The sequence below is a fragment of the Capsicum annuum genome, chromosome 10, assembly GCF_002878395.1.
Source record: "Capsicum annuum cultivar UCD-10X-F1 chromosome 10, UCD10Xv1.1, whole genome shotgun sequence".
In the NCBI taxonomy this organism is placed as follows: Eukaryota; Viridiplantae; Streptophyta; class Magnoliopsida; order Solanales; family Solanaceae; genus Capsicum; species Capsicum annuum.
Window position 1 is genome coordinate 71800626 of NC_061120.1, and position 72089 is coordinate 71872714.

The 72089-nt window shown below is 37.1% G+C and overlaps 1 protein-coding gene and 1 non-coding gene across 2 annotated transcripts; one reads left to right on the forward strand and one right to left on the reverse strand.

Annotated features, from left to right (window-relative positions):
• Positions 1 to 20056: 20056 nt before the first annotated feature.
• On the reverse strand, positions 20057 to 51374 carry LOC124887741. The gene is made up of 5 exons (XM_047397657.1): positions 51200 to 51374; positions 50212 to 50340; positions 47933 to 48059; positions 20902 to 20969; positions 20057 to 20832 (listed from the first exon to the last, which is right to left on the reverse strand). Exons 1-5 carry the CDS (start codon positions 51372 to 51374, stop codon positions 20057 to 20059), a joined length of 1275 nt encoding a protein of 424 aa, XP_047253613.1.
• A 2853-nt stretch (positions 51375 to 54227) lies between these two features.
• LOC124888213 lies at positions 54228 to 54334 on the forward strand. The gene has a single exon (XR_007046345.1). It is a non-coding gene; the product is annotated as a small nucleolar RNA R71 (small nucleolar RNA).
• The last annotated feature ends 17755 nt before the right edge of the window (positions 54335 to 72089 follow it).

Consider the following 72089-nt stretch of genomic DNA (forward strand, 5'->3'; position numbering starts at 1 on the left):
GTCCTTCTTGTCAGTTTGTTCCAATAGTTCATGACTACCAAGAGGTCTTTCTGGATGATCTTCCTAGTGTTCCTATGAATAAGGAAATAGAGTTTGGTATTGATTTGCTTTTGAAAACTTGTCCAATTTCAATTCCTCTGCATAGAATAGCTCTGGCTGAGTTGAGAGAATTCAAGGATCAACTTAAGGATCTTCTGGAAAAGGGGTTTAATCATTCTAGTGTATCTCCTTGGGGTGCACTGGTGTTTTTTGTGTGCAAGAAAAATTATTCCCTTCGGATGTGCATTGACTACTGTCAGTTGAACAAGGTGAAGATCAAGAATAAGTATCCTCTTCTAAGAATAGATGATTCTTTTGACCAGTTGCAAGGTGCCAAGTTATTTTGTAAGATAGATTTTTTGTATGGGTATCATCATTAAAGATTAGGGAGGTGGATATCTGTAAGATAGATTTTTGTACTCGATTTGGGGACTAAATTTCTAGTGATGTTATTTGGGTTGACTAACGCTCTGGTAGCATTTATCGATCTGATGAAAAGGGTAGTCAGGCAATATTTAGATCTCTTCATTATTGTGTTCATTAATGACATTCTGGTTTATTCGAAGAGTGAGGTGGATTATGCTAATAACCTTTGTATGGTATTGCAGACCTTAAAGAAACAACAATTGTATGTCAAGTTCTCCAATTGTGAGTTTTGGTTGAAAGATGTGACTTTTTTAGGTCATATTATTTCTACTGAAGGGATCATGGTGGATCTACAGAAAGCTGATGTAGTTAAGAGGTGGCCTAGACCTATAACACTAAATGACATTCAGAGCTTCTTAGGTTTAGCTAGGTAGTATAGGCGATTTGTGAAAAGCTTTTCATCGATAGCTACTCCTTTGACTAAGTTGACTCAGAAGAAGGTCAAGTTTTCTTGGTCAGATGATTGGGAAGGGAGTTTTGAGAAGTTGAAGGATAAGTTTACTTCAGTTCTAATTTTAGCTTTTCCAAAAGGCAATAATGGTTTTGCGGTTTATTACAATTCATCTCGGGTAGGTCTAGGTTATATGTTGATGCAGCATAGGAAGATAATTTCCTATGCTTCCAGGCAGTTGAAGTTACATGAGAGGAATTATCCTACTCATGATTTGGAGCTATTGATGATTGTGTTTTCTTTGAAAATGGGGCAGCATTATTTGTATGGTGTCCACATGGATATCTTTTCTGATCATAAGAGACTATAGTGTGTGTTCACCCAGAAAGAGCTTAATCTCAAGTAGATGAGATGTATTGAGCTTTTCAAGGATTATGATATGAGTCTTCACTATCACCAAGGTAAGGTTTATATAGTTGCTGATGCTCTCAGTAGGTTTTCCATGGGGAGTTTGGCTTATGTGGAGGAAGGAAAGGGGGAATTGGTGAAGAATATTCACCATTTGGCTAATCTTAGAGTTTTTCTTTTGGACTCCAAGGAGGGTGGTGTGGTGGTGTAAAAACTGGTTAGATCATCTCTTGGTGTGAAAATTAAGAAGAAGAAAGTGCAAGATCCCATCTTGATGAAAATCAAGAATGATGTTGGTTGGAAAAAGGTGGTGGTGTTTGAGATTAGTTGTGATGGTACTTTACGGTACCAATGGACGTTGTGTGTTCCTAATGTCGATGGATTTCAACAAAGAATTTTAGCTGAGGTGCATGAGTCACACTATAATATTCATCTCGGCTAGACTAAGATGTATCATAATCTCAAGGAGATCTATTAGTGGAATAGCATGAAGAGATATATGTCTAATTTTGTGTCTTGGTGCATCGTGTGTCAACAGGTTATGGTTGAGTACATGAGGTCAGGAGGGTTGTATCAAGAAATAGATGTTCCCAAATGAAAGTGGGAAGTGATCCATATAAAGTTTGTTACCGGTCTTTCTTGGTCTCAAAATTTGTATGATTCGATCTGGGTCATCGTGGATAGGATTACTATGTCTGTGCATATTTTGCAAGTGCAGACTACCTTCCTGGTGAATGATTAATTAAATCTATATCTTTAGGAGATTGTGAGGCTGCATGGGGTTCCTGTTTTGATTATTTCTGATCGTGGCATACAATTTACATCTTACTTTTGGTGGTCTTTCTAGAAAGGTTTGGGGACTAAGGTTAGTCCGAGTACTACTTGTTATCCACATACGAATGGGTAAGAGGAGAGAACTATTCAGACATATGAGTATATGCTCTGGGGTTGTGTGATTAACTATAGTAGCAATTGGGTTGAGCATCTACATTTGGTTGAGTTTTCTTACAAGAATAGCTATCATTCAAGTAGTAGCATGGCCCCTTTTGAGGTGTTGTATAGTAGGAGGTGTAGATATCCTATTAGTGAGGCAAACATGTTTGCTCCTGACTTTGTTTACGAGGCTATGGAGAAGGTGAAGGTGATTTGGGATAGGCTTAAGGCTGCCCAAAGTCGCCAAAAGTCCTATGCGGATGTTAGATGTATAGACTTGGAGTTTGAGGATTGGGATAAGGTTTTCCTCAAGATATCTCCCATGAAGGGAGCAGGGCGGTTTTGCAAAAAGCAGAAGTTAAGTCCCCAGTATGTGAGTCCTTATGAGATTTTGCGAAAAGTTGGTAACGTTGCTTATGAGTTAGTGGTTCCTTATATCTTATATTTGGTTCATCCGATCTTTCATGTTTCCATGTTAAGAAGGTGCATTGGTGAACCTTCTTTGGTAGTTACTTTGGAAGGATTGGGTCTCACCAATTCTTTGTCTTATGAAGAGGTTCCGGTTGAGATCTTGAATAGGCAGATTTGTCGGTTGTAGAACAAGGATGTGGCTTTGGCTAAGGATCATTAACAGAACTATAAGGTGGAAGAAGCTACATGGGAAGCGAAAGAAGACATTACGTCCAAATATCCGTATTTATTTTCTGCTCTTGGGATTCATACGAAAGGTATGTATCTTCAACACATCTTTGTTTTCTGAGTTTGTTAAAGGAAAGATTTATATCTTTGCCTCTTTGTTTTCGAACTTTGTTAGAGATTGGGAATATGTTTGACAACATAATGAAAATAACTCTAGCGTATGGTTGCCAAGAACTTTTCCATCATTTGGGGACGAATGTTCCTAGTGTGGGAGATTGAAACACCTTAGTTTATGGACCTTAGAGAATTTTTTGGAATTCTAATATCTGGACCTAATACGACTCATGGGTACGAGCCATATGTTAAGAGCCATAATTCTCTTAAGTGATTTTGTACAAGGGAAGCTAAGATTTCAACTAAAGGATCAATTGAGGCTTGTCTTGGTGAATTTTTTCCCTCATCATCTTGTGTTAAGGCATGTTTCTCTTCCCTCATTGTTAATTTAATTAAAGTCATGGTTTATATGAATGTTTTTATGGTTTCACTATTGCATGACTTTGGCTTTCAAATATGATTTGGGGGTTTCGATGTTAATTGCTTGGTTATGATTTACCCTTGTTTTAACTATGCTTTTATATGCATTAATGGTGGTTTTGGATAATCAAATTGAATGGGAATGGTTTAATGGTAATTGGAATTGATTTTGTTATATTATGCACCCAATATGTTTATAAAATGCTTATAAAGATATGTTTAATGCGTTGACTTCTTTTAATGGAAATCTTGCATGTTTTAAACTTGGTAAAGGGATTATGCATGGTTTAAGCAGTTTGGAAAGGCTAAAGGCTAATTGATTATGCTTGTGGGGAACATGGAAGTCTCCTAAGTGGTTTAATAAGCTAAATGGAAGGACACTTGAAAGTTCCCTTAAACCAATAAATGGTTGGTTATGGATGATACTTGTAAGTAAGGGTTGGTATGACGATACCAATATCAATGTCCTTGGTAAATAAATGGATAATGGTTGGGTTATTTGGAAAATGGTTTTAATTGGGCAATAATGGTGGGATATATAGTAAAGTTGCACAAGGTGGAGGTCATGGGGGGAGCAAAACTGGAGACTCATATTTCCTAATATGAGGTTTGTCTTAGTGACCATGTGCATGATGTCACACTTTATTTTAGGGATTTACAAGTCATCACATGGGATACTTCCCTATTCGTGCGGGCACACACACAGGGGTCCTTTCAGCAGGGAGATTTGAACCCATATAGCCCGTGGGTGGTTTAGGAAGGCAAAGCTACACAACCCAGGTAAAGGTTATAAAGGCATGCTAAACCCGATCCTTTTCCCGGCATGGTTGTATATATGTATAGTTGTGTGCATGTAGATGGTTTTACTTGGTTTTATAAGTGGAATTATTCTATCCTTATCTATAGATTATGCTAGCGGTCACTCGCCAACACCGTCTACTGGCGGTTGTATATGCATGCTATGCAGGAACCGTCTATTTACTCCTCTTACATAGTGATTGACTCGGGGAGAAAATTTGGACTAAAGTGGTGAGCTTCCATCCTTTCGGAAGGCATCATTTCATGTTATGGATACTTTTAGATATTTTGACTCTATTTTGGATGTTGGTTTGGCTATGGTTGGGGGCATGATCCAACAGGATTTCATTAATCTTTTGGATAAAGGCTTTGTGGTACTTCTATGGGTTTGTATGGGCGAGATTGGTATAGTTGTCAGCCTTGGTATTGGAATAGGCTGGGGGGCTTGATTCATTGGACGGTATTATTTATTGTTCCATCCTTTTTAATTTTGGGATTAATTATATTATATTCTGGAATGTCCTTGGTTATGGACTGGTTTGTAGCCTTGTTTTGGTATGGTTGGATTGTTGGTATGGGATGGTTGGACTTGATTGGATTGGTCATAGTTGTGATTTATTACCAGGGTATATGTGTGAGCTGTTACACTATTATGTTTCATACTCAGAATTCAGCTAACTCAGGGAAGGCGGTTAGATTTTGGGTTGGGTAACAGAGGTGGTCTCCGGTCTTGGTCGGACTTAAGACGCCTATTACGACAATTCCCAAGGGCGTGCCATGTCAATAACAAAATCTGCTAAAAACGATTCAAGCTATTAAATAGGTATTCCTATCAATTTACTAGAGAACGATAAGCCATCTATCTGCAATCTACTCTAAACATATTCACAAGTAACAAGCATAACCAAGATAACTAATTATGTAATTAGAATTATCAATATACTCTAATATCCACAAAGATGCTCTCCATTTCACATACGTGGGACCTTTAAACCCTAAGCATTTCTCAACACACAAGAAAAAAACATAAAACTCATAAACACCATAGAAAAGAGTTAAGATACATTTCAATTTCCCTTAAAAAATATCCGCAAGTCATAGCACAATACAATGCATCAATCGAAAGTTATAATACCCCAAATTATTACCAAACATGTTATGACCCAACCCAATCATAAGTGGCACCCACACTACTTATTTGGTGCAAGAACCACAACCTAAAAACAAAAAAACAAAACTTAGAATCAAACATAAAACTATTCCATTAAATAAGCATCAATGTGTAAATGAATAAACATAAGTACAACCTATAGCGGAACCATTGTACTTAAACAAGAAAATATCCCTAGGAACCAAAAGTCATTATACCAAAACTTCTTACTGTGTTAAGAAAAAGGAGATACAACCCTAAAACTAGTAATGAACTATAATCCAGAATAAATAACTAGGTCAACAAAGAGAGATTACATGGTAATGTAACGACCCTCAGGGTTATTTTTTGTATTTTTGATCATTTTCACCATTTAGAACTTTCCCATAACTACCCCAAATTATTTATGACTTGCTGGAACTGAGTGTTCAGTTATGGGATAATTTATTTGTTTTTAAAGCCAATTCCCTATTTTAAAGCCTTCACATTTTCAAATTAGCTATAGGGCAAAAACATCAGTCAAATAATCTCATATGCTATTCTGACTATTTCTATAGATCTAGAATATTGATTTTAGATTTGGTGGACCCTTCGTTTGAATCTCGAGGCTCCCAGACTTATTTTAGGCTACTGACCAGAGATAAAGAAAGATGCCAAGTCAGTGTAGGATCCACTTTTTCATCAAAATAACCTCAAATAGAAATATTTTTAATTTGCCATTGAGCATAGAAAGTTTAATTCTATAGGGTAGCAAAGTTCATTTATGCCTATGTGATTTTGGATTTCTAGGGGTTGGTGGAGACCCAAAGAATTCCAAGTCTCCAGCTGGTGCATGATATTTGGTATAACTGCTAAAGCGGTCCTTCGGGAGCTTTAGTGGAAGGCTATTGCTGATTTGATGCTCATACAGGGTTTATTTTGGAGATTGGGTGAGTTCTTGGAGTTAGAGTTACCCTTTTTCCTCCTATGTATTTATGGCTAGTCCTTAATTTTGAAATAAATTGTATTTTACTATTCAGTGTTTGAATTTTAGTCGTAGAAACTCTTTACAACATGAATGCATCTTGAGATGGTTGTTTATTTTATATCTATTAGACTACTATGATTGTTTTATTGCTAATTAAGTCTTTAATTGTTATTTTTTGACTTTTAGGCCATTTTCCAACGAGTTATCCCACTGTATCTAGCTACAGGATATGGTTTGGCTTACCTACTAGTTGGATAATGTAGTTTCCATCATGATTCCTAAATTGGGTTATGAAAATTTTGTATCAAAGCCTAGGTTTCACTGGTATTATTGGTACAAGAGCATGTGCCAAGTAGAGTCCCGCAGATTGTAACAATGACGTCTATTTCTTATCTTTGGGAGGCTATAGGACATTATTAGGAGTTCTTGACTTCTTACACTCATTTTATGCTAAGAAACTAAGTTGGTATCAAAATCATCCTTTGGTTTTACTCTTTCGTAGATCGGTAGGACACGTTCTACTGCTATGCAAGTAGAGGGTCTAGATATTGATCATAGGGATCCTATCGCTATTTGCGAATGACCTAGAGGTCATGGATGGCACAAAGACATATCCCTAGAGAGATTGTAAGATAAGGGGACTTCACTAGACCCTATTCTTCTTCTGAGCTAGAGATTCTTTGTAAGATCCAACAAAATCCTAAGCTAAACTCAGTACATTAAAGCAAAGAAGGAGGTCCCAGACTTAGAAATTTCACCTAAGTGTTTATAATTAGAATTTATTTTAGCCTTCATTTGTTGGTAATCTTATTTCATGACCCTTATGACCTTAAAATATTGATTTTTTGGTTGATTCATGATTAGGAATGTAAGTAGGCCACCTCAGGTGAGTTTCAAATTTTTGGACCTCGTTTGAATCTTGTTTGGATGACCAAAATAGAGGGTCGATGCAATCTCGCCGTGCCGTGCCGTCCATTGCATCAGCAAATATTCTTCCCAGCTCTCTATGTAATTCTAGTGGACCAACACAAACTCAATACGACGCGATGGTCATTATATTGATGCCATCGATGTGGTGCATCGATCCGTGAGTCACTGGGCATAATTTCTGCTCATTAAGATCCATAATTAGAGGGGTAATTGGGTCATTTTTGCACTTCTATTCAGCGCCAAAACATGTAATTAATCAATCTAAAAGGTGAAAACTTATTATTTCTCTCAAATTGCTCTCAAGAACAAACCCTAGGGGATCTAATTTCAAATTCAAGATTAAAGAACACACCATCAACCTTCACTAATTCAAGCACCAAGGTATGTGAAGTGTTCATCCAAGGGTTTCCTTCCACCCTTGGAGTTCAAGAAACTCTTTCAAACTACAAGTTAATTGATTTCATGAATTCCATGTTGGATTTAAGTGTATTCAGGATTATGATGTTAATTATGCTCTAATCCAAGGTTTATTTCAAGTTCTATCTGAAATTATTTATCACGTGTGTAGTATCATGTGAATTCATGTTAAAAGCTGTTGATTTGCAAATTGGGATTTGAAATTATGATGCCTACATGTTGTTTAGTATCATGTGCATAGATTATGCTCCCCAAGTGCTTGATAAATTACTCAGGTGAATTGAATGTGAAAAATCATGACATGCTAGCATATGTGCAAGCTTATATGTTACAAGTGTTTAACAAAATACTTCTATAAATTAGTTGTGAGCAAGTGAACATTATTATGCTTTTCAAGTTTATGCTATGCTTTAATTTTTATGCTATTGAGTCCTGGGGTTATTCAATACCCAAAAATCTAGCTGCTTACCTAGAGCTACAGTATACAGAACAGTCTCAGTAGTGTCACGAACGATAGTACTCAGAAATCAGTCATAATCTTAGTTCACTATTTAGTTCAGAACTCCATGAACTCAGCCAGTTAACAGAACTTAGTAGTATTCCTTCAGTTAGCGGGACCCACTAAACTAAGTTTAGTTTAGTCAGACAACACGATTAGTAATAATTTAGTCAAGCCTAGTACTATCTAGAAATCACATAGTGTCTATTCAGTTGGGAGTAGGAATCATCACCGAGCGAACCTAGGGATGGGGGCATTTATGCCAGCAGAGGGTTTGACCCTTAGTAGCAATCCCTACATTACAGAACTACGTAGCAAGAGTATATTGAGATATCTTTCTTCCAAACTATGGTTGCTATATCTAATATGAGTTTTCCTGCCAGTGAGGGATGACGAAATGTCTTCCTATAAGAGAGGGTTAACTTATAGCTTTGTCTTTACCTGTGAAATGGTACTAACACCCTTCCAACTAGGGTTGTAGGTTTCACCCCAATCCATTCAGAGAGAGGCATGTCGGTTAGATGATTACTTTCCACAGTTTCAGTTACAGTTATAGACTTAGTATAGATCTCAGTTTAGTTTTATAGATTTAGGACTGTCAGACACAGTCACCCAGCTCAGTATAGAACTTAGATTAGTTCAACAGATTCAAGACTATCAGAGACAGGCACTTAGCTATCAGTAATACAGTATTAGTAAACTTAGATATCAGTTTATCAATATTCAGAACTCAGTACCCAATGTTAACATAATCTTAGTTACAATTTATGTATTCATGCATGTACTCTCATTCAGTTAAGACCAAGTTACTCAGCTAGTTATTTTTCATGCATATGAAACCATTCATATCATCCTATCTCACTTGGCATACCAGTATATTCAAAGTACTGATGTGTACTTTTATTTTGCTCTATGATGTTTTATATCATAGGTTCAGATGCGCGGGCTCCGGAGCGTACTTAGCACCCAAAATTTAAGTAGTACATTTAGTAGTAATTCCTCATAGTCTGAGGATAGAATCATTATTTAAGATTATCAGTAGTTCAGTAGTCAGAGTTAGTTTGGGGCCTGTCCCATCAACTCCATAGTCAGATAGTTAGAGGCTTTCAGGCTAGAGTATTTTAGATAAATATTCAATTTTCAGTATTCATTTATCAGTCTTCAGTATTTATTTATAGTTGTGAACCTTATGGAAATTTGACCTTAATTAGTATTATTTCAATAATATCATTATTATTATAGTGTTATTATTTAGTGCTCGTAGCAGATATCAGTTAGAGGTTAGCTTATGGTCCTTACGGGTCGTAAGCCTCGTGTAGCATATAGGGTACAGATATGAGGCATTACAAACTTGGTATCAGAGCCTAAGGTACAACAGATTCCTAAGAAGTCTGAAAGTCGCGTGTAGTAGAATCTTGTGCATGGGTGTATAGCGCACCACACTTATGGATGAGAGGCTATGAGACGTTTTTAGGAAAACTTTCCCTTCTTTTAGTATTCAGGTCGTGCGAGTGAGCATGATCTCAAGTTAAAATCTCAGTCTAATCCTTTCCTTCCTTCTATTTATAGAACATGCCTCCTAAGAAGAACGAAAGAAGAATAGGAAATCAGCCAAGTCCTCATCCCGTTCAGGCGGATCCTCTGGACGAATATGTCTCTCTTGAGAAATTCAGGGCTGCATTTACTACTCTAGAAAATTTATTAGCATCCCAAAATACACGTCCAGCTACTGTTCCAATAAACCTAGTGGCCAATACTACCATAGCTAGGATTCAGGGCTTCACCAGAATGAACCCTCTACCATTTATCGGGTCAAAGTCAATGAGGACCCATAGGAATTCCTTGACCAGGTGTAGAAAGTCACGGATATTATGGGAGAGACTACCAGTGAGAGTACTGAGTTGGTGGCGTATCAGTTACAGGATGTGGCTCACTCATATTTCAAGCAGTGAAAGGTAGAGAGGGCCGCAGATACAGGGCCCATAGAGTAGAGAAGATTGCCACTGATTTCCTTAATAGGTTCTTCCCACTGGAGTTAAGGGAAGCTAAGGTTTTGGATTTTATTAATTTGAAGAAGGGAAACATGACAGTACAAGAGTATTCTCTCAAGTTTACTCAGTTAGCTAGATACGCTCCTCATGTGGTAGCAGACAGCAGGTCTAAGATGAGTAAATTTATGCCTGGTGTGTCTAACTGTGTCGTCAAGGTGTGTAGGACAACAATTCTTATTAACCAGATGGACATATCCAAGCTCATGGTCCATGCTCAACAAATTGAGGAGGCTAAGAATAAGGAGAAGGTGGGGGAGAACAAGAGATCTAGAATAGGTATCTTCAATTTCACTCAACCTAAGTTAGAAAGTGGTAATCATTTATAGTTCCACCCAAAATCTTCAATTCTAGCTCCGTTCTCATCCAGTGCTCCAGTGCCAAATTTAGAGACGACAATAAAGATACGGCATCAGGACCTAAACCCTAGGGTAGTGTTAGCAGTGCCCCAAAAAATTCTCTTTGCTAGAAATATGACAAAAACCATCAGGTTATCTGTATAGCTGGCAATGATATGTGTTTTGAATATGGAAAGGTACACCATAGAATCAAAGAGTGTTCTCGGGTGGGTTCACAGAGTTAGCATAATTATTTTTCAGCTTAGTTTGATCACCCGAATTAGCAGGATGCCACTTCCAGTGCCACTAGTGGGCAACGCCTAAACAGACTCTATGCACTTCAGTCCTGATAGGATTAGGAAATCTCTCCTGAAGTGGTCACTGGTACATTACACATTTATCATTTATATGTTTATGCTTTTCTAGATCCAGGAGCTTTTTTGTCCCTTGGAACTCCTTATACAACTATTGACTTTGTAGTCAGTCCCAAAATCCTAGTAGGGCCCTTTTTAGTCTCTATCCTAGTGGGTAAATCTATCATTTCCTAGTGGGTATATAGTAATTGTCCAATTATGGTATCTCAAAAAGTTACATCAGCAGACTTAGTAGAATTAGAGATGAAAGATTTTGATTTCATTCTCGGCATGGATTGGCTTTATTTATGCTATGCTTCAGTTGACAGCAAAAACAAAATTATTCAATTTCAGTTTCTGAATGAACCTATCCTAGAGTGGAAGGGTTGTACTTTAACACTTAGGGGTCTGCTCGTTTCTTACCTTAGGGTGAGAAAAATATGATCAAAGGGATGTGCCTATCATCTTTTTTGAGTTTAATACTCTAGTTTAGAGACTCTTGTCTTGAGTCAGTTCCAAGAGCATTTGAATTTTCAGATGTGTTTCCCAAAGATTTTCCTAGAGTTCCTTCTGAAAGGTAAACCGACTTTAGAATAGACCTTCTTTCTGATACTCAGCTTATTTCTATTCTGCCATACAGAATGTCTCCAGCAGAACTTAAAGAATTAAAGGAATAGTTGAAGGATCTCCTAGATAAGGGATTTATCAGACCTAGCTTATCCCCTTGGGGTGCACCAATTTTATTCGTGCATAAGAAAGATGATTCTTTCAGAGTATTTCTAGACTACCATCAATTGAACAAAGTCACGGTCAAGAACAAGTATCCACTTTATCAAATTGATAACTTGTTTGACCAACTTCAAGGTTCCAGTTACTTTCATAAGATAGACCTTAGATCAGCCTATCATCAGGTCAGAGTGAGAGAATATGACATTCCAAAAATAACTTTTAGAACTCGGTATGGTCACTTCAAGTTCCTAGTCATGTCATTTGGCATTACCAATGCCCCAGCAGATTTTATGTACTTGATGAACCGTGTGTTCTAGCAGTAGTTGGATTTGTTCATCATAGTCTTCATTGATGATATTCTTGTCTACTCACGTAGTGAACATGATTATACAGACTATCTCAGAATAGTTTTACAAACCCTCACAGCCCATCAATTGTTCGCCAAATTTAGTAAATGTGAATTTTGTCTAAGTTCATAAACTTCCTTAGCCATATCATTTCCGGTGATAGCATTAGAGTTGATCCTCAAAAGACCGAAGTAGTGAGAAAATGACCCAGACCTATTTCCTATCAGATATCAGGCATTTCTTAGGTTTGGCTGGCTATTACTGATGGTTTGTTGAGGGATTTTTGTCTATTACATCCCCTATGTCCTGATTGACTCAAAAGAAAGTTAAATTCTTGTGAGAAGAGTTTTCAGGAGTTGAAGACTCGACTCACTACAACCCCAATTTTGAATTTACCAGATGGTTCAGACGGGTTTTTGGTATATTGTAATGCTTCTAAAATTGTTTTGGGGTGTGTTTTGATACAGAGAGGTAAGGTCATAGACTATGCCTCTAGATAGCTTAAGACTATGAAAAGAACTATCCCACTTATGATCTTGAGTTAGCAGCTGTAGTATTTGCCTTAAAGATTTGGAGGCACTATTTGTATAGGGTGCATGTTGATATGTTCACAGACCATAAAAGCCTGTAATATGTGTTTCTCAGAAAGACCTAAACTTGTATCAGAGGTAGTGGTTAGAGTTTTTAAAAGACTATGACATGAGTGTTCTATATCATCTGGGAAAGGCCAATGTAGTGGGTGATGCTCTCAGTAGGATATCTATAAGTAGTGTTGCTCATGCGGAGGATATAAATAAGAAGTTAATTGAGGAAGTCCATCAGCTTGCCCAACTAGGTGTCCGCTTAGTTGATTTAGCAGAAGATAGTATGTGGGTTGATAATAGTTTAGAATCATCTCTGGTTTCCAAAGTAAAGAAGACGCAGGATAGAGATCCTAATCTAGCTAAGTTAAAAGAGGCAGTCAGAGATTAGAAAGTAAAAAGTTTTATCCAAAGGGGGCGATGGTGTGTTGCATTGCCAAGGTCGACTATGTGAGCCATGTGCATATGACTTAAGGTAGCGAATTCTTGCAGAAGCGCATAGTGCGTGCTACTTGATTCATCCAGGGGCTACAAAAATGTACCATAACTTGTGGAAAGTCTATTGGTGGAGTGGGATAGAGAGAGATATTGTAGAGTTTGTAGCTAAGTGCTAGATATATTAGCAGGTTAAGATTAGGCATCAGAAGCTAGTGGGTCTAGGAAGTAGTTTAGTAAGCCCACTTAGAAGTGGAAGTAGGTGAATATGGATTTTGTGAAGGGTTTGCCTCGTACTCGTCATCAACATAATTCAATTTGTGTCATTGTAGACAGGCTAACCAAATTATCTTATTTCTTATAGTCCATACTTCCTATTCAGCCGAGGATTATGCCAAGCACTATGTTAGAGAGTTTGTGAGATTGCATGGAGTTCCATTGTCCATCATTTCAGATAAAGGTACGTAGTTCACCTCTCATTTGTGGGAAGCCTTCCAGAAGGGTCTTGGTACCCAAGTTCACCTCAGTATAGCCTTTCAGCCTCAGATATATGGTCAAGCAAAAAGGACCATCCAAACTCTTTAAGATATACTAAAAGCATGTGCCATTGACTTTAAGGGTAGTTGGGATAACCACTTTCCCTTGTTCGAGTTCGCATACAATAACAACTACCGTTCCAGTATTCAAATGGCTCCATTTGAGGCACTCTATGGGAGGAGATGTAGATATCCTATTGGTTGGTTGAAGTGTGTGAGGCCGCAATGGAAGGGCCTGACTTGGTGTTTGATACCTTAGAAAAAGTTTAATTGATCAGGGGAAGGCTTAAGATAGCTTAGAGCCATCAGAAATCATATGCAGATGCGCGAAGAAAGGATCTTGAGTTGAGGTTGGTGACTATGTATATTTGAAAATCTCTAATAAGAAAGGAGTGAAGAGGTTTGGCAAGAAGGGGAAGCTCAGTCCCCGATATGTCGTTCCTTACCGAATTCTCGGCCATTTTGGAAAGGTAGCTTACAAGCTTGAGTTGCCTTTAGACTTAGCTTAAGTATACCTAGTTTTCCATGTCTCCTTGCAAAAGAAATGAATAGGTGACTAATAAATCTCAAACTACACCTCTCTTACGAGAATCTAAGCGATCATTATCAATATATAACCCAACTAGGTTGAGGTCGAATCCCACAGGGAATATGGTGTGAATTTGAGTTATCTACGAGTTAATCAACTGATAGTTATCAGTTTCCTTTGAATGTCGTTTTTTGGAAAGGTAACAAATAATTACTTCACAATTCAGTGCTTAAAATTGATATGATAAGGAAAACCACAGTTATGTTCACTATGGGTGTTGGGATTTGACAGATGGTAGTAACGGTTTAAGATTCTTGTGGTAGGTAGGAACAACAGAATAACCTTGTTGAAGTTATGTCTAAATGTTTCTCAACCTATTTAGACATTTAACCACCTAATTCTCATGAACTTAGGGAATTTATATTTCATAACATGATGTTATCTTAAGTTAATTAATCTTGTTACAACATTAATTATTAAATGGAAGTTTGATGCTTCCAAGTACCTGTTGATAATTCACTTCTTACTAGTGTTGATTTCTTATCTCAAGCAAATCATCAATAAGCAAGGTCTATTGTTTGCAACCAATAGTTAGAGTTTAAAATAATGGAATTAACAAGAAGTTTCTACCACCGTTAGAATCTTAAATACTTAGTTACGTTACAAACCTAAACCCATATATCCCACAACTCGAGTTAAGGGAATTTAGCTACTCATTATAAAATAATCAAGACAAAAAGTTGAATTCATAGTTTGATATATGAACTTACAGCAAGATGAATAGAAACAAGTGTTTCTCAGATTTGATTCTCAGTAGAAAATCCCAAAACAATTGTAATAATCTCTCCAAAAATAATTGTAAAGTTCAAGTCAAAAAACTAGATAGAAGAGATTCTCCAAACGTCAGTTCCCCCTTCTATCTTGTTATCATTATAAAATCCTAACATATACTTTAAATACTTCAGCCTATTTAAGGAAACAAAATCATAGGTCACAGTATTTTCTCGGACAGGCAATGATGTGTGTGATGGCTTACTAGGAGTCTGACGACTTATCAGGAATGTTGTCAGCTCCTCTTCACTTTTGACAATCTCTGCCTTAGGTTGACGATGAGCCTGATGGCTTATCACACTTCTGACTCCCTATATCAAATGCCTTCATGAATTTCAGCTGAAGCTTATTCTCTATCTAAGCCTAAAGCCAAGCCTGATGGCTTATAACACTTCTGACAGCCTGTCACAGATGTCCTCATGAATTCCAATTGAATTTTATTCTCTGTCTAAGGCTGAGGTATCTCTGATAGCTTATCACAAGGATGACGACTTATCAGGAAAGTCGTTAGATATACTTCCCTCTCTACTTGCTCAGAAATTAACTCTTTTTCTCCCATTATTATTGGTTCTCTTGCATCTTGACTTTTACTATAATATCAACAGAAAACAATCAAAAATGACAAAAGTTGCTTAAGACTTTGAAATTATTCTTAGTTTAAAGGATTAAATATGTTAGCATCTGCCCACACATCAACACCCTCAACTTAAAACAATTGCTTGTGCTCAAGCAACTAAAAGACAACCAAGAGGATACAGAGTACATTCGGCAGTCAACTATCCATATTATCTCAAAACATCTTCACCATCTCTAAGGTCAATTAATTTTAAAACAACAACTGTGCATATTATTGAAGAACAACAATGCGACACACATGAATCAAGATATGGCATAAATTCAGCAACAACAACCATGCATGTACCAAGATTTTACTATCCAAACAAGTTAGAAACTAGCAACATAACCATTGTGCCCTCACTACAAAGAAGTTCCCCTCCACTTATATCAGACATCACATATGTAACCATGGGGACAGTCAAAAGACACTGACTCTTAGAATGAAGCTCTAATCAATGTATGCCAAACACCATAGGCTTGCCCTTATTTTCATTACTAAGATTTTCAGACAAGTTAGCTAGGATCACTATAGGTCTTCTCGTTGGCTTGTAATGTAGGCTAGGGGCTGGTATGATACTCAATGATATTTAAAATGACTAAGCCTCCTTGACACTACCCAGTCTTCTGGGGTCTCACTTATTAACCTTTTCTTATTCTTCTCTTTTCTTGATCACACATATTCAGGATGGGTACGGTCTTTTCTACAATCACTTCTTTTTTTTCACAACTTTTATTTTCTTCTTCTTTTCCACTACACCCAACTTTTTATTCTTCTTTTGTTTTCTAGCTTTCTTCATTCTCATTTTACATCATTCACCCCTATGATAGTAACCCTCAACTTAGGCCATTTGCCTAAGTCAAGGTGTACAGTGTCTAAGGAGGACCAGGGACAAAATAGGTTCATTATGATATAAATGAGATAGTGATAGGTATCATAAACAAATGAAATAGGCTATTCAGGATCAAAATAGGGATTATCCATACAGGAGAGATCATTTAGGCTAAAAGTGGCTAATATCAAAACGACCTATGATCCTTTCCTAACCTCTATCCTTCAATCTAGGTAAGACTAATCAGGAAAGTTCTGGATTTAACATACAAAGAGAACTAAGTTAGAACTCATACACACATGGCACAAAAGTATATCACAAGTTACTACTTATCCAGTTCATGTAATTGTTTAGCTATGATTATCAAGCCACTAGAACTAATACCATACCAAGATACGTAGTTGTCATAATTAGATGAAAATCACACAGTTAAATAACCAGACCATTTGAGAGGTGTTCACAAAATAATAAAACCACATTAACTACCTCAGGTACTTATATTTCTCCTAGTCAACTACAAAATATTACAATAACAACTCACCCTACACCTTCAAATTAAAATCAAAGAAAATTGAACTAAGGATTAGGGTATACCTGGAGTAGATCAAGCACGAGGATCATGGGTCCCTGACCCTGCTACTTTATCCTCAACTACCTTATGTCCATCAGGAGCCTCCCACTATTTTGACATATCTCGCCTAGTAGTTGTTGGAGGCCTACTAGTTGAGGCACCTGCGGCTCTCGCTCGTAGAGCCTCCTCCCATTTCTCATTATTAGCTAGGGACTCAATCATCTCCTTCTTCATCTCCTATTTTCAGCCTTCTTTCTCTCCCTCTTCTCTGCTTTTCTTTCGTCATCACTATCAGGCCTTTCTCTCTTACCCTTACCTTTCTTCTCACCTTTCTTCTTCTTTTTCTTCATTGGTTCCCCATGTGATCAAGCAATCGGATTTCACCCTCAGACTCATCAACAATCGGGTCTGCCAATACCATAAGTTCATACTACTGTAATACTACGACATTCACCTTTACCTTGTCTAGAGCTGATCTAATTTGTGCAGGGTTTGAGCCTGGCAATTATCTTAACCGTGTATTAAAATGGTTTTCTAACTCATCAATTCTACCGAGCAAGGCTCGAAAGGGCTCAAGTGTGACCTTAATCCTCTTGTCTACCACAACGTTAAATTGCTTGGCAAAATGCTACAGCTGAGCCTCGCACCACTTGGCTTGTTTTACCACTCTCCTAAAATTCATTGGGTTGAAGGAAAATTCTATGGTAAACACAATAGCTGAAGGATTTGTTTCATTTCTAGGCACTGAGTTTTCTAGTACTGGGGATGTCGGTGGTGCAGCTTCAAAATCTGACACCTCTTCATTAGGTGCTGAGCTGGTATTTATAACTGGTGGATATGTTGCAACCCCTGCTCCTCTATCAAGTGTCAGCGTCGGCTGACTTTTATCATATTGGATGGGGTTGTGGGTTTTCTTGATAGGTAGTTTGTTGTCTATCCATGCAACCTCAGGTACATTGGCTTCCTTATACAACCTTGTAATTAGACAAGGGAAAGGATACACCATGTAGGTCCTTGAGACCTGAATTTTCATCTCCTCAGCATTGATTTCTCTGATGTTCAAGTTGAGTTTAGCCACAAGACTTGTGACTAGTATTGCTATATAGTCTCCAAGGATGTTATCTCTCTTAGTAGGCATCAAATAGGTGCGCACTACACCTCACCAGAACCTTGCCTCTTGAGTCAAGGAGGCCTTTAAAATCCTTTTCATTTGGGTTGGTCAGCCATTCAGTTTTTTCTTCAGCTATGAGGGTGGCTAACCAAGACCATTGATTTGAACGATGCTTCAGTCGAGTATAGAGTATAGGAGAAATGGCCTGAGGAGTGAATTGGGGGCCATGAAGAAATTTGTAGATTATTGTTTCTGAGGGATCCACCATCACACCCCGTACTAGAACTTTATTCAACAAGTGTTGATCTGCTGATTTCTCCCCTTCTTTGCACATGCTCTCTAATCGAGCTTTATAGTTTGCATAGAACACCCAAACTAGTCTAGGGCAAAATAAGCTACCTCCTTTTACGGTCCATCCTAAGTCTTAGTCTCAGAATATTTGCTCCATTTCAAGATATCTGCTTAACCCATTAGTGATGATCCTTTTTTTCAAAAATTGGCATTTTAATGGACCTTCTTTTAGTTTTGAGAAGCCCATCATAGAAGATTTTTTGTGTCTTGGGAATTTTCCACCTGGCACTATTTCGGACCCCAGGGATCTTGTATTTAACCAGTGTTCCCTAAATCAGAGATTTTTCATCATTCTGTTGCTTAGAAGAAGGGGACTCAGATGATGGTTCCTCAGATTCAGGTTGCTCAGATTCAACATGCTCTGACTCAGGCTCCCCACTCAGAATACTCAGGCTCAAGCTGCTCAGAAGTTGTAATGTCAGGTGGTGTTCTTGCTTCAGTATCACTTTATTCACTCTCCTCCACCTCAATTGGTCGATGTGGGAAAGGCTTTTTTGGGATTTTCTTTTTCCTTTGCTTCCTGAGCAGTGGCTCCTCCTTCTCATAATCAGATCCTCATCGAAGAGTCTTCGAGGTACACTCCCCTTTGTCACTTTCTTTATAGGTTTAGGGATTTTTACTTTGGGTGCCATTATAAGACCTGTAGCATAAGAAAACACTCATTTAGCACTTATGAGCATCCAACTTAAGAATTTTAGTCATTATAATTCCCATCCCTCAAAAGAGGTTCACAATTGTATCGGATCAAAGTTATGACGACATGTTCTGATAAGTCATCACAAATCTGATAACTTATCATTTGTGTTGTCATCTTAAGCAGAACAAGCTTATTTTTTTCAACTTGTGATGACATAGTTGATTAAGCCGTCATAAATATGATAGCTTATCAAACACATCGTCAGCTCAGAATACAACCTCCATCTCAGTTTTAGTCTTAATTATCAATCCATTTTCTTCTTAGAATCACATAGAGTTGTGCTCTTGAGCTAAGCCCTAGGTTTTTATACACAATGCAGCAATGTACACCCTAGATTCTGTTTTTTATACAATGGAAAGTTAATCTTGCCTTAATCTCTTTGAAACTAAGATTTACCTTAGTTGCATCACTTACCTAATGAAGAGGAGAGTATAGTTATGAGCATACCTGATAGGTGAGTTCACTTGGTTACACAAGTGAGAGGAAGTAGTAGATGAAAGAAGAGTTCTTGATCTTTATTTCAAACCCCCACTTCACAGGGAGGAATATTTTTCTTGTTTTATGTAGAAATTAATTTTGATAAGAATAAGTAAATAAACTTAATAGGGAAGGAAATAAAACTTCAAGAAAATAAAGAAGATATGCGGGAGGGTAAAAAGGTTTGACTATTGGTTGGGATAAATTTTTCAGTATTTGGGCCCAAGATTAGCTGACAGCTTATCAGATGTCCCATAAGTCATCGGAAATATCATCAACCTTAGGTAGAGTGTTGCCTTTTTTTAGGATTTTCTGACGACATATCTGACGGTTTATCAGAATTTTGATAACTCATCACACCTATCGTCAGGGTCCCTTAGCTGACTTCATAAATTTTTACCTAGACCCCTACATAGCTTTTCAGTTCATTATGCTTCCTATCTAAATAAATTAAAACAACTTGTGTTTAAACATAAAAATTTTGGGTTGCCTCCCAATAGAGTCTGATTTAATGTCACAGCACGGCTAGGTTATCTTGACTACTCAGATTTCGTCAAGACACCATGCTACTACCTCTTTCCCATCTTCATACAATACATCAACGATTGAGAAGACACTCATCTCCTTTTGTTGTGTCATGGATGACTGCATTTCGAATCTTGCTTCTTTGTTATTGATCCTGAACTTTAGCTCATTTAGCTCTATGTCCACTACTACTCTCCTAGTAGCAAGGAATGTTCTACCCAAAATGATGGGTCCTTTAAAATCCACGTCACAGTCTAGGACTACAAAATCAGCTGGAAGTATAAAGTTAGCCATCTTTACCAATACATCTTGTAATATTCCTACTGGCCATTTTACAGACCTATCTTTTATTACCAACCACATATTTGTCGGGGTAGGATCCCCTAAAACTAACATTTTATTCACGGCTAACGGCATCGAATTTATGCTCTCCCCCAGATCACATAGGGCTTTAGCAAAATTGAGAGACCTGATTGTACATAGAATAGTGAATGCTCTACGGTCGGCTTTCTTTTTCACTAAGGATCGTGTAGAAATGACACTATAATAGTGGATATTATCCTTCGGTTCGTAGCTCACCGCTATTTTCTTTATCACAAGGTCCTTCATGAATTTAGCATACCCTGGTATTTTCTCGAGTTCCTCCACCAAAGGCACATTTATCATTAACTGGTTCAATATTGCCATGAACTTATCAAATTTTGTGTCATCAACCTTCTTCTTCAATCTTTGAGGAAAGGGACGTTGTGGTCTTGGGAGATTTTTCACCACTACTTCTTTTTCCTTCTCTTTTCCTTGTTTCGGAGCATCATCAGAACCATCCAGCTTCGCAAACTCTACTGGACATTCTTCTTTGGGTTCACCATCTTCTTCAGTCACATCTTTAATCAAACTTTTTCCCACAGAAAGGCCAGGTAATATTTTACTACTCCTGGTGGTAATTGCCATACATGAGCCATCACTTCACGGATTCTGAATCATATCACTTTGTAATGTTCCAATCTTTCTCTAGTTTAATGTTGTAGAGAGTTGGCTCATTTGTTGTTCCAACTATTTGATCAAAGTAGAGTGCGAGTTTACCAACTGACCCATAGAGGATAGATTGGTCTTAATAGTAGTAACCCCTATGTTGTTAGCCTCTACTCCCTTTAATAATTTAGCCATCATGTCCTCCTGGGACATCTTTATAGAACTTGTTGTAGCAGCTTCACGATTTCTAGGAGGGACATATAACCCACTCCTATCATTCTAAGTTTTCCTATTACCTTACTCTTGGTTCTTATATCCAGCCTTGTCATAATAAGTCCGACCTTGATTTCCTCGGCTATTGCCTCAGAAACCTCTCCACTTTGCTCTGCGATCCCACAACCCTTACTTTCTCAATTTTATCTGATAGTAAATGCTTGGTTAGCAAGTCCCTCTGCATTTTTATGTGAGCCATGTCTTGATCACGCTCTTTATCTCTTTTGCATTGTTCCATAGTCATACTAACAGATATAGTGGGGCTTGCTACCATAGAGTCCCTGGTATGCCATGCCCGACTCTATTTGGTCATTCTCTTAAGTATTTCAGAAGCCTCTAGGAATGTAAGATCAACAAATTAACCACCAACAACATTATCTATAATCATTTTTGTCACAGAGTTAAGATCCCTATACGAAGTCTCCATCAAGTGTATGTCCATTATGTTGTGGCTAGGTCACTGCGTCAGCTTCTTTTTGAATCTCTCCCAGGTTCCATGCAAGTCTTTAGGTGGGATCTATCTAAAGTTGCTGATCTTATCCCTCAACTATACCCTCCTGAAAGGTGGAAAGAACCGTTCTATGAAAGCTCCTTTCAACTACCTCCAGTTGGTTATAAAATTGGGTGTCAGCTTATTAAGCCACAATGTTGCCTCCCCAGACAGAGACACTAGAAACAATCTCAAACGTATAGCATTCTGACCTACTCTTGTGTTATCAAAATATTTACAAATGGTGATAAATTTCACCAGATGTAAGTTCACATCATCCCTAGGAAGGCCACCAAACAACCCCTTTAGATTAATGAGTTGAATCATAGTACTCGTAATGTTGAATTTTGCCCCAGGTGCTAATGGTGGAGGAATAATTGCACCAGCTGCATTTCCTTCATCCATTCCATCATCATTATCATTGAGGTCATACTGGACCGGCTGGTGATCTTGCCTTTCTTGGAATGGATGGTTTATATTAGCATTACACTATACTACTTTAGTTATTTGCTTTGCATGCCTTGGGTTACCAGGGTTTAGTAACTCCTCATCTCCCAAGTCGTCATCCTTAGGATTAGGATAATGTACTTGTTGACCGTCATTCTGCACATTCCCCTGAGCTCTAGCTAAGGTTGCTAACCTGCCAGCTTCCTGCTAGTCTGCCATTTTGCTGATTAGTTGTGGTTCTAGATTAAATAGTAATAATGGTTCTCCAAAAATTTTGGTTCTTGGCATGCACCACAAAAGTCCTACAACAAACAAAAAATAGTAAATAAATATAAAACTAAGAAACTTGACTAACCATCAATTAGCGCACACAACTTTAATTTACAACCATATTCCCCGACAACGGCGCCATTTTTACTAATGCTCAAACTAAACCTCTCTTATGAGAATGTAAGCGATCGTTTTCAATATATAACTCAACTAGGTTAGGGTCGAATCCCATAGGGAATGTGGTGTGAATTTGAGTTATCTGCGGGTTAATCAAGTGATAGTTATCAGTTTCCTATGAATGGGGTTTTTTGGAAAGGTAACAAATAATGAACCTATTTTGGCCCTGGTCCTCCTTGGACACTGTGCACCTTGACTTAGGTAAACAACCTAAGTTGAGAGTGGATATCATAGGGGTGTGTGATGTAAACTGGGTATGAAGAAAGGTAGAATAAAAGGAAAAGAATAAATGAAAAATAATAAAAAAAATGGGTGGTGTGGAAGAAGAATAAGAAAACAAAAAGAAAGAAAAATAAATGCCACATCCATTCTGAATAATGTGTGATCAAGAAAAAGAGTAAAAGAAGAAAAAGGTTAATAAGTGAACCCCAAAAGTTAAGGTAGTTCCAAGGAGGCTTAGTCACTCTAAATGCCATTGAATATCATACCAACCCTTACCCTACATTAAAAGCCAAAGAAAAGACCTATAGTGGTCCTAACTTACCTGTCTGGACACCTTGGTATTGAAAATAAGGGCAAGCAATGGTATTTGACATGCATTGATTAGAATTTATATCTGAGAGTGAGTGTCTCTTGATCGTCCCCACATTGAAATGCTTAAGTTCACATATGAGCGAGGAGGGACTTCTTTGTTGTAAGGGCACATCGGTTGTATTGCTAGCTGTTTACTTGTTTGGGCAGTGTAACTTGTACATATACATGGTTATTGCTGCTGATGCCATATCTTGATTCCTTTGGGTAACATCGTTAATCTTCATTGATATGCACAATTGGATTTGTAAGTAATTGGACGTGGAGAATGGCATGAGTTTTGAGCTAAACTTGATAATCAACTGTGATAGGTATCTTACGTGTCTCTTGGTTAAACATCGTAGTATGGTGTTATATAGTTGCTTAAGGATAAGTAATTGTTTTAGGTTGAGGGTGTTAATGTGCTAGATTTTTGTAGCATATTTAAGACTTTTTAACTTGAAATAATTGTAAGTTCTTAAGTAATTATTGGTGTTTTTGATGTTATTTCTTAAGATTTTGTAGGAAAGTCAAGATGCATGGAAATAAATAATAATGGAGCAAAAGAGTTGAAATCTGAGCAAAAAGAGCTGAAAACATGGCTGATGACAATCGTGATAAGTCGTCAGCCTTGTGATAGGCTATCAGCATTGGCTCAGCCTTAACCAGGGAGTTTCAGTTTGAGAAGCAGTTCTGATGACGTTGGTGATGTGGCATCAAAGTTGTGATAAGGCATCAATAAGGGCGTCAGCCTTAAGCAGAGAATTATCAAAAGGAGAAGACATCTGACGATGATAGTGAAAAGCCATCAGATCCGTGATGTAGCATCAGCAACATAGTCAGCTTAAGACAGAACTTGAAGACAACTGGAGCTAATCTGACGCCATCCGTGATACGGCATCAGACCCTTGACGTGGCGTCAGCCAGGGCATCACCTAATCTGATAATTTTATTTATTTTATTATTTTATTTCCATAATTAAGTTTAGGTATAAATAGAAGTTTTGAGGGTTTTATTCAGGATCTCTCAATCTTTTTTTGGGGAACTTGGGAGGAATGTGCATTGCCTCATCTTTTTCATCAAGTATTTTTCTTGTTTTCCCTTCAACACTTATCAACTATTGTGGATTATTCTCTTGTGATTCAATTGAAGAAACAATTGTTGTTTTCATCCATTCATAATTTTATCTATACTATCATGAATTCAACTTTTTATTTCGTTCATCAAATCATGAGCGGCTAATTCCATTAGCCCGTGTTATGGGATCCATGGATTAGGGTTTGATATGCTGCTAGGTACTTAAAGGGTTCAAAGAGTAGCAGGACGTCTTGAAATTCTATTATTTTAAATTAAAATCTATTGGTTGCAAACAATAGGTTATGCCTTACGTTTATTTGCTTGAACAGAGAAATAAACTAGAGGACGTGAATTATCAACAGGGACTCGGAAGCTACCAACCTTTTGTTTAATGATTAATGTCGTAACTGGATTAATCTACATGAGATAATATCCTATTGGAAATAGATAAGTTATCTAAGTTCAAGAGAATTATATAATAAATTGTCTGGTGAGGTCGAGAGATAAGTCAGATAGTATAGTCATCAAGGATATTCTGTTGTTCCAACTTACTTTAAGAGTCTTAAGCAGTACCTAGTATCTGTCAATTCCCGAAACCTAAAGTGAACATAACTCTGGTTTTCCATTTATATTGATTACAAACATTAATACTAAAACCTCATTTTATATTTTTGTATCATTTGTTTGAATTTAACTTGTAGCTATAATTTCAAAATAGTTTAATTGCCACTCACATTGTTCCCTGGGGATTCGACCCCGACTCTAAAGTTGGGTAAATATATTGATGATGACCGCCTTACACTAATTTGAGGTGTAAGTTGAGCGTTATCAAAGTCCACTAAAAATTTTGGCTAGCCTCTCGTTGAGCTCCAACTTAGGTGGGTGTAGCTCTCTTTATCCTTCTCTACCTTTTGCTCTCACTCGTCCTCTATCCTTTCTAGCTAACACCACAGCTGGTGTGGCGGGAGCAAGAGCTACTGGTCGGGTTCCATTGGACCTAGTATTCACTATTTTCAAACAAAATACTGAAGAGGATTAGATACCAATTTAGATCACCAAATACCAATTAGAATAAAGTTATAGCACAAGAAGAATAACAATTTTCCGACAATCCTATAGCCTCCAGAAGAAAATTACAGATGTCTCGATACCATCCACAAGACTCTACTGGACCCATTTTTGTACAAAAAAATAAATGACCCAGAAGCAATTATCAAAACTTAGAATCAAGCATGAAAACTATCCCATTAAATAATCATCAATGTCTAAACGAATATGCCCAAATATAACCTATAACGGAATCGTTTTAGTTAACAAAGAAAATATCCCTAAGACCCAAAATTCATTCTGCCAAAACTTTCAAGGGTGTCAAGAAAAAAGGGATGCAATCCCAAAACTAGTTATAAACCATAAGCCAGAACAAAGAACTATGTCAATCGAGAGAGATTTCATGGTATACCAAAACACACTACTTGCCCTAAAATCTAGAACTCATTTTCTAGAATCAAAGATAAGGTCTCATGGGAGCCCCTATAATATACACTTCACTAAAAAAAGTAAATACAAATATAGTAACAACACACAAAAATAATAGTGTACTGCTAGGGTCATTTGGCCAACCCAAGATGAAAATATGAAGATATAACTAAAATATAGTACAACCAATCAATCCATGCTCAACATATATACATTCAATATATAAACAACAACAATAGTTAAGGTTAAGAAACAATCAACATGTTATCACGAAATCGAGTATAGTCAACCTAAGTCAAACTAGTCAAGACAACTTATTAAGCATAGAAACATAATTTCTCTATTAACTCATGGAACTAGCCAACTCAACTAACCCTAATAAATGCACACTAAGGGAATTTCAACCACCCTATAGCCATGATTTATAGGGGACACTTATCGTCCATGGACTAAATACTAGACTCAAATGTCTACCAACTTTATTTAACCACTAACCCGTGAGAATGTTTCATACCAAAACATTCCACAATTAGAAACAAACCCGACCAATTCATTAAGCAAGTAAGCATTCCATTGACCATAAGAAACAACATGTATTAACAAGCCACACTACAATAGTCAAAATGCACATATAATACAAGTTGGATTAACTACAATACCATTACCTACCTCAAATCAAGTTTGTAGAACACTTTAATCCATAACTTTGCCTTTCCACATAATTCCCACTTGCCCATGGTCTAAAACATGCATATAAGTGCGTACATCAAGAAATGACCTAACATATCAGATTTATAACTTACAATCAACTTGTAAGGACAAGTTCATGATCATTCTCTTTGCATGCTAGGGAATTTTTAACATAATTCACTTAATACTATTAATTTCATAGATGAATTAGGGAATTAATGAAAAGCAAGGGTAACTAAGAATCAATCAAACTAAAACTATTAGTTTATCCCTTAATTCCCCCTTTTGCCAACAATTTACCAAATTTAGCCCTAAAACCCTCCCCAACCGTGAATTAGTGATTCTAAGGCTTAATTATCAATTATAAGTTAACAGGGATAAATTACTTATCTTAACGAATCCAAACAATGAGTTTATAATGAAATTCACCCTAGTTCACCCTATCTATTCCCCAAAATGAGTATAGAAAAGAAAAAAAAAATTTGGAAAAATATTATATTATTCCATGATTTTCACTACTATAGTTGTACCCGGCTGCTATAGCATTACCGCTCGACTACTTTAGCAATATCTAATTGCTATAGTGGTATTAACTTAATTTATCACTGCTATAGAGGTTATTTTACCGCTATAGAGGTGTATCTACCATTATAGCAACGACAATGGGACAGAATTTCCATCTTCACCCAAAAATCTCATATGTTACAACGCACCTTAATCCTGGGTCATTTAAAATAGTGCCCTTTATGCTAATGTCACTTCTGGGAGTTTTAGTTTTCCAAATTTGATTTTGTAAAATCTTATGGGTTACTTAGCCTCTTAGATAACTATATATTCATACTAAATTCACCTAGCTAGTCTACATAAGTACCGAATTTCCATAGACTATACTCATTCTAAAATCGATCAACTAGCCTAGCTTTATTTTATAACTTCAAAATCAAAAGGTATAGGGACTTTGGATTTTAAACATAGAACTAAGATATAATGATAAAGAAGGTCATAAAAAACAAACTAATCTAATTTAATAAAATATATATACATAAAATGGAGATCAACGATACCTACATCGGCATATATTGATTCTCAATTCTAAATTCCTTATGTGCAAGTTCCTTATCTCTTTCCTAACTCAATTCCCATGTTAGTATTCTTTAATATAATACACATGGAATAATAAATCATTCAATAAATTAAAACTCATAAGAAAAATACTTTATTAATCCCTTTTGACTTCTAAAGTAATAAGTTCTATAAAACAGGTGCCTTTTCATTTTAAAATCCTTAAAAATCAAATCCAAGAATCCATATAAACTAAATTCCTTCAAGTCTATCCAAGGAGCATTTAAAAACCATATATGTTTTCACCCAAGAAAGGCTAATCACTAAGGAAGTAACAAATCACAAGTCATTACATTGAAAATCTTCCTCATCTAACTAGAATCCTTTAACTTTTTATATTCTAGGTCAGTCATCTACAAACCTAATCCATCATAAGGTCTACTGCTAATAGGTAACAATTGAAATTCTACAATCTGAATATACTAAAACCTATAGTTTATCCACAATTATTCCATAATGTATCCATCTAGAAGATTATATGCAAAAACATATTAGACTCAACAATATTCAAAGAAATCAAATGAGTTACAACATAGGATTGGCATACCCAATCCACCTTTAAAGGATCACCCACGGGGTAAAATTATCAATAGACCCTACAAAAACTAACAAATTATATCATGACTCAATGTTGAATAATTAATCTCATAGGAGAATATAGAACCATATCCAAACACTTCCAAGAAAGATAAAAGTTAGCCTAAAACCATACCTATGACTATTGTACCAGAAGCTCCTACCTTGGGTCCATCTCCACGTGATACTAAGACTTGTCATCTCTTTGAGAAACTGATGAGGCACCTATCTATCTATGATGGGGAAATTTATCCTATAGTGCCTGAGACCGTCCTATAAGAAGCAACCTAAAGAAGTAGGATTCTGCTGAACTAGACTAGAAGAACCTTAATGACCACTATGATCTAACCTTCTCTAAGAATAACCATAAAGATATTTGCTTCTATCATATATGTTTCCATCCATATTAATTCTATAAGGCATCTTTCCCACCAACTTCTCATGTCATTACATAAACTCCTCTAGAAAATCTCTTGCAAACTTATCCCATGAAAGAGGGGGTAAACCAATTGGTCTACTCTCGACCAAAGTCCTCTACTACTGTCTGGTTGGTTCAAATAACTAAAAGGTAATGAAATCCACTCTATTAGAGTTTACCAAGCTAGACCTGTGAAATCTCCCAAAATAGCTATGCAATAATATATAAGCATCAAAAGTAGAATCTCTATTAAATCAAGAAGGATATATTCATATGAACTCTGCAAACCTACTATGCACCTCCATGGACTTAGTAGGTAAAGACACTAGATATGGAGTAATTCATGGAAATACTATATCAACACTAGGGGGATCTATTGTCAAATATGAATCTAGAAGTAGCACGTAGAATAAAAATATGAGTTGTCCGTATAAGACCCCATGAAATTCTAAGCTTAATGCAGTCTTTTAAAGCTTGTCAAGGGGTCCTAGACTTAAAAAATTTAGCTAAGTGTACATACTTAGTATTATTTTATCCTTCAAAAGTTGGTAATTGAATTTCAAATTCAAGGATCAATATTCTACTTGTAATCTTCAAGAATTTAGCCACCAAGGTATGTGAAGTGTTCATCCAAGGGTTCCTTCCACCTTTGGAGTCCAAGCAACACTTTTAAACCTCAAGTAGTTTTATCACATGAGTTCCATAATTAGAATTGATGTGTATTCATGATTATTATTTGAATTAGGCTCCTAATTCATGATTTATTACACGTTTCATGTGGAATTGATTATTATGTGTGTAGATTCATGTGAATCCATGTTAAACCCTTAAAATTGTGAAATTGGAATTGAATCATGATGCTCACATATTGTTTAGTACTCTATACATATACTATGCCATGCAAGTGTTTGATAAAATGCCTCTAAAGATACATTATGAACAAGTGTGCATTTGTATGTTATGCAAGATCATGTGATGCTTTACTTTTCATGCTATCGAGTACTGGGGATTCTCAATACCCAAAAATCTAGTTGTTTACCTAGACCCAGTGTCAGTTATAGAATAATCTCAGTAATGTCTCGATCAGTAGAGTTTAGTTAGTAATAGAAAATTAGGAAATCTCATTCATATTCATAATTTAGTCATAGTATTTAGTTTAAACCACAGTAGTACTCTGTACTCAGTCAGTTAACCGAATTTAGTAGCATTCCATAAGTTCACGAAACCCAGTGAACTTAGTATAGTTTAGCCAAATAGTAAAATCAGTAATTTTTAAGTCTAGCCTAGAACAAACAAGAAATCAGTTTAGTGTCTATTTAGTTAGGAGTAAGATTTTGCATCGAGCGAACCCAGGGATGGGGGCATTCCATCTAGTAGGGGTTTGACCCTTAGTAGCAATCCCTGTGTTACAAAACTACGTAGCTAGTGTAGGTTGAGATATCTTCCTACGAGATATTATAAGGGTTAAAACATCTTATTCGAGTTTTCCTGCCAGCGAGGGTTGACGAAAGAGCATCCTGTCAGAAAGGATTAACTCACAGCTTGTCTCTACTCGTGGCATGGTATGACACCCTTCCAACTGGGGTTATAGGTTGGAACCCAATCTATTTAGAAAGGGGTATGTCGTTAGATGATTACTACCCATAGTCTCAGTTTCAGATTCAGTCTCAGTATAGAACTAGTTTAGTTATACAGATTCAGAACTGTTAGACATAGTCACTCAGCTCAGTGTGGAACTTAGTGTAGTTCCATAGAATCAGGACTATCAGATACAGTCATCCAGTTATCAGTAGTACAGTATCAGTAAACTCAGATATCCTTTAATCATTATTCAGATTCAGTATTCAATAGTATCACAATATCAGTTATAGTATGCATATTCATACATGTGCTCTTATTTAGTTATATTCATGTCATTCAGTCGGTATTATTCATGCATATGAACCCATGCATTTAAGCCTACCTCACTTAGCATACCAGTATATTTAAAGCACTGACGCATACTTTTCTCTTGCACTATGATTTCTTATATCATAGGTTTAGATGCACAAGCTCCCGAGCACCCTTAGCAGTTTAGATCTTCAGTAAACAGAGTTAGTGGTGAGTTCTCATAGTTTACGAAAATATTTATTTTATTCAGTATTTCAATTTATAAGTTTATTTCAGTAGTCAAAGTTAGTTAGGAACTTGTCCCATCAACTCCAAATTTAAGATACTTTATAGGCTTTTCAGACTAGGGTATTTTCAGATTGATATTTTAGTTTTGACATTGTTATACCTTATTTAGTTATCATTTAACATTGAAGCTTATGGTGAGTTTCTATCTAATTTTTACATATTACAGTATTATTATTCAGTTATTACAGCAGGTACCAATCATGGGTTAGCTTGTGGTCCTTCGGGATTATGAGCACCGTATAGCGTCTGAGGTACAGACTCGGGGCATTACAAAGATGGTATCAGAGCCTATGGTTCAATAGAGTCCTAAGTAGTCTGAAATCCTCATCTAGTAGAGTGTTATGCATGGGTGTGTAGCGCGCCACACCCATGGATAGGAGGCTATGAGCTGTTTTAGGAAAAGTTTCCCTTCTTTTAGTATTCATGTCATATGAGTGAGCATGAGCTCCAATTAATTTCTATTTCTAATCTAAGTTTCTCTTCCATTTATAGAATATGCCTCCAAAGAGGACTAAGGAAAGAGGAATGAGAGACCAGCCAAAACCCCATCCCATCCATCCAGATCCTCTGGACGAACATGTCTTCCATGCAAAGTTCAAAGCAGCTTTCACCACCCTAGCTCATTCTATGGAAGCCCAGAATGAATGTCCAGTTGTTGTTCCAACCATCCCTGTGGCCAATACTACTACTACCAGTATTTGGGATTTTATCCCTGGGTCTAAGTCAAATAAGGTCCTTCAAGAATTTCTTGATCAGGTGTAAAAAGTTATAGATATTATGGGGTTGACTGTGGTTGAGAGCGTTGAGTTAGCCTCATATCAATCACAGGATATGGAACACTAATGGTTTAAATAGTGGAGAGAAGAAAGGGCCACAAATGTAGGGCCCATAGAATAGAAGAAGTTTGCAGTTGCTTTTCTGGATAGGTTTTTTTTTATAGAGTTGAAGGAAGCAAAGGTTTTGGAGTTTATAAAACTGAAGCATGGAAATATGATAGTACAAGAGTATTCTCTTAATTTCACTCAGTTAGCCAGATATGCCCCTCATGTAGTACCAGATAGTAGATCTAAGATGAGTAAGTTTGTGTCTGGGGTGTCTAGCAGTGTAGTCAAAGAGTGTAGGGATACAATGCTGATTAAAGAGATGGACATATCTAGGCTCATGGTCTATGCTCATCAGATAGTGGAGGTTAAGAATAAAGAGAAGGAGAGGGGGAACAAGAGAGCAGGAATAGGTAGTTTTAACTTTTCTTACCCGAAGTCAGACGGTGGGAATCGTTCTCAATTCCGCCCAAAATCCTTAGTTCCAGCTCAGTCCTCAGCTAGTGCTCCAGTGCTAACATTTAGAGACGGCAACAGAGATAGGGTATCAGGCCCTAAACCTCAGGGTAGTGTTAGCAGTGCTCGAACCAATCCCCTTTGTCAGAAGTGTGGAAGAAACCACTAGGGTATCTACAGAGCTGGCAATGATGTGTATTTTAGGTGTGGCAAGCCAGGCCATAGGTCCAGATAGTGTCCTCATATGGGTTCGCAGAGTCAACATAATCGTCCCCCGGCTTAATCCAATCACCTGAATCAGCAGGGTACCTCTTCTAGTGCCACCAGTGGGCAACGCCCAAAGAGACTCTATGCACTTCGGTCTTGACAGGATTAGGAAAGTTCTCTTGATATGGTCACTGGTATGTTACAAGTTTATCATTTGCATGTTTATTCTTTGCTAGATCTAGAATCTTCCTTGTCCTTTGTTACTCCATATATAGCAATTGATTTCAGAGTCAGTCCAAAAATTCTAGCAGAGCCCTTCTCAGTCTCTACCCTAATTAATAAATCCATCATATCCAGACGTGTATACAGGAATTTCCCAGTTATGATATCTCAAAAAGTCACTTCATCAAACTTAGTCGAATTAGAGATGACTGATTTTGATGTCAGTTTAGGCATAGATTGACTTTATTCCTGCTATGTCTCAGTTGACTGTACAAACAAAATTGTTCAGTTTAAATTTCTGAATGAGCCCTGAGTAGAGTGGAGGCCTTTTACTTTATCACTTAGGGGTCAGCTTATTTCTTACCTTCAGGGTGAGAAAAATGATATCTAAGGGATGTGTCTACCATTTTGTTCGATTCCAGGACTCCAGTTCGAAAACCCCTAATCTTGAATTAGTGTCAGTAGCATATTAATTCTCAGATGTGTTTCCCAATGATCTTCCTGGAGCTCTTCCCAAAAAGGAAATTGATTTTGGAATCGACCTTCTCCTAGATACTCAGCCCATATCTAATCCGCCATACGGAATGGAACCTACATAACTCAGAGAATTAAAAAATATTTAAAGGATCTCTTAGATAAGGGATTCATCAGACCCAGTATATCCCTGTAGGGCGCACCAATTTTATTCGTGCAAAAGAAAATGGTTCGCTCAAAATATGTATTAAATACAGCCATTTAAATAAAGTCACGGTCAAGAACAAGTATCCACTTCCCAGAGACAATGACTTGTTTGACCAACTTCAGAGTGCCAGTTACTTCTCCAATATAAACCTTAGATCAAGCTATTATCAACTCAGAGACAAGGAATGTGACATCCCAAAGATGGCCTTCAGAACTCGGTATAGTCACTTCAAATTCTTAGTCATGTCCTTTGGTCTTACCAATGCCCTAGCATCTTTCAAGGACTTGATAAATCGTGTGTTCAAGAAGTACTTTGACATGTTCATCATAGTCTTCATAGATGTCATTCTTGTCTTCTCTCGCAGTGATCATGATCATGTAGGCCATCTTAGAATAGTATTACAAACTCTCAGAAACCATCAGCTATTCGCCAAATTCACTAAGTGCAAATTTTGGCTAAGGTCAGTAGCTTTCCTTGTCCATATAGTTTTTGGTAATGGCATTAAAGTTGATCCCCAAAAGACCAAAGTAGTGAGAAACTAGCCCAGACCCATCTCTTTATCAGATATCAGGAGTTTCTTGGGCTTGGCCAGCTATTACTGATGGTTTATTGGGGGATTTCACCTATTGCATCCCCTATGTCTAGATTGACTCAGCAGAAGGTCAAACTCTAGTTGTTAGATTCTTATGAAAAGAGTTTTCATGAGTTAAAGACTCGACTCACTACAGCTCTAGTTCTAACCCTACCAGATAGCTCCAATGGATTTGTTGTGTATTATGATGCTTCCAGTGTTAGATTGGGGTGTTTTTTGATGCAGAAAGGTAAGGTCATGGCCTACACCTCTAGACAACTTAAGCTACATAAGAAGAACTATCCTACTCATTATCTTAAGATAGCAGCAGTAGTGTTTGACTTAAAGATTTGGAGGCACTATTTGTATGGTGTGCACATTGATGTGTCCACTGATCATAAGAGCCTGTAGTATGTGTTCTCTCAAAAATACCTCAACCTCTTCCAAAGAATGTGTTTGGAGTTATTGAAGGACTATGACATAAGTGTTCTGTATCATTCAGGCAAGGATAATATAGTGTCTAACGCTCTCAGTAGAATGTCTATGGGTAGTGCTGCCCATGTTGAAGACACTAAGAAGAAGTTAGCTCAGGAAGTTCATATGCTAGCCCGACTAGTGTTTGCTTAGTCAACTCAGTAAAAGGTAGTGTATGTGTAACACCCCGAAAAATGGGTCCCAAACCGTCACACGGTGCTTGAGGCTACGAGTAGCCCCAAGCTAACCCTTTGAGCTATTTTTATTCAGTTCAACACAAATCAACGGGGTTTCCATAAATAACCCTCAAATATCAACAGAGTAATCATCATCTCAGAATAAAAAAATTTCAAAAAAATAACAAAATACGACTTATTAGTCAACTCCCAACATCTATACTAGTCTGACAAGCCTATAAGAAAATCAATAAAACCAGCGAGCCATTGAGACATGCCCCAACTGACTCATACTCAGTTATCAAATGTAAATAATTTCGTATATCCAACATCAGACATCACGTCCTCGGAACAAGAGGACTAACCACAACAGAGGATGTAGAACAGCGTACCCAAGGAATCACTATCGAACCTGGAAATGAGCACCTAAACGTACATTCTGAGAAAATGCAGCTCACATCCGAAGATGTGGGTCAGTACCATGGAAAGGAACCGAGTATATTGGGGTGTATGCAGTTGTATAAACATCATCATCATAAATATTTATAAGAAATATGTAGGATGCATGAAAGACTCACATAGCCCGAAGAAAATCATCATAATCATGAGAGGATGAAATAAGTAGAATAACACATGTGAGTCATCATATAATTTGTCAATCACTTTCAGTTTATCAAGAATATCAATTCTCATAATGTAAATATCAATTAAATCTTTCGAAAGAATAAGTTTCTTAATTCTACTTTCAAATCACTTCACCATTCACCATAGACACAAGGAAACACACATACACTGGGAGATCCTATAACCGACATAAATCATGTGAGCTACATGGAGTCCAACGTACAACCCACGTTGGGGAAAGCCGTCTTATCCTTGCCATCGGAGTAGGACTATCAATATCAAATCCACACAAACTAGTGATCACTATATAAATCAGCCTTAGGCTCCCTCCTATGGGGGCACATAGTTCTAGGGAAGTAAGATCGCTTTATACCTCCCACTCGGTGCCAAAGATTTCTCCCGAACTTAGATCAGATCATTTCAAAGACAATCCATAATAAAACAATTTCAGTAATATATATAAATATACATCGGGAGCCATCATGCTTTCCATCTATCAAAATCAATCACGTTGTGGATTTCTTTCACACTCGAGTTCAAAACAACTCCATTAATACCAAAAGGTCAAATCATTCAAAATATCTCAAACATTTAACATCAACGTTCTTAATAATCATCATAAGATATGGGTTCATGCTTCAAATTCGTAAAAATCAAATAAAAATCATGCCTTTATAAAGAAAAGTACTTTTGGGCACAAGAGCGAAATAGAGTTCTTGTTGAAAACCCCCACATACCGATATCCAAATTGGATGAAACCAATTTAATTAAAAAGAGAACTCTCATATATTTCTTTTGATATATAGTATCTCATCCAGATCATTGTGTACGAGGATTTATGATCGTCTGAAGTTGATGCAAAAATTCACTTTTGATAGGCTGAAGTAGATCGACAATAGCTTTGTGCTCCGATAGAGAAATTGGATGAAACCAATTTCATTGGAAACAGGACTCGCAGAGATTTCCATTGATATATAGTAGATCACCCAGATCATTATGTACAAGGAGGTTTGATCATTTAAAGTTGGAGAAAAAATACGCCAGGCCTCAGTACTTTTTCTTGCACGTTTTATTGTTCATTACTATTCACGATTTGATCGGAATATTCATAACTCGTCGCTCGGGTGTCTGTTTTGGATGATCCACATATTGTTGGAAAGCTTATTCGATACTCTACGCAATTGTGGGTCATAATCTAAGACATTCTACATGACAAATTTATAATTCATTCTAGAAGATTAACCCAAAACGTTTACGTACACAATTTCCACAAAAAAATGTATTACATCATCCCTCCTTAGAAACATTCGTCCTTGAATGATGATAGACATGGCAAGATTAGATAGGGAATAGAGCATAAAGCTGAAACCATTCGTTAGACTCATCACCACATCGTTTCTCACTCCGAATGCAACATAGAATGCATAAATTCAAGAAACTACAGCTGAACAAATAATAAATAACAGCTGAACTGCTGCAACTTTTATCAAAAGTGCATGATTTAGAAAAGAACGGTACCTTCGGCTTGATCGGAGTTCAAAGAAAATAGGTGCGGGTACTTGGATTGCATATCCGCCTCAGCTTCCCAAGTTGCACCATCAACAGATTGGTTTCCCCACAACACCTTGACCAAGGGAACTACTTTGTTCCTTAGTCTTCGAACACTGAACTATAGAATCTCAATAGGAATCTCATCAAAAGAAAGATTTTCTTGAATGTCAGCACTCACAGAGGAATCCACTACCACAGCATCGGTAATATGCTTTCTAAGCATGGAGACATGGAATATTGGATGACAGAGAACAACTCAGAAGGAAACTCCACCTCATAAGCTACCTTACCAACACGGCTATGAATTTTGTAAGGACCAACATAACATGGACTAAGCTTCCCCTTCTTTCAGAATCTCTTCACCCCCCTCATGGGTGAAATTTTCAGATACACTATGTCACTAAATTCAAACTCAAGATCTCTCCTTCTAACATCCGCATATGACTTCTGATGACTCTGCGAAGTTTACAACCTTTCCCTAATCAACTTAACTTTTCCCATAGCCTCAAATACCGAATCAGGACCACTCATAGCCGCTTCACCCACCTCGAACCAACCTATGGATAATCTACACTTCCTCACATATAAGGCTTCAAATGGAGCCATGCCAATACTAGAGTGGAAACTATTATTGTAAGAAAACTCTATCAATGGTGAGTGATCATCCCAACTTCCCTTAAAGTCAAGTGCACAAGCTCTTAACATATCCTCTAAGGTCTGGATGGTCCGCTCAGCCTGACCGTCATTCTACGGATGAAAAGCAAAACTCAAAAGCACTTGGGTACCAAGACCCTTCTGAAAAGCTTTCCAAAATTGTGAAGTGAACTAAGTACCCCTATCCGAAATGATAGACAAGGGAACTCCATACAGTCTGACTAGCTCTCGGATAAACAATCTAGCATAATCCTCAGTAGTATATGAAGTATGAACAGGCTAGAAATGAGAAGACTTAGTCAACCTATCAACCACAACCCAAATGGAATCATGATGGCATCGGAAAGGAGGTAAACCAATCACGAAGTCCATATTTATCTCTTTCTACTTCCATATGGGAATATTAAACTCTTGCATCAGACCACCAGGTCTCGATGTTCAACCTTAACCTGTTGGTATGTTGCACACTTAGCTACAAACGCTGCTATATCTTTCTTTATGCCACTCCACCAATAGATTTCCCGCAAGTCTCAGTACATCTTGGTGGAACCTGGATGAATAGAATATCGCGACCCGTGAGCTTCAGCCATAATCCTACGGCTCAGATCATCAACATTCGGGACACACAATCTACCCTGCAATCTCAACACACCATCTACCCTTTGGGAGAAAATGTCTACTTTTTGATCCTTGACTGACTCCTTCAGTCTGACCAAACTAGAATCTAAGTATTGGTTTTCCTCCACTTTTGAAACCAAGGAGGATTCAGAACTACTCTGAACCCCTATACTACCTTTAGAAGAGTCAAACAACCTAACCCCCAATGTAGCCAAATGATGTACATCATGAGCCAACTCTTTCTTACCTTCTACCACATGTGAAACACTACTAATGGAAAATCTACTTAGGGCATCATCCACAACATTGGCCTAGCCCAGATGGTACAACACACTCATATCATAGTCCTTTAATAATTCTAACCATCGTCTCTGCCTAAGATTCAATTCTCTCTAGGTAAACACATACTGCAGACTCTTATGATCAGTGAAAACATCAACATGGACACCATACAAATAGTGTCTCTAGATTTTCAAAGCAAACACAACAGCATCCAACTCAAGGTCATGGGTGGGGTAATTTTTCTCATGGGGTTTCAACTGTCTAGAAGCATAAGCTATCTCCTTACCCTTCTACATCAATACACAACCCAACCCAACTCTTAAAGCATCACATTACACCACAGAACCATCAACACCATCAGTCAAAGTCAAAACAGGGGTTGAAGTGAGTCGAGTCTTCAACTCCTAAAAACTCTTCTCACAAGATTCGGACCACAAGAACTTCACTTTCTTTTGGGTCAACCGAGTCATAAGAGACGCTATATAGGAGAAACCCTCAACAAAATGGCAGTAATAGCCAGCTAAACCCAAGAAACTTTGGTTATCAGTTGGAGAAATAGGTCTAGGCTAATTTCTAACACCTTCGGTCTTTTAGGGATCAACTCTAAATACCCTCGAAAGAAATGATATGACCTAGAAAAGCAACTGTACTTAGCCAAAACTCACAATTACTGGACTTGGCAAACAACTTATGGCAAACAACTTATGATCTCTAAGGATTTGCAAGACAATTCGAAAATGATCAGAATGTTCATCCTCACTACGGGAGTACACCAGTATATCATCGATGAACACTATGACAAACATATCCAGATATGGTTTGAACACTCGATTCATAAGGTCCATGAAAGCTTCTAGGGCATTATTTAACCCAAAAGACATAACAAGAAACTCAAACTGGCCATAATGAGTTTGAAAAGTGGTTTTCGGGATGTCACACTCCCTAACTTTGAGTTGATGATAGCCGAAAGGAAGTTCTATCTTTGAGAAAGAACTTGCACCTTGCAATTGGTCAAACAAATCATCTATTTTCAGAAGGGGGTACTTATTTTTTATGGTGACTTTATTCAGTTGGCGGTAATCAATGCACATATGCAAAGAGCCATCTTTCTTTCTCATAAACAATACATGAGCACCCCAAGTAGAAACATTGGGCCTTATGAAACCCTTATCTAGTAGATATTTGAGTTCCTCTTTCAACTCCTTAAGTTCTGCAGGGGCCATACGATAAGGAGGAATAGAAATGGGCTGAGTATTAGGAAGAATATCAATCCCGAACTCTATCTCTCTATCAGGAGATATCCTTGGGAGATCATCCAGAAAGACATCAAAAAACTCATTGATAACGTTAACAAACTGGAGAGTTGGAGTCTCAGACTTAGTGTCTTTGACTCTAACCAAATGGTAAATACACCCCTTGGAAATAAGCTTTCTAGCTTTGAGGTAAGAGATAAAATGACTCTTGGGTGACACAGAATTCCCAGAGACAATCTAAAAAAAACAATTTCAGTAATAGATACAAATATACATCAAGAGCCATCATGCTTTCCATATATCAAAATCAACCACGTTGTGGATTTCTTTCACACTCGAGTTCAAAAAAACTCCATTAAGACTAAAAGGTCAAATCATATAAAATATCTCAAATATTCAACATCAACGTGCTTATAACACACACTTTAAAAAAAAACACAATTTCCAATGGGGATTCACAACCCAAATATCAAAATCATGATAAATATCGTTCAAGATTTATGCTTCATATCTCCACATATGTAAATTTATCTTTCAAAATCATAAACATTCAGATTTTATAATAATCATCATAAGATATAGGTTCATGCTTCAAATTCATAAAAATCAAATAAAAATCAAGCCTTTGTAAAGAAAAGTATCTTTGGGCACAAGAACGAAAGAGAGTTCTTGTTGAAAAAACCCACATACCTTGAATGATGAACTTTAGATCGATAATCATTTTTGAGAAGTTAATTGTGGCTTTGAATGATGGTTCTTGGAGTTCTTGAACTAGGAACTTGGAATCTTGAATAAATTTGCAGAATTAATGGTGAACTTTGGAGGTTCTTGAAGTTGGATGTAGGAGCTTAGGATTTTATTTTTGAGGGAATTTGATGAAATATAACATATAAGGTTTATAATAGGCTTTAATATAGGGTTTGGATGGATTTTGGGTGAGGGGAAATGACCAAAACGCCCCTAAAAATCAAACAATTCTCAAATTTGTCCTTTGGTGGACTATTTTGATAGTCTAAAGTAGATCAATCATAACATTTTACTCTGATATCCAAATTGGATGAAACTAATTTCACTAGAAAGAGGACTCTAATATATTTCCATTAATATATAGTATCTCACCTAGATCATTGTGTACAAGGAGTTATGATCATTTGAACTTGACCTAAAAATTAGCTTTTGGTAGGCTGAAGTAGATAGACCATAACTTTTTGGTTCGATAGACAAATTAGATGAAACCAATTTCATTGGAAAGAGGAATCACAGACTTTCCTTTGATATATAGTAGATCTCCCAGATCAGTATGTTCAAGGAGTTATGATTGTTTAAAGTTGGAGCAAAAATACGCCAGGCCTCAGTACTTTTTCGTGCACATTTTACTATTCACTACTATTCACGGTTCGATCGGAATGTTCATAAATCATCGCTTGGGTGTCTGTTTTGGATGATCCACATATCATTGGAAATTTTATTCAATACTCTACGCAACGGTGGGTCATAATCTAAAACATTCCGTATGAAAATTTAATAATTCATTCTAGAAGATAAAACCCAACACGTTTACGCACAAAATTTCAATGAAAAATTTCCTGGGGTATTACAGTATGGGTGTAGAGTAGTTTAGAATCATCCCCGATATCTGTGGTAGAGGAAAAGCGTGATAGGGATCCCAGTCTAGTCAAACTAAAGAATCAGTCAAAGATTATAAAGTAGAGGTTTTCTCTCAAGGGGGAGATGGTGTGTTGCACTACCAGGGCTAGCTATGTATGCCAAGTGTAGATGACTTGAGTTAATGAATTCTTGTAAAAGTGCATGGTGTACGCTACTCTATTCATCCAGGGGACACTAATATGTACCATCATTTGTGGGAGATTTATTTGTGAAGCGGGATCAAGAGAGATATTATAGAGTTTGTGGCTAAATGCTTAACGTGTCAGCAGGTTAAGATTCAGCATCAAAATCCTAGTGGGTCCATACAGGAGTTTAGTATTCCCACCTGGAAATGGGAAAAAGTGAACATGAACTTTGTGACGGGTTTGCCTTGTACTCGTCGTTAGCCTGATTCAGTTTGGGTCATCGTAGATAGGATGACCAAATCAGATCATTTTCTACCAGTGTCCATACCTCCTATTTAGCCAAGGATTACACCAAACTCTATATCATGGAGTTGGTCAGATTGCACAGTGTTATATTATCCATTATCTCAGATAGAGGTACCCGGTTCAACTCTAATTTTTGGAAGGCATTCTAAAAGGGTCTCAGTACCCGAGTTCACCTCAGTACATGATAACGCTCAATCTACAGCTCTCGTGGGAGTGTAAAGCGGTCGTTAGCAAATATAGAACCCAACCTGGGTTGGGTATCGATCCCACAGAGAATAGCTTGGCCAACAAGCAAGAGAAATTACTAGACTTTTAGTGCAAGTCTCGTAGGAAAGGGGGGATTGTAGTATGTAACCAAAACAAGAATGTAAGAACTGAAAATAGCAAAATAAAGAGAGATTGTCACGTGTGTTGTAAACAATGAGAATTGAGGCGTTGGGGTTATGTCCACCTTCTGAGGTATACGTCTCTATTGGCTATGAGTGTGTAGAGTCTTGACATGTAATTGCTTATAGAGAATTGTAGTCGATGGTAAATCCAAGCGTCTCTCGACCTAAACAAGGACTATTTCACTTTAACTCTCTCGAGCTTAAAGCGTGACTAACGGTACGAATTCTCCAAGAAGTTAGTCCAGGTACGGCACTAGCTTTTTAATAGGAAAGGGTGTCCTACTACCTTGACATTATCTCTTTTCCAGACAAATAACTTTTCTCTCGAACAAGTCAGATGTTAGACTGGCGTTGGTCTATGCGTCTTCTTTTCTAGACAAATAACCTTTCTCTCGAACAGGTTAGATGTTAGAATGGCGTGTTCTTGTGTTTGAACCGCAAAGAATGTAGATTTAAGATGAAGAGAATAATGATATAAGCAATATACTTGTCTTGAACTCACAAACTCATAGCTATAGATAGTAACTCATTCGGCTTCCATAACCCCAACTAAGAGATTTAGTTACCCATGAATGCGAAGGATATCACGTTTTGCATGGTGGATGGCGTGAATAGTAGGTGTTTGGCGTGTGGTTTTAGTGATTCCGTAGCAAGTAACGATTCTCTTGTTGTGGAATTTAAGAGTAGAAGAATGAAGAATTGAGAATGGGTTGTAGGAAGATGTCTTAATTGTAAGGAGATGAATGAATTGTCAGAATGTCTCCCCCCTCTTTAAAATCTCTAACATGATAGGGTATTTATAATACTCCTATCCTACTCCTACTAAACTAATAAAATAAATAACCAAATCCTAATATACTAATGAAATCCTTGACCCAATTGTACTAGGGTAAGGTTACAAAATTATAATCCAAATAGAATGATGAAACACATAACCTAATTGCACTAGGTTAATGTATTATGGCAAAAATCCAGCTTTGTGTCTGTAAGTCCCAAAGTCTTCAGAAATGCTGTTTTAGCCCGGGACAGATTTTCCATGCAGCAGATTTAGTCCTTTATGCGTCCAGCTCCTTTCCATCTCGTTTGTGAGCTTTCTTTTGCGTCAAGTAAGCCATAAATTGCTGTATTTTGCATCATTTATACCTGAAACTTTCCTAATCACATTTGTTAGCTCATTTACAGGAAAAAGGACTAAAAGTGTACGAAATAGATAATTAGTTCTCGAAACTAGGCTAAAATATGGGCAAAATATATTGATATAGGCGCGTAATTTCGCCTATCATCAGTACAACCTTTCATCCTCAGATAGATTGTAAAGAAGAAAGGGCTATTTGGACATTAGAAGATATGCTATGAGTGTGTTTGATAGACTTAAAAGTTAGTTGAGATAACCACTTTCCTTTGATTGAATTAGAATTTAACAACAACTATCATTCAAGCATTTAGATGGCTTGGTTTGAGGCACTTTATGGGAGGAGGTGTAGATCTCCTATTAGTTGGTTTGAAGTGGGTGAGGCTACAGTGGTAGGGCCTGACTTGGTATTTGATACCTTAAAAAATGTCCAGTTGATCAGGGAAAGGCTTAAGACAGTTTAGAGCCGACACAAATCATACGCAGATATGCGCAAAAAGGATCTCGAGTTTGAGATTGGGGATTTTGTATATTTGAAAATCTCTCCTATGAAAGGAGTGAAGAGGTTTGGAAAGAAGGGGAAACTCTGTCAATGATATATCAGTCTTCACCAAATTGTCAGTCATTTTGGAAAGGTAGTTGTTGCGTCTCTATGCACACGCAAGTGTATGTGATCGTGCAAGTAATATAATAAATTGGACTATTAGATATCATTCCCTCGAGGATCAATGAACTAGAAATTTATTCAAGATTTAGTTCAAGACAACTGAGTATTAAGTGTTTGATTGTATCAATACTAAGATGATTCTGTAAATAAAATGTAAATTACTAAACAAGAAACAATTAATAATGACTAAAGCAAAGTAAGCAACGGTTGTAATCAATAATGAGGACGATTCCAGGGTTGAGGTACTTTGAACAATCATACAATTCTCTATTCTTTTCACAGTCTAATTTGTTATCGGGTTGATGGTTCGCAAGGTTTATGCCACGATCTTGGTCTCCCGACCTCAAATCTTCAATCTATTGAATGTTGTAACTACAACTCCCACAGAGTTACAACAAATCTTCTAGATTCATGAAGTTGTCTTCTTGAAAGTAAACCAGGCAAGGCTTTTAGGTATATCTCTATCCTAGATGCTAATTCAAATCCCTTATTTTATAAAAGAATAAGAACCTTGCTCCCTAATTTCTTCGTTATATTCTATGATTCTCCTCCCGGATTCACATAGAAATATAAATTTATTCTAATGGTGGCCAATCATTAAAATATTAAGCTCAAGAAATTAAGAACAACCCATATGATAATCCAAAAAGAAACTATGAGTAAGAATATTAAAGAGTACTTATGTTGTTGGCCTCAACCCCAGAAATAGAGTGTTTAGCTACTCATGTTTGAATTCATCATCCAAAATAAGTAACAAATAATAACCAAATCAATCCTTAGAATAAAGAATCCAAAAGAATGTTTAAGAACCCTAATAGAGAGAATTTTTTTTTGCCGCTACTCTGCATGACAAAAGTCCCCCACATTATCTTGGATTTTTCCTTTTATATTTGGGACAAAACACTTAAAATATTCCCGATTTATCCACCCGGTGCGTTGCTCCATGACTTCGATTGCTATTTTTCATTAAAATCTAGTAAATTGTGGAGCTCAATTATTCGCTGACAATTGTAAAATGCACCCTCACCACGATACGCCACTATCGTGGTGAGCCACTAGATTGGGAAAATTGCAAAATAATCATCCTTCGCAATGTGTTAAACCTTCAGGTCACCAAATCTGATAAACAAAACTTCTCCATGACGCGGTAGTTTTGCGAACCTTCACTGGAATTTGACCATTGCTATTTTGTTGATCATCACGATGCAGAGTGTCTTCAAATGAGGATTCCTACTTTCCAGCTTCTATTTTTAAGCTTAACTTCAGTCCCTTGCATTCCCTCACCACTTCTATATCCTCGTTGTATCCAATTATGCACAATTCTTCATGATTTTGAACCTGAAAGTACTAATCATATCTATTAGGCACAAAATAGAATAAAAGCTAAATTATACTTAAGAATTCATTCAAAAATTCTTGAACTAAGCCCAAATCAGGGTGCATATTGGTGGTTTGAGCATATAAATATGCCCAAGATCACCACCCCACACTTAAAACATTGTTCGTCCTCAAACACATAATTCAAAAACATAATTACTTCCTATTTTCATTACAATCTCAAAGTTATGTGGCCATGGGCACTTACACTTTGCACTAACGAATTCTTACATCATCTTATCAAAATAGTTTTTAACACATGAGACAATGTAGTATAAATTTTTCTATCTCAAAAATGAATTTCTAACATGTTGGCAAACTCAATGAAAGAAACACAATAAGTAATTTGGCTTTTATCTGCCTGCATCCTCACTCAAGAAAATTTCCCCATATTAACTCACAGCGTTTTCTATGCAAAAATAGGGGAGTATCAACATCAAATATCTCACTCTCAACAAAGAATTCATACATGCTAGTGAACGAACCATAAGCTTGCCCTTAGTGTTCTACTCCACTAATAGTCAGATGTTTGGGTGAAGGATCAACTAGGTCTTTTTTGGGTTGTAATAAAGGCTCAGGGATAGGTAGCTACTATTTACATAAATATTGACTATTGCTCCTAAGCGTTTAAATACAAAAACTATCAATTCACTCTATTTTCCAACACCAATTTATCCTTGTATTTCTCCCCATACTTTCATTTGTCAACACCTTTTTCAATTAACTTATTTTCTCAAACTAGGTTGGGAGTATTAGTCATTCCTTCCATATTCATATTACGCACCCCTATTATAGCCGCCCTTAACTTAAGCGAAAAGTACTTCATTAAGATACACATTATCCAACTGGACCAGTGCAAAAAAAGGTTCATTGTAACATTTCTATTTACTAACTACCAATTAACCCAGCATCATAAAACATTAATAACAACTACTTTGGGGGCATCAAATGATTACCTTATTTCCTTATTTACGCTCTTAATCTTCTCATAGTCTTATATTAAAAATGCTCAGGAGATTGTTTGGATCAAATTACTATTTAGTATAGAAAGGATAAGGTTTCATAACAAGCTACCAAAGAAAGAGGCTAAAGGCTCAACGGGGCTGACTAAGACTATGCACCAAGGGAAGGCTGTTAAAGTTAGAAACAAGGCTATCAAAGAAATTCTTACATCACCTCTTGCACCCAACACCCTTTATTTCACTTTGTAGACACACCGGGCAAGTTCTAGTCATTTCTATTCTTATAGAATATATATTAATCATCACACTCACAGTGCATGGAATCAGCCAAAGGTTCCCAATGATGTTATTTATAGAATTCAAAATTAAGCCAACACATCAAATTTTATTTGTCGAGATTGAATCCTCAGTACTTAAAATAAAAACACTCTTATGCTTATTGACACTAGAATTAGTTTCAATTACTGCAAAGATGGCCCATTTCACACACTTCTCTAAAATAGTGATTAGGTTCTCCTAAATTTCATTACTTTGTACGACCACTCCCCTTAAGATGGTCGTCATCCATCTATCATAGGGGATGGAAACTAACTATGACTATTTATTCCTAATTACCAAAGAGGGCAAAAGTAAACGTAACTACTTGAAGCTGAACTTGCCAAAAAGGACAAAAATAATAATAACATAATTCTTTAAAATAAAGCAATATGCGATAAATGCCAAAGAGGTAAAATTGCAATCCACAAAATCAAAGTTACTAGCTATTAAAGACCAGTGTTCCGAATAGCTAGTAATTCAAACCAATACAGCAAAATAGAAAATAACATTGTTCAGTTAACTTTATGGTAGGGTGGCAGTATACTTCCTGGTCACTCAAACAGGACTATAGTAGACATGTCCTCAGGAACCACATCCACATCATCATGATCATCATCATCAAATTTCTCCTCTTTATCTGTGGGTACATCATCATTAATAGGCTCCACAAAATCTGGCTAATCCTCAACATGGTCCTAGCATGATAGCCAAGTGGATAGTTAAGTTCTAAAATATGTAGCTTCTCTAGTGTAGCGGGTCTGCCTCTTGTCCTTGACATCATTATCATAAGACCATACAGCCTACCCAGCACCTCATCAGTCTTTTTCTATCGCTCCATCATAGACAAAATTGGGCCAGATACCCCAGATATACTTTTTACATTAATTATATCCATAGGACGAGGGATCACCTAAGGTTTATAGTCAAGATCCTCTTAATCCACCTTATGCCTTCTTAAAAATCCAGTCACCAAACCTTCAAATCCAAAATTGTGACACACCTAGGTACGCGCCCTCTTCATCACAGAAAAAATTACACTCCCCACATTAATCTCCACATCAACACATATTACGGCATAAATCAAATATACCCTATCCCTAGTCACCTTAGTCATATGTTTTCCTTGAATAAAGAAAGCATTCATAATACTACCCCACATTCTTGCTTCCTTGTTCATCTAAATATAGGGAAAAGAAGAATACAAACATGTAACTCGATGCCCCACCCAACGGGCTAAAGATCACTGGCCACACAATGTGTGCATAAGGAGGAGAAATAATAAATTGTTGCAAAAAAATTGGTTTCGTCTCTGGGATACCCAATAACTCATTAACATCAGTAGCTGTGAATGGAATCACCTTCCCTCAAACCTTCAACAAATGTTCAGGAAAGATGGGGTCCCAATTGGTATAGAATTCTCTAACAAGATGCAAGCTGCACTTAGTGGGCTGATGAAAAATAAAAGTCATATTGAGTGCCTCGACTCTCCATACTATAGACGGACACTCTCTCATCAAGTTAGCCCAATCGATATAGACCTCCAAAATATACTTTGCATCAGTATGCTTAGTATACCACTATTTCCTATCCTTTTGTATAGCCTTGAAGCCAAATTTTTTAACCTACCCCCGCTGAAGTGGAAGGGCCCTAGGCACTCTAGTTAATTTCCCTTTAGACGGTTTACTTCTCTTCCTCACAGGAGCAGAAGGTCCTGTGTTTGCCTTGCCCTTGCTTGATTCTGATTCCATTATGCCTACAATTAAGAAAATACAATAAACATACAAGAAGATTAAATTGAGGATTAGTTAAACTAAGTGTGCATTACGGGTGCCTTTTCACCCCACACTTAGTTATTACCCAAGCACCTAAGTTAACAACCAAGGTACTCATACTTTTCTTTGCGTAGGCTATAATATCATATTCAAAGGCATTACATTACTCTTCGGGACACATTATCCCTTGTCATTTCCTCAACACACAACATCATGTCATTGACTCCCAGCTAATCACATAATACGAGATTGTAAATAAGATCATGTTACTATAGCATCTTGCATTCTAGAATTCTACTCAATCATCCAACATCAACCAATAAGGGTATACACAGTGGAATGAAATTACTCCCTAACTTCCTAAACAGTCTAGCCTTTGACCTCCAGCTACAATACCCTTACACTCTCCATCCTCTCAGCTAGCATGAAAAATATTTACCCCCTAATACCAATTGCAGATACCATTCAATTTTGCTCTCATTGATTCAAAATAATGACAAGTAGGCTAAGACATCACAAATTGGACAAAATATCATAGGCAATGCTAATATTTATAACTATTATGAGAGGGAAAACAATATTATGCCTAAAAACACTATAAATCATCACAAGATATAACAAGAAAGGTAATAAATAAATAAATCTTAAGAAATATACCTCTACAATTGAGAGAAGGATGAGGAAAAGTGAAAAATTGGAGAAGTTTATAGAAGAGGGAGTGAGAGGGTGGTGCTGATGTTGAAATAAATAGGTTTAGGGTTTATGAGGTTATATTTATAGAGGGGCGGGTCGGGTTAGGGTTAATGAAATATTTATGTCTGATTTAAGCTCACTCTGCAATGTGGTAGGATCATGTAGACCTACTGGATAAGGCCAATTTCCATTGATTGCCAACCGCAATGTGCTAAGATTCGCATCCACTCACTGTAAATTGATAATTGTCAATTTTCCAAGTTTTGTGTCGCACTGGAAATCGTGGCAATCCACTAGAATTTGTCAATTCTTAATTTACACTTCTTCGTGTCACGATGAAATTCGTGTATCCTTACTGGAATTTGACAATTATCAAAATACCCAGTTTTGCATTGCGTTGTTCGTCAAACTCAGATTCCTTATGTAATTCTCACTCTTTTCTTACCTGAGTAAATCCCCACTCACACAAATCATATTCAAACTTGATTGTTTTTCTCAAACGTGGTAATCTCCTCATTTCACTTTGAAATTCTTTGCAATCTCAAACAAAAACAACAAAAATTTTAAATAAAGATGGGTTGCCTCCCACTCAGCACCTTAGTTTTAGTTGTGGCACGATTCATTTTTTTTGTATTTTTCTTTTCTTTTTAATTTTACAAACCAAAAATTAAACTACCTATTACAATACATGTGTGGGTTGCCTCCCACATAGTGCCTTAGTTTATGTCTTTTTATGACTCATCTCATCATCACTCATCAGTGAAAGTGATAGATTCCTTGTGCTTGTCTCGATGATCCGTGCAATAATAATTTACACGATGTCTATTCACAAAAAAATTCTCTTTCTTCTCTTTATTCCACAACTCCACAGCTCCATGGAGTGTAATTCTCACCACCTCAAAAGGTCCAGACCATTTCGATCGTAATTTACCCAGAAATAACTTATTCCATGAATTAAACAACACTAGTTATTTGGGTTTAAATTCCCTAACTTAAATGTGATTGTCATGCCAAAATTTGGTATTTTCCTTGTAATGCTTGGTGTTTTCATAGGTATGGAGTCTAAACTCATCAAGCTCATTCAGTTGCAATAATCTTCTTTCTCCTGCTGTAGTTATTTCAAAATTCAGCTTTTTCACAGCCCAATATGCTTCGTGTTACAACTCTACAGGAATATGATACGCCTTACCATACACTAAGCGATCTGGAGATATCCAATGGGCATTTTGTATGCTATTCGATATACCCATAGTGCATCATCCAGCTTCTCCGCTCAATCTTTTCTCTGCCCATTCACGATTTTCTAAAGTATTTGCTTAATCTTCCGATTGGATACCTCCACTTGTCCACTCATTTGAGGGTGGTATGCAGTGGCCACCTTGTGCTGAACACCATATTTATCAAGAAGATTCTTGAACCAGTTATTAATAAAGTGCGTACCTCCATCACTAATTATTGCTCTTGGCATACCAAATCTGGAAAATATGTTCTTATTCACAAACTTCATCACCACTCTTGCATCATTAGTCAGAATTCCCATAGCTTTCACCCATTTAGAGACGTAGTCAACTGCAACAAGAATGAACAAATTACCTTTCGAAGGTGGAAAGGGGCCCATGAAATCAATCCCAAACATCAAAGACTTCTAATTCTAAAAAATTATTAAGGGGCATCTCATGATGCCTTTTTATAGTACCCAATCTTTGGCATTGATCACAACTCTTTACAAATACCATGTATCTCTAAACAAAGTCGACCAACAAAAACCTAATTGGAACACTTTCCTTGCAGTTCTCTCACCACCATGATGTCCACTATATGGAGATGAGTGGCAATCTTATAACACCTTTAAAAATTCATCCTCTGGGATACACCTATGAATTACTTCATCTAGACCCTGCTTGAAAAGGTATAGTTCATCCCAAATGCAAGCTCGAGAATCATAGAGTAATATCTTCTTTTGTTGTGAGGTAGTTTTGGGAGATACACCCCACAAACTATCAGGTTTATAATGTCAGAATACGATGGGAACTCAACTACTTCTAATAACAACAACGTCTCATCAGGAAAGTCTTCCTTGATACTCTAAAAGTCATCCATAATATGGTCTTAATTTTCCAGCCGTTACAAGTAATCAGCAACTTGATTTTTAGCTCTCTTTCAATCACGCACCTTAAGATCAAATTCTTGAAGTAGCAGAATCCACCTAATTAGTCATGGCTTTGTATCCTTTTTGTTCTAGAGATACTTAATGGTAGCATGGTCTGTATGAACAACGACCTTGTTACCAATTAAGTAAGATCAAAACTTATCGAATGCATATACGAAATCCAATATCTCTTTCTCTGTAATTGTGTGTTAACTTAGGAATCATTCATTACCTTGCTAGCATAGTAGATTGATCAAAATACCTTCTCTTTTCTCTGACCCATCACTGCTCCCACTATAACATCACTAGCATCATAGATTATCTCAAAAGGTAACTCCCAATCTGGTGCAATCAAAATAGGATCTTTCATCAACTTCTTCTTAAGCTTTTCAAAAGCTTTATGGCAATCAGCTCCAAACTCGAACTTGGCTTTTTTCTCTAACAATTTGCACATGGGACTTGCGATCTTTGAGAAATCTTGAATGAATCATCTATAGAACCCTACATATCCCAAAAACTGCTCACGCGTTTGACTGTAACTAGATGCGGATACTTTTCAATTACTTCAACCTTTGCTTTGTCAACTTCCAGCCCTTTGTATGACACATAAGGCCTAAGATAATTATCTCCTTAACCATAAAATAACACTTTTCCAAATTCAACACCAAGTTTGTTTCTTCGCACTGAGATAGAACTTCGTCGAGATTTTGCAAACATTTTTCAAATGAATTCCTATACACAAAGAAATCATCCATGAATACCTCTAAATATTCCTCCACCATGTCCAAGAATATCGCTATCATACACCTTTGAAATATAGCAGGTGCATTGTTTAATCCCAAAGGGCATGTATCTTAAAGTATACATTCCATATGGACAAGTGAATGTAGTCTTTCCTTGGTCTTCAGGTGCTATGCTTATCAGATTGTAGCCAGAGTAGCCATCCAGAAAATAATAATACTCTTGCCCTGCCAATCTATCTAGCATTTGGTCAATGAATGGTATTGGGTAGTGATCTTTATGAGTTGCTTCATTCAACATCCGATAATCTATATATCTTCTCGATATGGTAACTATACATGTGGGAACCAACTCGTTAACATCATTTGTCACTACTATCATTCCTCCCTTTTTTGGTACACAATGTACTGGACTAACCCATTTGCTATCAGAAATTAGGTAGACAATACCACTATCTAACTACTCGATCACCTCTTTCCAGACCACCTTCTTCATCATAGGATTCAACCTCCTTTGTTGCTACACTCTAGTTCTGTACCCCTCTTCCATATAAATAGTATGCATGCAAAATGCTGGATTGATTCTTAAAATATCAGACATCTACTAGCCAATCACTTTCCTTCTCTTTTTAAGAACTGCTACATCTTTATTTACCTGTACATCGGATAATCCTATAAATAAAATAATAGGAAAGGTATCTTTATCACCAAGAAAAACATATTGTAAGTGAGGAGGAAGAACCTTAAGCTCTAATTTAGAAGCTTCTCTAACTAAAGGCCTAGGTCATGGACCAATTGGTCTATTCAAAGGCTCGACCAACACTTTATTTGTCTTAATTACAGCCAAATTCATAACCTGGACCAATTCTAATGCTTCTTAACCCCCATACAGATCATTATTCATCAAATCTCACTCTAATATATCATCAGACAAAAGTAACTGCCAATCTGAAGTAAGATCAATAACCGATATTGAGGATAACTCCTCATATATGGCTGGCAATTTCAATGCTCTGTACACATCAAAAATCTCTACTTTATTATGTTCTCGCATTGTTATTTTTCCAGCTACCACATCAATAATTGACTGCCCTATTGCTAAAAATAGTTATCCCAAAATAAATGGAACAACTGGATCAGCCTCAAAGTCAAGAATCACAAAATCTATAGGAAAGATCAAAGATCCCACTTGCACAAATACATCTTCAATAATACTATCTGGTCTAGCAAGTGACCTGTCTTCCAACTACAACATAATAGTTGCAGGTTTGGGGCTTCAGAGACCCATCTTCCGATACCATGATATGGGCATGAGATTTATACTAGCCCCCATCACATAGTCCACGTGCACAAATAGTTTAACCACGGATAATTTGCAATGTGAAACTCCTTGGATCCTTCAATTTTGTACGCAGTTTATTTTGAATTTTTGAAGTGCAACTGTAGCATATTCAGTCAACCAATTCTTATTGGCAACAATATCCTTTAAGTATTTCGCATATTTTTGCATACTCTATAGAATGTCAACAAGAGAAATGTTTACTTGAACTTTTTCAGAAGATCTAGAAACTTCTTAAAACTAGCTTCTTCTTAATGCTTTCTTGCCCTTTAAGGAATGGGTAAGGGGATAGTTTTCTTCTCTATATGAATCTCTTCTCTATCCTTTTTTACTTCTGCATTATTTTGCAAACTATCATCAATGACCACAGGATTATCCTACTCCAGAACCATCTCTTTCATTTGTAGCCCACTTTTCATTGTAACTATATTCACTTGTTTAGGATTAGCCTCAGTGTCGCTAGGAAATACTCCTTGTGGCCTTGTATTCTACAATTCAGCGATTTGACCTAACTGCAACTCTAGATTTCTCGTGAGTAATTGTTGACTCTTCAACTCAGCTACAAACTGTGCTTGTTGAGCGTGCATGTCCACTACAAACTATGCTTGTTAAGCCAGCAACTGCTTAAGCATCTTCTCCATATTACTATTCGAGGAAATCACCTGATTATTCTGAACCGACTATGGATTGTGCTGCATTGGTCCCTTATATTGATTTGTATTCTATGCCTGATTTTTACCCCATTCAAAATTAGGGTGGTTCCTTTAATTTGGATTATACGTATTGCCAAAATTATATTGAACCTGCTGATTTTCATTCCCCAAGTAGTTGACTGAATCTTGATTAATAGAACATGCATCTGCTTTATGCTCACTGCTTTGACAAACTTCACACCATGAATATACCTATTGAGCTACATTTGTTGTGCCTGCTGGTTGTATTGTACGCAGTTTAAGTTGTTAAGCTAAGTAGTCATATGGTTCTGCATTGTTGTAATTTATGCTTGTAATGCGGTGAACTGATCAACTTCCAAAAACTCTGCAATCGTCTTGGGAGCATTCCTTGAGTCTTCATGCCAATCAGGATTTCCTTGTGTAATTTGATTCAGCAAGGTATACAATTTTTCATATATTTTCTCCAAAGCTTGACCCCCTGATGCTGAATCCAAGAGAACTTTATATCAGACTAAAGGCCTTCTATAAATGTATGCACCAAAACATCATTTGATTGATGGTGATGAGGAAAACTTTTGAGCATGCCCTTGAATCTCTCCCAAGCTTCGTAGAGATTTTCTCCTTCTTTCTATCTGAAACTCAATATCTGACTTCTTAATCATGTAGTTTACTGAGATGGAAAAAATCGAATGAGAAACCTTCAAGCATATTCTTCCCATGTAGTGATGGATTAGTATGGTTCATGAAGTAGCTATCTCTTTACTTCCCCCAGTAGAGAAAAGGGAAAGAGTTCTAATCTGATATAATCAATATTCATATCTTTAGGAATATATATGTTGCTTATTTCCAGGAAGGTTTTTAAGTGTTGCTGCAGATCGTCGTGTGAAAGTCCCTAAAATTCTCCCATAGATCTCAACAATTGCACCATATTTTGTTTCAATTACCATTGAACTCCTAGTTCAGGCTTCAGAATACTGTTATTCATAACGAGAAATTACTAGAGTGGGCCAATTCATGAGAATAAACCCTCCCAAGTTCTCTGGTGGTAAGGTAGAAGAGGACCCATAGTAGTTCATAGACGAAATGGAGAAGATTTTCAAAGTAATGCATATTGATCAGGTGGACGGTGTTGAGCTAGAAGCATACCAGCCAAAGGATGTAGCGAACCAATGGTACAACGTGTGGAAAGATATGATAGGTGACAGTGCTGAGCCCATAGTTTGGGATAAATTTGGGGAAGCTTTTCTTGACCGATTCTTTACTTTAGAGCTGAGAAAAGCTAAAGTAGAGGAGTTTATGAACCTTAAATAGGGTAAGATGAGTGTTCAAGAGTATACTTTAAAGTTTAACCAGCTGGCCCGTTATGCTCCTGAGATGACAAGTAGTATGAGTGCCCAAATGAGAAAGATTGCTTCTGGCCTTTTAGATGATCTGGTACTTGAGTTTCAGGGAGCTATGCTGAATAGGGATATGGACTTTGCTAGACTGCCAGTCCATATACAGCAAGTTGAGGAGAAGAAGAAGAAGATAGCCAAATCTAGGGAAAAGGACAGGTAGGCAAAGAGACCCAGAGCGATAGACCAGAGTCACTATCAGTAGTAGAGCAGTAATTGTGGCAGAAAATGGCAAAAGAAAAAGAATTGGGGTAATGCACAGTTGGCCGCTTGTGCTCTAGTGTCCAGACCCACAGCTGAGCAGTGCACCTAGAACTTTCAGTCTAGTTAGGGGCCGAGGATGTAGGGTACGCAGTCACAGGGAAGTGTAGCCCAGACCTCTCAGTCCTATCCCCGTTGTGGGAGATATGGGAGAAATCATCCAAGAAGATGTTAGTTTGGCGCTTTGGTGTGTTATTCATGCAGCCAGCCAGGCCATATCCAGAGAGACTGTCTGGTAGCAAAGATTAATGTTGGAGGAGCTAAGTCGCAGGCGAATCATATGCACCACCAGCTCAGAAAGGTGCCACTTTAGCCATCAAAAATGGTCGAAATCGATTGTATGCTTTGACCAACCGCCAGGAGGTAGAGGCCTTACTAGATATAGTCACCGGTACATTCCAAATATTTTCTCATAATGTGTCTGCATTACTTAATCCTGGGTCTACCTTATCTTATGTGACCTGATATGTGGCTGTTGGTTTTGGATTTGAGCCTGATGTAATTGCTGAACCTGTTTTGGTTTCCATCCTAGTGGGAGATTCTGTTTTTGCTATAAGGGTATATAGAAATTATGTTCTGTCTATTTTTAACCAGGATATTAAGGTAGATCTCATAGAACTTAATGTTGATTTTGATGCCATCTTAGGGATGGACTGTCTCCATTTGTTCTATGCCACCTTGAATTGGAGGACCCGAAGAGTCACCTTTTCTTTTTCGAATGAGTTTGTGATAGAATGGGGAGACATTTTCTAGCACCTAGAGGGCACTTCATATCTTATCTCAGGGCCCATAAACTTATTTCTAAAGCTTGCTTGCATTATCTTATTCGGATTAAAGATTGTAGTGCCAAAAGTCTCTCTCTTCAGTTTGTCCCCATAGTGAATAATTTCCTGGAACTCTTTCTAGATGATTTCCCAGGAATACCACCTGATAGAGAGATACATTTTGTATTGATTTATTGCCAGATACCTATCCTATTTCTATTTTGCCATATTGGATGGCTCCTGCAGAGCTAGAAGAGTTGAAACAACAGCTAGTAGATCTTTTAGATAAAGGCTTTATCCACCCCAGTGTGTCTCCCTGGGGTGCACCTATACTTTTCATGTGAAAGAAAGACGGTTCCCTTTGTATGCGCATAGATTACTACCAGTTAAATAAGGTCACAATTAAAAATAAATATCCCTTTCCTAGGATTGATGATCTTTTTGATCAACTTCAGGGTGGTAAATGTTTTTCAAAGATAGACCTTCATTCGGTATATCACCAGTTGAAATTTAGAGAGTGAGATATTCCTAAAATAGCCTTTTGAACCAGATACGGCCATTATGAATTCTTAGTCATGTCCTTTGGGTTGACTAACGCCCCTACAACTTTTATGGATCTAATGAATAGGGTTTTTCATTAGTTTCTGGATCTGTTTGTCATTGTATTCATTGATGACATTTTAGTATATTCTATGAGCGAGGAGGACCATGGTAATCACCTCTGAATCATCCTTCATACCCTTAAAGATCATAAGTTCTATGAAAAATTTTCTAAGTATGAATTCTGGTTGAATGCTATTGCATTCTTAGGGCATATTATGTCTAGTGAGAGGATTAAGGTTGATCCCCAAAAGATTGAGGCAGCGAGAAAATGGCCCAGACCCACGACTCCAACTGACATTCAGAGCTTCTTGGGTTTGTTAGGTTATTACAAAAGATTCATCGAGAGTTTTTCTTCCATAGTTGCACCACTTACTAAGTTGACTCAGAAAAGGTGAAGTTTTTGTGGTCTGACTCTTGTGAGAATAGTTTTGAGAAATTGAAAGAAAAGTTGACTACTGCTCCTATTTTGACTCTTTCGGAGGGTACAGTAGGTTTTGTTGTACTATGATGCATCCTGACTAGGACTTGGGTGTGTTCTTATGTAGCATGTTAAGGTAGTGGCTTGTGCATCTAGGCAGTTGAAGGTGCATGAGCATAAATACCCTACTCATAACTTGAAGTTAGCGGCTATGATCTTTGCACTTAAGATCTAGCGACACTATTTGTATGGGGTACATATTGATATATTTAATGATAATAAAATTTTATAGTATGTTTTCTCACAGAAAGAATTGGTGTCCCAAAATAGTAGACCAACACGATCTTGGCGCACCGCATTGCTTGTCATGTTGGTTAACATTATTGAAGGCTGCTAGAGTCAAAACTACTAAGGCTTAGAATGATCATGGCATGACACATTGGGTATCACGTTAATGCCATCGACTTGCCGCATTGCCAATGGCATTGATTCCCAGTTATTTCTCTCAAATTCCCTTAAGAACAAGTCTAGGGTTTTCAATTAAAGGGTCTAATCCAGGAGATTCCACCATTAATCTTCAAGAAACTTCCATCCAAGGTATGTAAAGTGTTGATTCATGGGTTCTTTTAACCCATGAATCTCAAGAAACCCCTTTCAAAATATAAGTTATGAATTCCATGTTATGAATTGGATTATATCCATGTTTATGTTGTTGTATGATTACCATGTTGAAATCTTTAATACATATAATGAAATTATGTTAGCATGTGGTTGGAATTCTTGTATTTGAAGTGAGAAATTTTTCCATGATGTATTATTTTAATGTTCATGCCTAAGCCTCAAGTTATTCATGCAAGGTGTTTGCTAAATTACCTAAGAGAATAACAATTATGATTTATGAATCAGTTGTGACCAAATTGATGAATCCATGATTTACCCTTATGTTTACAATTACCTCCATGTTATTGTTATGCGTTATAATAGCTTGGTGGAATGCTCATGAGATTAGACTTACAAAATTATGCTTATGACATACAAATACTTCGTGAAAATCCCCAACATTTGTACAATAAATTGTTGACTATGGTCATAAGTTCAAGAATTGTCATGTCTTGTCAGTTTCATGCTATTAAGTCCTGGGGGTACCTGTACCCAACAATTTAGCTATGTGTCTAGAGCTAGTGTCAGTTTCATGATAACATCAATTACGCCATGATCAGTAGTATACTCAGTTAGTTTAAGAACTCAATAGAATTCAGTCAGTTACATGACTCAGAAAAACTCAGTAATCTCATGAACTCAGTCAGTTAATAGAATTTAGTAATATTCTATCAGTCCATAGAATTCATTGAACTCAGTCTAATTTATTTTAGTATAACTAGTTTAGTGTCTATCCAGTTGGGACTAGCATTCAGAACCGAGCAAACCCAAGGATGAGGGCACCCACTAAAAGTAGAGGGTCTAATCCTTAGAAGCAATCCTTGCATTCCAGAACTATGTAGCCAGCATAGGATTGACACATCAGCACTAATAGTTAAAGGTTGATGAGGTGGTTTAACCTAATAGATGAGGGTCCCACCATTCTTCTTTAGGGATACTGCCAGATGAGGGTCACTCACAGCTTGTCCTTACCAGTGGCGCGATATTTACACCCTTCCAATTAGGGTTACAGATTGGACCCCAACTCTATATAAAAAAGGGGCATATCGGTTAGATGACTACTTCACACAGTCTCATTCTTAGTCTTAGTAACAGAACTCAGATAGTTCTTTAGATTCAGGACTGTCAGATACAGTCATTTAGTTCAGTATGGAACTCAGCTAGTTCCATTAGAATTAGGACTGTCAGACATAGTCACTCAGTGAATAGTATACTAGTTATATGAAACTCATGTTATCAGTATTCATACTCAGCAGTTAGTATTATCATGATCTCATTTATAGTTACGTATTCATGTATACATTCTAACGTTTATGTTATTCAGTCAGTTAGTATTGTTCATGCATATAAACCCCATCCATTCATCCTATCTCACTCTGCATACCATTATATTTAGACATACTGATGTATACTTTTCTTCTAGGCTATAGTATTTTATACCATAAGTTCAGACAGTCACATTACCGATCGTACTTAGCTCCAGATTCAGCCATCAGCAGTAGATTTGCAGTAAGTCCTCATAATCGAGGATAGCATAATTATTTCATTACTTCAATTTTAGTAGAAGGTGTTAGTTGGGGACATGTCCCATCAACTCCACAGTTTTCAGATAGTTTAGAGGCTTTTAGACTAGCATGTTCAGTCAGTTTATTTCAATTTTGGTATTTATATACCGTATTTCCATATCTTATATTTTATCAGATATTTAAACCTTATGGCCATTCAGTCCTTTTATTCTATATTTATACAGTATATAATGCAGTGCTTAGTTATAGATATCAGTCATGGGTTAGCTTGTGATCCTTCTGCATTTCTAGCACCGTGTAGCATTTTGGGTATTACATTTGGGGTGTTACAAACTTGGTATCAGAGCCTAAGGTTCAACAATGTCCTAGGAAATTTGAAAAGCCGCATATAGTAGAGTCTTATGCATGGGTATGTTGCACGCCACATTTATGTACAGGAGTCTATAAGATGTTTTAGGAACAGTTTCCTTTGTTTCGCCAGTGAGAATGAGCTCAAATTTAACTCTTATACTAATCTATTTCTCCCTTTTCACTTACAGAACATGCCTCCTAAAAGAAAAAATAAAAATTAGTCAGCCCCTCAGCCCGTCCAAGCAGATCCCTTGGACGAGCATGTTTCTCATGCAGAGTTAAGAACTGCATTCACTACTCTTGCTAGTTCCGTTGCTGCTCAGAATGAATGACCAATTGTAGTTCTGGCTAACCCAGTGACCAATTCAGCCGCACGCAGGATTCGGGACTACACCCAAATGAATCCTCCATCCTTCTTCGGGTCTAAGTCAGATGAGGAACCTCAAGAATTCCTTGTTCCAATTCAGAAGTTTATAGATATCATGGGGTTTACCGCTTGTGGCTCACACATGGTTCAAATAGTGGAAGACAAAGAGAACTATAGACGCAGGGCCTATTTAGTGGGAAGAGTTTGCCACTATATTTCTGGATAGATTCTTTCCCATAGAGCTAAGAGAAGATAAGGTGTTAGAATTTATCAACCTTAGGCAGGGCAACATGACAGAGAAAGAGTATTGTCTTAAGTTTACTCAATTAGCTAGATATGCCTCTCATGTAGTTGCAGGCAGCAGGGCTAAGGGATGTGTGAGCATATTGTAACACATTTGATGGTCTTAAGCAACTTTAGTTATTTTTGATTATTTTATGTTTGATTTTGCAGTTTAAGCTGATATGATATAGAACCAACAATAATGGAAGAAAAAAGGTTAAAATTTGAAGAAATCTGAAGACAAGTGTGGGTGACGATATTTGTGATAATTCTCCAGCCTTGTGATAAGCTATCAGAATGGTCATCATCAGTAGATAGAGAATTGGCCTAAAGTGGAAGTTGTGAAGACATTTTGTGAGAAGCCATCAAGGATCTGATAAGTTATCAAGAATGTCATCAGCCTTAAACAGGGAATGAGTTCCAGCTGATAGAATCGACAAAATTTTATGATAGGACGTCATAATGGTTATAAGTCATCAGGAATGCCGTAATACTTAGGCAGGACATGAGTATTGGAGCAAAAGTGTGACGACATTTCTGAAAAAGTCATCACAGTCCTGATAAGCCGTCAGAATTTATCGTCAAGCTAAGGCAGGACTAGTGTATATTTGAAGAAGACCTAATGACATTCTTGATAATTCATTAGGATCCTAATAAGGCATTACCAATAGTCGTTGTCTATTCTGAGAAAAAGTTGTAACCTTGATTTTGTTTCCTTATTTAGGGTAAACTATTTAAAGCTTTGTTTTAGGGTTTTCTAGATGATTATTATCATTATTATTCCGCACAAGGTCGACACCTTGAGTTTTGGAAACAACATATTTTGATATTTTCTCTATTTACTTCTTGACTTTAAAAACACAACTATTTTTTAGAGATTATTATCAGTATTTGGGATTTTTCCTTTGCGATCTAATCTGCGATTCACTAGTTATTATTCATCTCTGTAAGTTTATGTTTCAAATCATGAATTTAATTATGTGTTTCGTTTAGTATATCATGAGTGGCTAAACTCCATTAACCTGAGTTATGGGATCTAGGGTTAGGTCTTGATAAGGTGCTAGGTATTTAAGATTCAAAAAGTGGTAGGATTTCTTGACAATTCTGAAGTTTTAACTAACATATGTTGGATACAAATCGTAGACACACCTTCTTTGATTTGCATGAGAAATAAATCAAATATAGTAAGAAGTGAATTATCAACAAGGACTCAAAAATACTTTATTTAATAATCAGCACTGTAAAAAGGTTGGTTAACCTGAGGTAAAATCTGGGTAGTAAATAGAAATTCCCTAAGTTTGAGAGGATTAGGGAATTAAATGCTTAAGTAGGTCAAGAGATATGTAAGCATAACATCAATAAAGATAGTTTGTTATCCTACCCACCGTGAGAAACTTAAATCAATCTTAGCATCTGTCATGTACCGGAAGCCCTAGTGAACATAATTCTTGTTATTTCATAAACTCTTGATTTATAAACATCAAAACTAAAGTGACAAACAATAACTTGTTAAACATAAACACCCCATTTCAGGAAACGTTAAACTATCAGTGGATTAAATCACAAAAAACTTGAGTTCACACCATATTCCCTGTGGAATTCAACCCCAACCTAGTTGAGTTTTATATTCACAATTATTGCTTATATCCATTTAAGAGTGTAATTTAAGCGTTATAAAAAATGACATCATTGCTGGGGAAAATGGTTGTAAGCTGATATTTGTATGCGCTAATTGACTGTTAGTTAAGTTTCCTAGATTTACGTTTATTTGTTGTTTTGTTTATTTGCAGGATTTTATAGTGAATGCCAAGCACCAGAAGTTTTAGAGAAACATTATTACCACTAAATCCAAAACCATAACGAATAGGAAAAATGGCAGAACAGCAAGAGGCTGACTTACTGGCAGCCTTAGCTAGAGCTCAGGTGAATGTGTAAAATATTGAGAAACATGCACGACATCCAAATCCTAAGGAAGAAGATTTGGGGGATGAGAAGTTATTGAACCCTAGTAACCCAAGGCGTGTAAAGCAGATAGCTACACAAATGCCATGTAATGTTAACCAAAACCATCTGTTCCAAAGAAGACAATAGTACCAGTCGGTACAGTATGATCTAAATTATGATGATGATGTCATGGAAGGGGAAGGTGCAACGGGTGTAATTATTCCTCTACCGTTAGCACCTGGAGCCAAGTTTAACGTTATGATTACTATGATCCAACTCCTCAATATGAAGGGGTTGTTTGGTGGACTTCCTAGGGATGATCTGAACCTACATCTGGTGAATTTTTTCACCATTTGCAAATCTTTTGATAACCCAGGAGTGATCTAGAATGTTATCCGGTTAAGGTTGTTTACGTTGTCTCTATCTGGGAAGGCAATATTATGGCTGAATTAGCTTACACCTTATTCTATCACCTACTGGAATCAATTGAAATAAGCGTTCCTAGAATAGTTTTTTCCACCCTCCAGAAGGGTACAGTTGTGGGATGAAATCAACTATTTTAGACATCTCCCTACTGAAGCTTTGCATAAGACTTGTGAGAGATTCAATAAAAAGCTAACACAGTATCCGAACCACAATAAGATAGACCTATACTTGATGGAGACTTCATATAGGGCCCTCAACTCTGTAACAAAGCTGATTGTAGATAATGCTGTTGGTGGTTCATTTTTTTATCTATCTTTTTTAGATGCCTCAAATATGCTAAATAGGATGACTAAACAGAGTTGGGCTTGGCATACCAAGGAGTCTGTGGCAGCAAGACCCACTATTTCTATTGGTATATATGTTGAACAACGCAAGAGTAATGAGGAATGAGATCAAGACATGGCCTATCTAAATACTCGGATGGACATACTCACCAAGCACTTATTGTTAGGAAAGACTGAGAAAGTAAAAGTTGTAACGTCTCAAGACTGAATGGATGTGGAGCCTCAAGATGAGGCAATTTGTGCTAATAATCAGGAGGGTTTCCAAGGAAATAGCCAAGGGAATCAAGGTCAGAACGCTTATGATAAGCCTGGTTACAAAGACAGAGAGCAAGGAAACTGGAGAAGCAATAATGATAGGAGTGGTTTATATGTTCCTCCTGGAAATTGGGAAGCTAATGCAAGTAGCTCTGGAAAGATGTCCATGGAGGACATGATGGAGAAATTTTTAATGCACTCACAGTCAGTTGATGCACTCACAAGACCGATCTGACATCCATCAGTCAGTTGGTGCACTCACACTCCACTTTCATCAAATAGTTGGGGCAATAAATAAGCTATCTTTCTGCTGCATTTAACAAAGAAAGAGAGGAATATTACTAAGAGATACAGTTTAGAATCAATGAAATAATATCTCATGTATGGTGATTACCACTAGGAGTGGTAAGATATTACCTGGCCCTTCTGTGGGCAAATCTGTAGATGGTGAGGTAGTTGTTGATGAATCTAAAAAAAGAAATCCAGTGGAGTCTAAGAAACTAGATAGTTTTGGTAATGCTTTAGAGAAGGAAAGAGAGAAGGAAGAGGAAGTAGTGTTGAAAACTATTCCAATATCACTACCTCTCTTTCCTTAATAATTGAAAATGAAGGTTGATAATGCAAAATACAGCAAATTCATGGCAATGCTCAAGCAATTGACAGTAAATGTGCCTTTGGTTGAGGAACTTTAGCAAATGCCAGGATACGCAAAATTCATAAAGGACCTTGTGACTAAGAAAAGAATTGTGAGCTATGAATTGGAGAAAAATCTTCACTATTGTAGGCTATTTCTACAAGGATCTTAGTGCAGAAGAAGCCAGACCCAAGCGCATTCACTATTCCCTATACAATTGGGACTATGGAATTATCCAAGGCATTATGTGATCTGGGAGAAATCATTAATTTGATACCACTAACTGTGTATAGAAAGTTGGGTCTGGGGAATCCCACACCCACCAACATGCAACTCGTGATGGCAGATAGGTTAGTAAAGCGACCTGTTGGCATTCTGTATAACTTGTTGGTGAAGGTGTCCAACTTTATATTCCCTGCAGACTTTGTTATTCTGGATTGCAAGGTGGACTTAGAGGTGCCTATAAGTTTGGGTCAACCTTTCTTTATAACTGAAAGTGTGTTGATTGATTTGAGAGCGAATGAGCTCTTATTCAGGATAAATGATGAAGTGGTCCATTTTGATGAGGGTAAGTCAATAAAGAAACATGAATAAATAAGTGTAATCTTAGTAGTTGATGTGTATTATGAGAATGAACAGGAAATATCCATGGCTGAGCAACTTGTTATCGAACCTTTGGCTGCAATTATAAAGAATTATGATAGTGAAGGCATCGGGGTGTATAAAGAGACCGTTTATGCTTTGATAGGAATGGGTTCATATCCTTATGCTCCTAAAATACTAGAGGGATAAAGGTTGGACCAACGCAGATATTATTGGTATTCCCTCGGGCATCTGCACGCATAAAATTCATCTTAAGAAAGATTGTATTCCAACCATAGAGCATCAGCACTGTCTTCACCCACCAATGCAAGAGCTGGTTAAGAAGCAAATTAATAAGTGGTTGGGTACAGGAGTGGTTTACCCTATTAATGACAGCAAGTGGGTGAGCCCAGTTCAATGCGTGCCCAAAAAAGGGGGCATAAAGATGGTTGCTAATAAAAGGAATGAGTTGATTCCACTCAGGAGTTTAATTGGGTAGAGAGTTTGCATGGACTACCGCAAGCTTAGTTCTTGGACTCTTAAAGACCACTTCTCGATGCCCTTTATGGACCAAATACTTGATCGATTAGCTGGAAGGGGTGGTATTTCTACTTGGATGGTTATTCTGGATACAACCAGACCTGCATTGCTCCTGAAAATTAGGAGAAGATGACATTCACATGCCCATATGGAAACTTTGTATTTAACAGGATGCCATTTGGGCTATGCGATGCGCCCACCACTTTTCAACGATGTATGATGTCTATCTTTTCATACATGGTGGAGGACACCATAAAGGTATTCATGGATGATTTCTCTATGGTGGGTGACTAATTCGAGATGTGTTTGGCAAATCTGAATCTAGCCTTGCAGAGATGTGTTGAATCTAATTTGGTGCTTAACTGGGAAAAATGTCATTTCATGGTAAAGGAGGGCATCGTTCTCGGCCATAAAATTTCTAAAAAAGGGATAGAAGTTGATCGAGCAAAAGTGAAAGTTATTGAGAAACTACCACCTCCCATTTCAGTGAAGGGAGTGCGTAGTTTTCTTGGATATGTTGGTTTTTATTGGATACTTATAAAAGACTTCTCCAAGGTTCCAAATCAACTTTACAAACTTTTAGAGAAAGAAGTAAAGCTTTCATTCGACGATGAGTGCTTGAAGAAATTTGAATGACTTAAAATAAAGCTGGCTGAGGCCCCTATTATTGTTGCACGTAACTGGTCAAAACCATTTGGGATCATATGTGATGCCAGTGGTGTTACCCTTGGAGCTGTATTGGGGCAAAAGAAGGACAAACTATTTCATCTAATATATTATGCCAGCAAAGCACTAAATGGAGTGCAAAAGAATTACACCATCACTAAATAGGAACTTTTAGTTGTAGCATATGCTTCTGAGAAGTTCAAAACTTATCTGCTTGGGACCAAAGTGGTGGTCCATACTGACCATTCTGCCTTGAGGTATCTAATGGCTAAGAAGGATGAAAAACCAAGGCTGATTAGATAGGTATTGCTGCTGCAAGAATTAGACTTTGAGGTCAAAGATAGGAAAAGTTGTGAAAACCAAGTTGCAGATCATCTGTCTAGTATAGAAGGTGAACAGGAAATTAGTGATAAAACAAAGATAAATGATGCATTCCCTAATAAGAAGATCCTAGCTGCCGCAGTGGAAAAATTGCCTTGGTATGCGGATTATGCAAATTATGTTGTCAGTGAAATCAACCCAGAAAACCTTTCTTTCCATCATAAGAGAAAATTCTTGCATGATGTGACTCATTACTTCTGGGATGAATCATATCTTTTTCAGCGATGTGCGAATAATATTATAAGGAGATGCATACTGGAAGTGGATGTATTGTTCATATTGGAAGCATATCATGCTTCCCTAGTTGGGGATCACCATGCAGGCGACCAAATAGCTAGAAAGGTGTTGCATAGTGGCTACTACTGGCCAACATTGTTTAACGATTCCTATGTGTTTGTGCTGAAATGTAACCAATGTCATAGGAAGGGGTCAATCTCCAAAAAACACGAGATTCCCTTGACTAAAATACTTGAAGTAGAGTCATTTGATGTCTGGGGCTTTGATTTCATGGGTCCTTTTGTAAGCTCATATGGGATGAAGTATATTTTAGTTTCTATTGTCTACATCTCAAAATGGGTCAAAGCTGTAGCATTGTCTGATAATGAAGGGAAGAAGGTTGTTGCTTTTCTCATGAAGAACATCTTCACTTGCTTTGGAGTACCACATACTATTATAAGCGATGGAGGATATCATTTTTGCAACAAACTATTTTGAGCAGCTTTAGAAAAATATGGGGTAAAGCAGCACCGAGTGGCTACTCCATGCCACCCACAAACTATTAGGCAAGTGGAGGTGTCAAATCAATAGATTAAAGCCATCCTAGCAAAAACGGTAAACGCTAGCCGGAAAGATTGGTCTCAAAAGCTCGATGATGCCCTCTGAGTATATCGGAGTGCATTCAATACACCTATTGGCATGTCACCATTTTGGTTGGTATATGGAAAAGCTTGCCAACTACCAATAGAACTGGAGCATAAAGCCTTATAGGCACTTAAAAGGCTGAATTTGAATTAGAAGAAGGCAACAGAGCTAACATTGGGCAACTGAATAAGATGGATGAATTCCATCTTAGGCCATATTAACGAGCAGATCTGTATAAAGAAAAGATGAAAAATACCATGATTGAAGGATAGAGAAATGAGACTTCCAAAAGAGTAACATGGTGCTTCTGTTCAATTCCAGACTCAAATTGTTCCCAGGTAAGCTGAAATATAAGTGGTTAGGCCCTTTTAAAGTTAGCCAAGTCTACTCTTCAGGAGTAGTGAAAATTGAAAATGATGACGACAGTACCTTCAAGGTAAATGGGCAATGTGTCAATCTTTACATTAGTCCAAAAGAATTAATAAAAAGTATCACCATTATTTGTCTCGATGAAGCCTGAAGTAATCGAGATACCTAAGTCATGTCATGATGTTAAATCAGGGCTGCATGGGAGGCAACCCATGAACCCAGGGATTGATCCATTCCAGGTATACTCTAACCCTTAGTTTAGCTTTATTTTTAATTCTAAGTTGATGGTGTAGGGTAGGATGTTGTTGTAACAATTTTTGGTAGATAATTAGGAGTAATATAGGTACTTGAGAAAGCTAGCTTATTTTGTGACTTTTGAGCACCTCTCTATTGATCTGAGTTTATAACTATGTGAATTGCATTCATCTGTGACTATGGTGCATCTTTTTATGGCATTAGTCTAGAGACTTGATGATTTTTGATGAACAAATTGCATGAATCGAATAAGTAGTGATATGCAATGTACTTGTGTGCCATCTTTGTGTGAGGTCTTACTCACCTCCTGCTGTGTGCCAAATCTAGAACTTACCCTGTTAGTCCTGCCTAGGTTATAGGATAGGGGTTATGAAAGGATCATAGGCCATTTTTATCATAACCCACTTCCAGCCTAAATAACCTTCCCAATGTGAATAATATCCCCTGATCCCTGATTTAAGCCTATATACCTATTTCTTTCTATGAAACCTCTCACCTTCCCATTTACCTCATAATGAACCTTTTTTGGTCCTGGTTCTCCTTGGATATTGTACATCTTGACTTAGGCAAATAACCTAAGTTGAGGGTGGCTATTATAGGGGTGCATGATGCAAAATGAGCCTGAAGTGAGGTAGAATAAAAAAAAGAATAAAAAGTTGGGTGTGGTGAAAAAGGAATAAGAAAAGAGAAAGTTGTATTAAATATGATACAAAGATAATATGATGATTGAAAAAACCACATCCATCTTGAGAATGTGTGATCAATAAAGAAAGAGGTAGAAAAGAAGGTTGAGAAGTAAAACCCTAAGAGTTTAGTGTAGTGTCAAGGAGGCATAGTCACTTTAAAATATCCATGAATATCATACCAGCCCCTAGCCTATATTACAAGCCTAAGAAATTCCCTAAAGTGATCCTTACTGGCCTACCTGAAGATTTGGGTATTGACTATAAGGGAAAGCCTGTGGCATTAGACATTCAGCTTTTGGAACTTCATTCTGAGAGTGAGACTTGTGATTATCCCTATGTTCATGTATGTGAATTCTGATATGAGTGAAAAAGGGATTTCTTTATTGTGAGGGCACATTGGGTATGTTGCTAAGTCACTGAATTGTTTAGATAGTGTGATTTTGGTATGGCATGATTGTTATTGCTGAATTTTTTCCATATCTTGATGCTTTTGAGTTGCATGGTTGCTCTTCAAAACATTAACAATGAGTTTTAAATTGACTGAACTTGGAGATGGTGAAATTATTCTGAACTAATATGAATAGTTAGCTGCCAAATTGTACTTTGTATTCTCTTAGTTATGTTTTTGTTTCTTGACGACAAGCAATTATTTTAAGTTGAGGGTGTTGATATGTGAGCATATGCTAACATATTTGAGGCTTTTAACTTTGAATAATTGCAAGGTCTTGAGCAACTTTAGTTAATTTTGATTAATTTATATTTGATTTTGCTATTTAAGCTGATATGATGGAGAACCAACAATAATGGAAGCAAAAATGTTGAAATTTGAAGAAATCTGAAGACAAGTGTGGCTGACGATGTTTGTGATAAGTCGCTAGCCCTGTGATAAGCTATCAGGATGGTCGTCATAAGTAGACAGAGAATTGGCCTAAAGTGGAAGTTGTGATGATATTTTGTGATAAGCCATCAAGGGTCTGATAACTTATCAAGAATGTCATCAGCCTTAAATGAGGAATGAGTTTGAGCTGGTAGAATCGATGACATTTTGTGATAGGCCATCATAATGGTGATAAGTCATCAAGAATGCCGCTAGACTTAGGCAGGACATGAGAATTAGAGTAAAAGTGTGACAATATTTCTGATAAGTCATCATAGTCCTTGTAAGCCGTCAGAAGTTGCTGTCAACCTAAGACAAGAATAGTGCAGATTTGAAGAAGACCTGACAACATTCTTGATAAGTCGTCAGGATCGTGATAAGGCGTCACCAATAGTCGTCGTTTATTCTAAGAAAATGTTTTAACCTTGATTTTGTTTCCTTATTTAGGGTAAACTATTTAAAGCTTTGTTTTAGGGTTTTCTAGAAGATTATTATCATTATTATTCCACAAAAGGTCGACACCTTGTGTTTTGGGGACAGCACATTTTCATATTTTCTCTATTTACTTCTTGACTCTAACAACATAACTATTTTTGAGAGATTATTATCAGTATTTTGGGATTTTTCCTTTCTAATCTAATTTGCGATTCACTAGTTATTATTCATCTCTGTAACTTTATTTTTCAAATCATGAATTTAATTATGTGTTTCTTTATTATATCATGAGTGGCTAAACTCTATTAACCTGAGTTATGGGATCTAGGGTTAGGTCTTGATGAGGTGCTAAGTATTCAAGATTCAAAAAGTGGTAGGATTTCTTGATAATTTTGAAGTTTTAATTAACGTCTATTGGTTGCAAACAGTATACACACCTTCTTTGATTTTCTTGAGAAAGAAATCAAATATAGTAGGAAGTGAATTATCAACAGGGACTCGAAATATATCATTTAATAATCAGCGATGTAACAAGGTTTGTTAACCTGAGGTAAAATCTGGGCAGTAATAGAAATTCCCTAAGTTTAAGAGGATTAGGGAATTAAATTCTTAAGTAGGTCGAGAGATATTTAAGCATAACATCGATAAAGTTAGCTTGTTATCCTACCCACCATGAGAATCTTGAATCACTTTTAGTATCTGTCATGTACCAGAAGCCCTAGTGAACACAATTCTAGTTATTTCATAAACTTTTGATTTACAAACACCAAAAGTAAAGTGACAAACAACAACTTGTTAAACCTAAACCCCCAATTTTAGGAAATATTAAACTATCAGTGGATTAAATCATAAATAACTTGAGTTCACAGCATATTCCCTATGGAATTCGACCCCAACCTAGTTGGGTTTTATATTGACAACGATCACTAACACCCATTTAAGAGTATAATTCGAGTGTTATCACTAAGATGAGTAACTTTTTTCAAGAGTGAATGATAGCGTGGTCAGTGAGTGCAAGTCCGTAATATTGATTAGTGAGATGGACATAGCTGAACTTATGATCCATACTCAACAAATAGAATTACAAAATAAAAGAGCAAGGATAGGTAATTTCAACTTTGCTCCACCTAAGTCAGAGGGTGGGAATCATTCTCAGTTCTGCCCAAATTTAGAGACGGAGCCAAGGATAGGGCGCCAGGCCCTAAACCTTAGGGCAGTGTTAGCAATGCGCGTACTCATTCTCTTTGTCAGACTTGTGGTAAGAACCATCAGAACATTTGTAGAGTTGGCAGCGATGTCTATTTCAGATGTGGCACACCAATCCACAGAGTCAGATATTATCCTCATTCAGTCTTTTAGGGTTAGCGTAACCGTTCTTTAGCTCAGTTCGGTCGCCCAAACCAGTAGGGTGCCACTTCTACCGCCACTAGTGGGCAACGCCCAAATAGAATTTATTCTCTTCAATCTAGACAGGATCACAAAAATTCTCCTGATATAGTTACTGGTATATTATAGATATTTCACTTGCATGTTTAAGCTTTGCTAGATCCAGGAGCTTCTTTGTCTTTTGTTAGTCCTAATATAGCAGTTCATTTTGGAGTTAGTCCTAAAATTATAGCAGAGCCCTTTTCAGTCTCTACCCTAGTGGGTAAAACTATCATAGCCCGGCGGGTATACAGGAACTGTCTGATATGATATCTCAAAAATTCACTTCAATAGACTTAGTCGAATTAGAGATAACTCATTTTGATGTCATTCTCGGCATGGACTGGCTTCATTCCTTCTATACCACAGTTGACTGCAGAAATAGAATTGTCCAGTTTTAGTTTTCAAATGAACCCATCTTAAAGTGGAGGGGTAGTACTTCAGGCTTCGAAGGTTAGTTTGTTTCCTACCTTCGGGCAAGGAAAATGATATTTGTTTGGGTTAAGGATACTAGTTACGAAACTTTCAGTCTTGAATCAGTCTTAGTAGTGAATGAATATTCAGATGTCTTTCATGAATATCCTCCAAGAATTCTTCCTGAAAAAAATAGACTTTGTGATTGATCTTCTTCCAGATACTCAGCCTATATCTATTACTCCATACAGAATGGCACCAACAGAACTCAGAAAATTGAAAGAGAAATTAAAAGATCTCCTAGATAAGGGGTTTATCAAACCCAGTATGTTCCCATGAGGTTCACCATTTCTATTTGTCTAAAAGAAAGATGGTTCTCTCATAATGTTCATGGACTACCGTCATCTCAATAAGGTCACAGTCAAGAACAAGTATCCACTTCCCAGAATTGATGACTTGTCTGACCAACTCCAGGGTACCAGTTATTTCTCTAAGATAGACCTCAGATCAGGCTATCATCAGCTCAGAGTCAGAGAATGTGACATTTTGAAAATAGCCTTTCGTACTCGGTATGATCACTTCAAATTCTTAGTCATGTCTTTTGGTCTTACTAATGCCCCAGCAGCTTTCATGGACTTGATGAACTGTGTGTTCAAGCAGTATTTAGACATATTTGTCATAGTCTTTATAGGTGAC

Coding starts and splice junctions, on each gene's coding strand:
- LOC124887741 (XM_047397657.1), bottom strand. CDS start 51,374: ATGTGCAAATTGTTAGAGAAAAAAGCCAAGTTCGAGTTTGGAGCTGAT. Junction 50,341..51,199: donor TATAGTGGGAGCAGTGATGG/GTCAGAGAAAAG, acceptor TTCTTGTTGCAG/TTGACTACGTCTCTAAATGG. Junction 48,060..50,211: donor AGCAATAATTAGTGATGGAG/GTACGCACTTTA, acceptor TCTTAATTGTAG/GCATAATGGAATCAGAATCA.